Source organism: Phragmites australis, chromosome 13 (assembly GCF_958298935.1).
Source record: "Phragmites australis chromosome 13, lpPhrAust1.1, whole genome shotgun sequence".
NCBI lineage: Eukaryota > Viridiplantae > Streptophyta > Magnoliopsida > Poales > Poaceae > Phragmites > Phragmites australis.
Window position 1 is genome coordinate 24,334,205 of NC_084933.1, and position 68,683 is coordinate 24,402,887.

The 68,683-nt window shown below is 45.0% G+C and overlaps 9 protein-coding genes and 1 pseudogene across 11 annotated transcripts in view; 3 read left to right on the forward strand and 7 right to left on the reverse strand.

Moving 5' to 3' along the window:
* Positions 1-1,291, reverse strand: part of LOC133888300 (E3 ubiquitin-protein ligase BRE1-like 1) — an 8,778-nt gene extending 7,487 nt beyond the window's left edge. For both annotated transcript variants that reach the window (XM_062328487.1, XM_062328486.1), the window contains exon 1: positions 765-1,291. In XM_062328487.1, coding sequence (XP_062184471.1) covers positions 765-884 — 120 coding nt within the window. In that variant the 5' untranslated portion in view covers positions 885-1,291. The remainder of the gene's footprint in view (positions 1-764) is intronic.
* A 9,649-nt stretch (positions 1,292-10,940) lies between these two features.
* Positions 10,941-13,746, forward strand: LOC133888301 (carotenoid cleavage dioxygenase 7, chloroplastic-like). Its single transcript, XM_062328488.1, has 8 exons — positions 10,941-11,398; positions 11,507-11,883; positions 12,033-12,161; positions 12,248-12,379; positions 12,518-12,790; positions 12,891-12,973; positions 13,066-13,383; positions 13,447-13,746. The coding sequence occupies exons 1-8, from the start codon at positions 10,980-10,982 to the stop codon at positions 13,591-13,593; spliced, it is 1,878 nt and encodes a 625-aa protein (XP_062184472.1). The 5' UTR covers positions 10,941-10,979; the 3' UTR covers positions 13,594-13,746.
* LOC133888302 (uncharacterized) lies at positions 13,688-16,280 on the reverse strand. The gene is made up of 4 exons (XM_062328489.1): positions 15,804-16,280; positions 14,911-15,163; positions 14,640-14,733; positions 13,688-14,248 (listed from the first exon to the last, which is right to left on the reverse strand). Exons 1-4 carry the CDS (start codon positions 16,229-16,231, stop codon positions 14,016-14,018), a joined length of 1,008 nt encoding a protein of 335 aa, XP_062184473.1. The 5' UTR covers positions 16,232-16,280; the 3' UTR covers positions 13,688-14,015.
* Positions 16,281-19,948: 3,668 nt separating this feature from the next.
* Positions 19,949-20,955, reverse strand: LOC133888303 (probable aquaporin TIP5-1). Its single transcript, XM_062328490.1, has 3 exons — positions 20,829-20,955; positions 20,497-20,747; positions 19,949-20,412 (listed from the first exon to the last, which is right to left on the reverse strand). The coding sequence occupies exons 1-3, from the start codon at positions 20,953-20,955 to the stop codon at positions 20,002-20,004; spliced, it is 789 nt and encodes a 262-aa protein (XP_062184474.1). The 3' UTR covers positions 19,949-20,001.
* A 239-nt stretch (positions 20,956-21,194) lies between these two features.
* LOC133888304 (aquaporin TIP2-3) lies at positions 21,195-22,414 on the reverse strand. Its single transcript, XM_062328491.1, has 3 exons — positions 22,219-22,414; positions 21,886-22,136; positions 21,195-21,761 (listed from the first exon to the last, which is right to left on the reverse strand). The coding sequence occupies exons 1-3, from the start codon at positions 22,343-22,345 to the stop codon at positions 21,393-21,395; spliced, it is 747 nt and encodes a 248-aa protein (XP_062184475.1). The 5' UTR covers positions 22,346-22,414; the 3' UTR covers positions 21,195-21,392.
* Positions 22,415-28,142: 5,728 nt separating this feature from the next.
* On the forward strand, positions 28,143-30,009 carry LOC133888518 (malate dehydrogenase, cytoplasmic-like; annotated as a pseudogene).
* LOC133888517 (O-fucosyltransferase 29-like) lies at positions 29,992-34,076 on the reverse strand. The gene is made up of 9 exons (XM_062328792.1): positions 33,725-34,076; positions 33,245-33,332; positions 33,092-33,168; positions 32,927-33,015; positions 32,649-32,838; positions 31,840-32,021; positions 31,627-31,729; positions 31,053-31,381; positions 29,992-30,815 (listed from the first exon to the last, which is right to left on the reverse strand). Exons 1-9 carry the CDS (start codon positions 33,926-33,928, stop codon positions 30,584-30,586), a joined length of 1,494 nt encoding a protein of 497 aa, XP_062184776.1. The 5' UTR covers positions 33,929-34,076; the 3' UTR covers positions 29,992-30,583.
* Positions 34,077-38,353: 4,277 nt separating this feature from the next.
* On the forward strand, positions 38,354-41,938 carry LOC133888741 (squamosa promoter-binding-like protein 7). The gene is given in 3 exon segments (XM_062329086.1): positions 38,354-39,004; positions 39,120-39,247; positions 40,552-41,938. Coding segments are annotated over 3 exon segments (1,011 nt in total). The 5' UTR covers positions 38,354-38,570; the 3' UTR covers positions 41,001-41,938.
* Positions 41,939-56,002: 14,064 nt separating this feature from the next.
* On the reverse strand, positions 56,003-57,260 carry LOC133889059 (uncharacterized). Its single transcript, XM_062329501.1, has 2 exons — positions 56,715-57,260; positions 56,003-56,557 (listed from the first exon to the last, which is right to left on the reverse strand). The coding sequence occupies exons 1-2, from the start codon at positions 56,816-56,818 to the stop codon at positions 56,284-56,286; spliced, it is 378 nt and encodes a 125-aa protein (XP_062185485.1). The 5' UTR covers positions 56,819-57,260; the 3' UTR covers positions 56,003-56,283.
* A 6,752-nt stretch (positions 57,261-64,012) lies between these two features.
* LOC133889067 (probable plastid-lipid-associated protein 11, chloroplastic) lies at positions 64,013-68,241 on the reverse strand. 2 transcript variants are annotated; one of them, XM_062329515.1, is made up of 5 exons: positions 67,661-68,241; positions 67,494-67,559; positions 64,674-65,704; positions 64,456-64,581; positions 64,013-64,281 (listed from the first exon to the last, which is right to left on the reverse strand). In XM_062329515.1, the coding sequence occupies exons 1-3, from the start codon at positions 68,159-68,161 to the stop codon at positions 65,699-65,701; spliced, it is 573 nt and encodes a 190-aa protein (XP_062185499.1). In that variant the 5' UTR covers positions 68,162-68,241; the 3' UTR covers positions 64,013-64,281; positions 64,456-64,581; positions 64,674-65,698. The 2 variants fall into 2 exon arrangements, with proteins under 2 accessions (XP_062185499.1, XP_062185498.1); XM_062329514.1 differs by having other exon boundaries at positions 67,665-68,240.
* Positions 68,242-68,683: the final 442 nt, after the last annotated feature.

The following is a 68,683-nucleotide window of genomic DNA, read 5'->3' on the forward strand; positions in this document are numbered from 1 at the left end:
GCAATCTACGTGATTTTCTAGATAAATTGAGTTATTTTTTTCAAATTTTGTCCGAAAATTTTTGTCTATCGCCGATAGAATTCCGATAAATCCGATAATCCTATTTATCGCTAACCTCCGATAATTTTTTTTTTATCGATAAATTTTTCCTTAATCACCATTAAGCAAACATATGGATGTATCATCAACAGCAAGAAACATAGCTCCTTAAACTGCCTAGAAAATTATATAACATATGACATCCACAGAAAATACTAAACAATACCTTTTTTTGCTATCACTAGCAGGTATAAAAAACTAAGCATAGCACGTATGGAGACTATATACCGGTTAATTTGTTTCTTATCCATCATTGCACGATTATATAAAATATTACTTGCCCTAGCCAGAAACTAGTCACACAACCCTGGCATCACGCAAAACGGTTAACACATAGCGAATTCCTAAGAATATAAATAGACCTTCTCCCATTAACAAACACAAGACAATGAGCTAATTATTGGTCTTAGCATCAATATATAAACATTAAAGCGGATCTTGAGAAGCTCTTTTCTTATCTATACAACCAATCAGTTCTTCAGACAACTTTCAGCTGGATACCCAGCAAACAGCAAGAAAGGATGTTCGATGCCTAGCACATGAAAAGAATAGCTAAAACCTCCTGCACTATCTAGCTACCATTCAACAACGTAGAGCAAAGTTACCAGCATAAACATGAAACCCAGCAATACAAAGCTACCAGGCGACTCCAAATGGGCATATACCTTCTTATCTTCGGAGGGTGGAGCTGGTGGCGGCCGCTTGGCGGGAGCAACAGGGGCGCCACCGGGCGCGACGGAGCTGGAGAAACGCCGCTTCCGGTCCGGCTCCCCCGTGCTCCCCATAACCCTAACCCTAACCTCTTCCACGGCCTCCAATCCTCCGCATGCGGCGGCTGAAACCGACCTCACAGGCGCAAAATCTAACCCTTCCGACCACCCAGCAGCCCCATCCACCGGCCAAACCCGACCCGGCAGCTCCCAAACCCTAGAACACCGATCACCGAAACAAACACGAAGAAAAAAATCGCAAAAATAGGCGTGGCAGGAAGGAATTGGAGATAAGGGTGAGCGGATCGCGATGGAGCGCGCGACTCCCCGATGCTGTGGGGGGATGGGATCGAACCAGACAGGCGTAGGTGGGTGGGATTTTGTGGTGGTTTTGGTGTGCGTTTAGAGAGACCAGCGAGGAGAGGAGATGAGGACGAGAGCGAGAGGAGGCGCAACAAGACAAGGGAATAACAGTGGTATTATGAGAGGAGAGGGTGTGGACTTTTCATTGGCACGAAACGCGCTGCGTGGAATTGAGGTTGGGCCTCCTCCGCCGGCCCAGTAATATGGTGACCGGTGACAAGAAGAGAGCAGCGAACTTTTTATATTTATGTCGAAAAATTACAATTCTAGATTATGTCGCCCGTGGGAAAGGAAATATGATTTGTTCAATGAGAAACAAAAGAGATAAATCCGGATCTTTATTCAGAAAATTTTGAAGAGCTATATGATAAGCGGCCGGCGAGATTGCTGCTGCGGTGGGCGCCGAGAAGCTGCTGCTTCTCACGAATGTGTCTGGGATGCTGGCGGACCGTAATGACCCTGGGAGCCTAGTGAAGGAGATTGACATCGCTGGGGTGCGCCAAATGGTGGCCGACGGGAAGGTAGCAGGTGGGATGATACTGAAGATGGAGTGCTGTGTGCGCGCCCACACCGCAAGCATTGTCGATGGGCGTGTCCCACACTCATTGCTGCTTGAGATTCTCACAGACGAGGGTACTGGCACCATGATCACTGGCTGAGGCGGTTTATGCCTTCATGGTACTTTTATTTGCCTCTCTGCTCATGTTGTCATGTAAGTTATGGCAATGCAGGCTCGACTCATGATTGCAAGAAGAATAACTTCCTCGCATTTGTGAGAAAGTAAGTTATAAGTTTGGTTGAGGTTGTTCTGCATCCATTCATTTGCAACTTTGTTGACAAGTGGTTGAGAAAGTGGTGGCATTGTGTACTTTGTTTCGTAAGTTTTATCAATTCAGATGAAAATTTATTCAAATGAAATAGTATTTGTTGGACTCTGTTTTGCAATCGCCTTTTTTAAGAAAAAGGAAAGTTCACATGAAATTAGCGGATTGGCCTGTAGAGGTTGTAAAACTACAAATTACATATTGGCCTGCATACATCCTGTGAATTGATGTCGTGCACGGACTACCTAGTAGCTAATGTTTTCCTTGGATGAGGGGATAAGATGCATCCTTATTCGTAAACAAGGGTGTCTCCGACAAATTCATTAAATTTAATTAGCAGAGTAATGCTGCAAAATAAGGCCTTTGCTTTGAAGGCATTGAATATATTTGTATTATTATTTAGAAGGGATTGTGTTTTTTGAGACAGTAATATTGGATAGCCTTTTATAATTGCTTTGTTGTGAATTTTTATATATGTACTACTAAATTTCTAAGAAAAGTTGGATTTGGGGCCATGAATAAGGCCTCTTACAGTCTTACTCAAGTCACTCAAGTTATTCTATTTCAATGCCATGGCATTCATGATTTTGACTTGTAGTTTAACTGGCACTTCTGTGGAAATGGTACCAAGTACCGTTTCACATACTTTTTAGTGATATCTCTATTTCATTTGGGTTATAAGACCTAAACTTTCAGTAATTTAACTGGCTGCACTCTGGGTTTGGCAACTGTATCCATAATTTCAAGTAATGTAGTTTTATTTTAGTTTAATATTAACTTTGTCTAAAGTTGGTAATTCCAGATTGAGTTTCACCCTGTACAGTAGCTAAAAGGACATGTATGCTACTCTTAACTTTCACTTATTTAGTAAACGCCTAAGACAATCTCCAGCAGAGGAGGCATTTTTAAGATCCGGGTGCTACAGTGATTTGCGGGGGGTACTGTAGCAACTCTAGCGGGAATCGGGAGTCGTGCTACAGTACTGCGGAGAGAGAAAGGGAAGCTACAAATCAACGGAGCTACAGTGTTGCTACAGTACTGCGGGGAGAGAAAGCGGAGCTGCACATCAACGGAACTACTGTAGCACCCATAACACTGTAGCACACTGCTCACAGAGACTGATAGTGGGCCGGAAGAAGAAAACAATGTTGGTTACTGTAGCAGTACTGTTCACAGATGTTGGCAGCGGGTCCGGAGAGAGAAAAAGATGGGTAGAAGGTAGAAAATAGGGTAGCTGCTGGAGATGAAAAAATAAGGAATACTGTAATAGTGATAGGGGATGCTGTAATAGTGTTTTAGAGGATGAAAATTTAAGGTAGCTACTGGAGATGATCTAAACGATGTTTGATTGAAGCCACCTAATTTAAGGTAGCTGTGTGCAATTTTTTGTATGAAAAAGAAAAAATATGTTTTAAGTTGGTCATAAAACATGGATTCATCGCAACACATGCATTTTCTTCTTCTTCTTCTTCTTTGCATGAAAAAAAGATATATTAACCAGGGCAAGAAGCAATACAATCATCATGAATTAGACGCGCTACAACACTTTTCTCTTGCCCTATCTACATACCATTAATATCATGGATACGGGCATAATTCACTAATTCATGGCTAACTATATTCTGGCTTCAGTTTGAGTCCTCTTGCCCTATCCACATACCTCCGGATTTTCTCCGAAATAGGGTTCTTGGATGAAAGTTCTTTTTGGGCCCTAGAAGGTTTGGATTGAGTCTGAAACCTCTGGTTTCTGGACATGATATTTGGAAGATCCGGATTGTTTCTAGTTGGGGTTCTCGGGTTGAACTAAGTCTTGGACCCAGAAGTTCCGAGTGAATTCGGAATCTCTGGATTCTGTTAAATGGTCGAGGTTCTGAGTGAAGCTAACTCAAGGAAATTCATAACTTTTGGATGAATTCAGATATTCCGAATTGAGCCAGAATTCACTATAACGGCTAGTTTTGGAGGTTGAGTATACATACCCCTCACCCCTTTCTATTAAAGTATGCCGACCTAACCCCTGGCAAACCCATTGAAGGCACCTCTAGAGCTCTCCCCATTCCCCTTGGCTTCAATTATTGCTAGGTTTTGAGAGTTGGGTGAGAGACTTAAGATTAAGTGATAGTGAGCATCATTTCCATCTTTGAGCACTTGAAGTCATCGTCAAGCCACATCGATATCACGTTTGTTACTCTTGAAGGTTCATCATCTTAGACAGCTAATGTCACCTATCGAGCACCCAAGCTTGTAGAGTATCGCAAAAAGTTTATGAAGGCTCCTCCTCGCCTCTGCAAGAAAAAAGGACAATTAAGTAAGCTCGAGCTCGATCTTCGTGATCGCTCGATCAATTAAAGGGTTAAAAGATATTTGATTCTTAGTGAGCTCCTCAACGGAGATATAGGATACTTGGATCCAAACTTCGGGAAACAAATCACTTGTCTTCTTGCTTACTTTCTTGTATTCTTGTGTTCATTTTTGTTGTAGTTGATTTTTGGGCAATTCTCTCTTATCTATATGGTCGTGTGATTGTGATTGTAAGTGACTTGTGGAAATGACTTATTACATCTCTTATGACCTATGATGACATCTAAAATCAATTAGGAGTTCCTAGGCATTATTCGATTTCGATTTCATACTCTGTATCCGGAAAGTCCGGGTTAAGCTCAGAACTTCCGGTACTCAGAAGTTCCGGATTGAACCTGGAGGTTCCGTATTCTGTTTAATCCACTGCAAAGTTTTAATTTTTCAAAAAGACCTATTCACCTCCTCCTCTAGGCGAAATCACGATCCTTCAGCCAACCTTGAAGCTTACGTGTAGTCGCTTTGTGTTGCCGGATCTCAGGTGCTGCTCCAGAGTGGTGCTATTGTGATTTTCTCCTCCTTGTTGGCTTTTGTAGTTGTTTTTTTAATGTTGTTTTGTTGTTGCGGTACTCTAGGCTCAGCTCTTTAGCTTGGTTTTTAGCCTATTTTGTTATGTGATTTTTGCTCGATATTTCTTTAATTAATTAAGCTTTTCAGTCCGTCGGACTTTCTTCTTATTAATATAACATGCGACTTTCCTATCGGTTAATTTAAAAAAAAAAAGAGGGCAATATTAACTTATGGATACTGGTCAGAAGTATAACCTAGGATTCTGAGTTCATTTTCTTTACCAGTTCTGGGGGCATCGATTATTTATTGCTGGTCATCTTGATGTTACTACGGCTGGTTTTAATAGTCATAACTCACAAATGACGGTGACTTGATTATACTTGATAGGATATACTTGGGAAATGTCATTTTTGGTAATTGAAGACCTAAGCGCGTGTTTAGTTGCTGCACGTATCCTCCGTCAGGTCTAATGGATGCAGGGTATGCGTGTTTGGTAACTCGCACACGCTCTCAAACTAAGCCCCGCTCGTGCAGTCGTGTCGCTAGAACCAGGCCGAGGAAAACACAAAAAAGTTCCTTCGCTCCACAGCAAACTCCACTTACATCCCAATGGAGGAGTGCCTTCTTTTTGGATTTTTACAACTGCAATTGTGGGAACTTTTTCACTGCTCATCGTACATTTCTAAAATCTACTACGTTTGAGCGGGAGATGTTCCGAGAAAAGAGGGAAACTTTACCGCCTCATTTTTTTTTAGACAAAGGATAAATCCTGTTTTTATTGAAAATAATAAGTAAATCTTACAATACTGAGATTACCAGTTTACTAAAAACACAAAAGAATTTTACCGCCTCCATTGATCATTGCAGAATCTATTCCTCATCATGTCGTCCATTGTACTGTATGCATAATTTAGATTTGCGTCTGTTGAGGACTTCAGCCCGTGTTTTGTTTCTCTTTTCTTTGTACTCAAATAGCTGCAGCTACAAATAACATGGTATAGATTCTGATTCACGTGGATTCTGATATGATTTCTTCACAGATATAAAAATCACTGCATGTGTTCTGTTCGTTCATTTTAGTAATTGTCTGACAAAACCGTGTAGTTCAATGTACCATTTCCCATTTCGTTGTAATCAGAATGGCAAGGGAGTAGTTGAAAGCCGTAATCCGTTGGTTAGTGGTGCAATATGTTAAGATTTTGTGCGAACAACACGTTTTCCATCTTTTTTTTAGGGTGTGGAACACTCTGTCACCCTCCTGTCTAGTAGGACCTGCTTTCGGATTTCGTTTGCGCGCGGTGACACAAATGGCTGGAAACAAAACGGTGGGATCCTAAACAATACCGCGGAGTGATGGGTCGACGGCTGCATTCAGATGACCAGATCTGGCAGGCTGCAGCGCCTTTCGAGATTAATTACTGCAACTCGGTTAGTCTTGTGTCTTGTGATATTTTAAGTAGCTTCTGCTTCTACGAAAATTAACTATCTGCATCGGGTGGAAATCTCCAGGATGTTATAGCTCTAGTCATAATCGATCCTTAGCTTCAATTCTGATTAGGTTTTAAGAGTTGAGTGAGAAATTTGAGATTAAGTGCTAATGAGTATTATTCCCATCTTTAAATATTTGAAGTCATCGTCAAGCCACATCGACATCGTATTCTTTACTCTAAGAGGTTCATCTTCCTAAACGGCTAAACGTCAACTATCGAGCACCCAAACTTGTGAAGTGTCATAGTAAATTTATAAAGATACCTCACCTCCGTAAGGGAAGAAAATAATCGAGTAAGCTCGAGTTCGATCTTTGTGATCGCTTGGTGAGTTAAAGGGTTGGAAGAGATTCGACTCTTTATAAGCTTCTTAACGAAGACGTATCATTGGATCATAACTTTTGGAAACGAATCATTTGCCTCCTTGCTTACTTTCTCGTATTCTTTATGTTTGTTCTTAATCTAATTTACTTTTGGACAATTCGCTCCGATCTACGTGTTATGTGATTGTGACTACATATGACTCGTAAAGATGACTTACTACATCTCTTATGACCTATAATAATATCCAGAATCAACTAGAAATCTCTAAGTATCGTTCGATTTCAATTTCATACTTTGTATTTAAAATTTTTGAGTTGAGCTCGGAACCACCGGCGATGATCACCCTCTGTGGTTAGTTCACCATCACCACAGCAGTAAAGCTTGCTCAGGCGACCAAGTGTTCCTCTCATTTTCGTTCGGTAAGTTCAGAGTAGGACCTGAGTAAATCGTCGAGGCAGCACCTTTTTTTTTCTTTCCAAATCAATGGAGCTTTCCTCTCAGCATCACCGTCTTGTCTAGTACTCGTTCTTTTGTAGAATTTCGTCTCTTCTAACGTTGGAGCACAACAACATGATGTTGAAGCACTAGGCGTCCATCTTCCACGGGGTCCAGCCTTTTTGCCGCTGGAGGGCGAGTTTGATTGTTTCATTTCCAATTTCCTTCCCTACGCGATAGCCGACGACTTCGTTTGCAACCGTCGTAGCATGAGTAGCATGAGTGGGACTTGTTTGAATCGTTCCTTTCACAATTCACTTCATTTTTGTTCCCGTACGAAGTAACTTGTATCGCAGAATTGTGAATTTTTAAGACTACATTGGCTTTATGCGTATCAGGGAATTGCGAATTCTTTTTGGCTACTGTTTGCTTTTGAGTACCATGGAGCTATAATTTTTTATGTCATAACACTTAATGCGTGTATCGGTAATAAGAGCGTTAGTGGCGTATATACTTGATCCTCATATTAGTTGTCTTGTGGATTGTATTTGTTCGACTCCTTTTTATCTAAAATATTCAATTTTATTTTACTCTATTAGAATGATAATTCCTCACAAAATATGATAAATATGTCATAATGAGCCTACTTTATTACTCTACCCGATAACAGTGAAAAAAATCAAATGTCTGTACTAGTTCCTGGCTCAGCCACTTGACAAAACGGTGTTCTCTTGAACAGTGCTGCGGAAGTGATCATCGACAGTGAGTGATGCTGCTTCAGGGACACTAGCCCCTCCGTCACTGGACAAAACGGTAGGCTCTTGAGCAGTGCTGCGGAAGTGATCACCGACAGTGAGTGATGCTGCTTCAGGGACGCTAGCCAAGGTACTTTTTTAGACCAAGGTACGTTTTTTTAAAATATACGACAAAAGCTTTTTTAATTAATAAATACTCATGACTCACTTTATTCGACACATATTTTTTATAAAAAAATCTAAACATGAGCATTTTATTTTATTATTGGACTTCGTTACCTCTAGATTTACAACATTTATACGTGACTCACTTTAATGTATGATAAAAACAGATGAATCATTTAATAAATAATATATTTATTCGTCTACCTCTTAAATATAGTTATGTAAGTAACTTTATGAAAAATCGTAAGTAAACTAGAGTAGATCCATATAGGAATGAGATAGGCGACTAGAGGAAGGTGAACAGATGTCTCAACTAATTTCTTGCGAAATTGATTGTATTCTCCTATTTTGATCATCTAACACACCAAAACTCAAGTGGAAGCAAAATTAGAGAGAAGTTTTAACAAAAAAATCGATGCAACATGACTCCACGGATGATATATAAACTACAGGTTCTATTTAAGATCAATCCGTGTGTCTTAGCACTCAAAATATCACAACTTGCAAGGAAACAAGAAAAAACGAACACCGAGCAATGAAACTCTCCAAGTTGATTGTCTAAAGGCAAGAGAATTCAAGATCTCATCACATAAGCATGTGTACGTGAATTTTATGCCTCTAGCAATAAGAAGAATGACCTCACAAGTTGCTGAAATTTTAGCCTAAAAACCAAAACAAAAATCAAATTCGGAAACCAAAAAACTTGCAAGGGAACCGATAGAGGGAAACTAGAAGGAGGTAAGAACAATAACATGAATAAAAATAAACTTCATTGCAGCAGAGATCAATCCTACTTTAAATAGATTAAAAAAAATTCCTCACAAAACTCTCACCTAATACATAGGCTAAGCACTCATATTTCTCTCGTCTAAAACCCTAACACAAGGCTCTTATATGGATGGCACAAGGGATTCAAAATGGCTGATTTATCTTCTCTCGTAGCCCTACATATCTATTTATAGATATAGGAAATTTAACCACTAAGTTTCCTAATTTTTTCCCAAAATACCACTCTCTTGTAATATACTCCTACCTACCACCGAGGGTATTTTGGTTCATTTTCTCTCCATTCATCGGACGGCCGCAACGCCTTCACGACTTAGCTTCGCCTCGACACGAGCTTTGCGACGGTGCCACGTACTCCTCCAGTCCTCCCATGGTTTTGAGGCCAAACACGGAACCCTAGCACGCTTCTCAAAGCACGACTCCTCACTTGCTTAGGCCATCTCCAGCAGCTACCTCAAATTTTCATCCTCTAAAACACTATTACAGCATCCTCTATCACTATTACAACATCTCTTATTTTTTCATCTCCAGCAGCTACCCTATTTTCTAACTTCTACTCCTCTTTTTCTCAATCCGGACCCGCTGTCAGCCTCTGTGAACAGTACTGCTACAGCACTGCTACAGTACAAACATTATTTTCTCCCTTTGGGCCCACCGGCAGTCTCTTTTAGCACTGTTGCTACCAGTATTACTACAGTGTTACAGGTGCTACGGTAGTTCCGTAAAGTTGCTGGGTTGCTTTTTCTTGATTTTGTCAACACGCCGTTTTCATCCTCCGTTTTATATTTTGTTTGACCTCTACGTGTACAACTAGGGTCACCTTTGACTCTGTTCAGCCTCTTTAATCGTCCGGCACTAAGCACTCCGCTTGGTCCTGATCATCCCACCGTCGACATTCAAGTTACATCCATCACATGCACAATATGAGATAAGCAAACACATATCTCCAACTTTAATTCCAGTTAGCCCATAATCAATATGCTCAAATAAAATCTTAAATCAATTCAAACCACATCAAAGCTCATGCAAAACTGAAGATCATTAAACCAAATAAATATCAATATCAATCACTCATCACAAGTAAACAAAATCTTATTTTAACTTGGTTTCTCAATCCATAAGCAGTTTAAAAAACAATTTAAGGTAATTCGGATCAGATGTTCAACAATTTTTGAACAAATTAGAATCATTCAAATGCAACATCAGGACTAGTTGCTACATATTTTCAATAAAAAAGAGAACAATTTTGCTGCAAGCAAATTTCATAAAAATAAATTGGTTCAAATTTGCAAGCAATTTTGTATACTTCAAAAGCAAAATAGGTGTGCATACCATAAGACTAAAGTATGTATGTGTAATTTTTAGATTTTACTTATAATGTTTCTAATATGGTGAAGTTTTTTTTACAGGAAATTAATCATCTGCAACCCCTAGCATGCCATAGATTTTTATGCCAGACGGTGTTATCTTTGACGCCGTCCTCATTTTCCCCTCATCGCAATCATCGTTACATGATTCACATGACCTTTGGCAATCATCAACTCCCTAATGTCACTACTGCCAGGCTCCTTGTTCCTTCCCGCTTTGTCCTTGTTGCGGTGCATCGCTAAGTGCTTATGTGGTAGGTGGCCCGTGGCCATGGCTAGTGAGAGAGAGGGAGGAGGGTTGTTTGGTTGCAGATTGTAGATTGAGAGAAAGACACATTTGTTTTTGAAAGGGACGAGGAGAACCGAGTTAAGAAAAGATTTAGTGTGTAAGTGACTACCGAAGAACTTCGTGTCCCACGACTCAAGCCGTGTGGGTTGGGCTTGGGCTTGTTGACAGGATTGATGGCGTGGGTGGTCTGTGTCTCGGGACAAGGTATTCACCTCCGTGATAGTAGCATCTGCGGGCTCTTCCTCCGGCATTCCCACTCGAGGCCGCCGTCCTCCTCTCAAGAGTAAATATTTTTTTATGGATCAAATAGATAACAGTGGTGAGAAAGATATATAAATTAAAAATAATGATATTAAAAAAAGTTTATTTCGTGAGAAGGCACAACCAAAATTACCTTACTATTCCATGGCACAAATGAAACTTTCTCTTCATATAACGGCCTCACCAGCCACCGTAGCAAGCAACTAGCCAAAGCCAACGACCGAAGGTGACCGGCACAACACAAACATGTCACCACACACGATTGGAACCATGCACGCCGTCGTGCACCACCACCCTCGCCACCACCTTCTGCCGCCTCGCCGCTGCTCTCACCGCCGCCGCGGCGTCTGCGACGTCCGCGCGGCGGCCGCCACCCCCACCGCCACCTCCGCCGCCGCGGCGACGGTGACGCCGGACTCGCCGTCCGCGGCCTTCTGGGACTACAACCTCCTCTTCCGGTCGCAGCGCGCCGAGTGCCCCGATCCCGTGCTGCTCCGCGTCACCGAGGGCGCGATCCCGCCGGACTTCCCCGCGGGAACCTACTACCTCGCGGGGCCTGGGATGTTCTCCGATGACCATGGCTCCACCGTCCACCCCCTCGACGGACACGGCTACCTCCGCTCCTTCCGTTTCGGCCCCAACCACACCGTGCACTACACCGCACGGTAAGCAGCAGCCACCTAGCTTGCTACTTCTATTATTCCATACATGGTGCGCGCGCATCGGCGCATGTGAGTGACACTGAGTGTGACTGTGTGCGTGTCGGCATGAAGGTACGTGGAGACGGCGGCGAAGCGGGAGGAGCATGTGGACGACGCGTCGTGGAGGTTCACGCACCGGGGCCCCTTCTCAGTGCTGCAGGGCGGGAGCAGGGTGGGCAACATGAAGGTGATGAAGAACGTGGCCAACACCAGCGTGCTGCAGTGGGGCGGCCGCGTGCTCTGCCTCTGGGAGGGCGGCGAGCCGTACGAGCTCGACCCGCGAACGCTGGAGCCAGTCGGCCCGTTCGACCTGCTCGGCCTCTGCGGCGGCGCCGGCGATGCGGCACGGGACAACAGCGAGGCAGCTGCGCATCATCGGCGCCGGCGGCCGTGGCTGCAGGAGGCCGGGATCGACGTGGCCGAGCGCCTGCTGCGTCCGGTCCTTAGTGGTCCGTACTCTGTAGTCTGTACTGCCAACACCACTACCTCTGCGTGCGGTTGGCGCACCAGAGCTTGCGGTTGCAGAGCTCCACTTCGGTGCGCACCGACCGACCCAACTGACTTGACGTTTGTGCGCGCGTGTGGCTCCCGCTTGCAGGTGTGTTCAGTATGCCGGCCAAGAGGCTGCTGGCGCACTACAAGATCGACCCGCGGAGGAACCGGCTGCTGATGATTGCCTGCAACGCCGAGGACATGCTCCTCCCGCGCTCCAACTTCACTTTCTGCGGTCTGCCCACTCACAAACACCCATCATCCAAACGTTTACTGATGTACATGCTCGCAAATGTTGACAACGACAACGCCGCACCGCAGAGTTCGACGCCGATTTCGCGCTGGTGCAGAAGCGGGAGTTCGTCCTGCCGGACCACCTGATGATCCACGACTGGACGTTCACGGACAGCCACTACGTCATCCTCGGCAACCGAATCAAGCTCGACATTCCCGGTGCGGAAGCGGATTACTCCACTAGTTTTTTTTTCAATTAGCCTAATCATCAAAAAAAATTTGCGGAAAACCATCAAGGTTATTAGCGACGTGTTTACTAACGATGCACGTGAATGGCGTGCCGTGTTTGTCTGGCAGGGTCGCTGCTGGCGCTGACGGGCACTCACCCGATGATAGCGGCCCTCGCCGTGGACCCGAGCCAGCAGTCGACGCCGGTCTACCTGCTGCCGCGCTCCCCGGTGGCCGAGGCGAGCGGCCGCGACTGGAGCGTGCCGGTCGAGGCGCCGTCGCAGATATGGTCCATGCACGTCGCTAACGCCTTCGAGGAGAGGAACGCTCAGGGCGGCGTCAACATACAGCTGCAAATGTCAGGCTGCTCCTACCAGTGGTTCAACTTCCACAGAATGTTTGGTAATTCTGATATTTCTGTGGCACGCAGCCATTTCTGTCTTTGCGCCTTCCTCTTCACGACATTGTTCGATAGCTCAATTTGCTCTGTTACTGCAAACAGGTTACGATTGGCTGAACAAAAAGCTGGACCCGTCGTTCATGAATATAGCTAAGGGCAGGGAATTGCTGCCTCGCCTTGTTCAGGTGAGCAAACGCTTGAAATTGTTGCCTATCGATGAACCAGATGTCAGAGTTTTATAGTGGCAGAATTTTATCTGGCGTCCAATCCAATGCAGGTCTCAATGGACCTTGACAAGAAAGGGGCGTGCCGGGGATGCTCCGTCAGGAGACTGTCCGATCAGTGCAACAAGCCGGCAGACTTCCCGACGATCAACCCAAACTTCGCCAACCGGAGGAACCGGTTCGTCTACAGCGGCGCTGCCTCCGGTTCGCGGAGATTCCTCCCACATTTCCCCTTCGACAGCGTGGTGAAGGTTGATGTCTCCGATGGATCAGCACGGTGGTGGTCCACGGTGGGGCGCACGTTCATCGGGGAGCCGGTTTTCATCCCAACCGGCGGTAGAGAAGATGATGGCTATGTTCTACTTGTAGAGGTAAGGGGATCATTCATGCAAGCAGCAACATCGAGTCATCTGATGTCGCATCCTTCTTTGCAGTATGCAGTATCTGATCACAGATGCCATCTGGTGGTGCTGGGTGCAAGGAAGATCGGGGAAAGGAATGCACTTGTGGCAAAACTTGAGGTGCCCACGCACCTCACCTTCCCAATGGGATTCCATGGGTTCTGGGCAGCAGATCAATGACAGTACAAGCATCCAATCTAACCCGACTGAGACCAAAGGCAGTTCAAACAAATATAGGGTATCATGTAAAAGTCTGTCCAAGTGTTAGTAAGAATGAAAAATGTAAAGCTCGGTCCTTTTCTTATACAACAAGGATTCATAGCACTTGTTGAATTTTGTGTCACTGCACTCATGTTCAAGAAGCACACTGCAGATGATATTAAACGGTGATGTTTACAACATAATCCGACACGGTGAACATATAGAGTTTCCACTAAGAATAATGACACCTTGGCAATTTAAGCATTCAAGTTCTGGACCTGACAACTAAGACTGACACTGGCATTGATCATGGCTAACCATACGAAAAGGATTAATCCTAGAACTGATCCTGTGCACAGCTAAGAAACCAGCATAATGTTGAAGTCGACGAATTGTTGTGCTCAGCGTATACGAGCTATAGTTACCACAATGAAGACGAACACTGAGAGCATGAAGGACATTCTCACTGCATCATCATACAAGTCGTAGTTATTTTCCTCAGATTGGAAGAGCGTGTTCACCAGCCTAAGTATCTTCTCAAGGAATTCAATGATTTTTGCCTGGGTGTTTTCCAGGACCCACTTCATCACTCCAGGAGGAGGAGCAGAACTTCCCTTGAGATCAGTTTCCTTAGCTGAAAGATAGGATAAGTTGCATCAGGTACAGATTTACCCAACATAATAAGCAAAAGTTTAAAAAATTGAGTCATTTAGGTCATAAGTTCACACATGACAAAGTCAAAGGTTTATCAAAGGGTTGCTGCCTAACTTAAAAGGGATTATCTATTTCTAAGGTGACTTATTCTCTCTCAAGTCATATATTTCATCTATTAGATCAATATCCAATAAAACAATCCACAAATACCCATACAAATCCAATGAGCCTAAAAGGTGACTTGGTCTTAAGAAAAAATCAGGCAATTCATAAATAGAAAAGGTGAACTTGAAAATTCAGATAAACATTGCTCATCCATGGCAAATTAACCCAAAGCTGTACTTGAAAAGCTCAATCAAAAAATCGCATACCATCCTGGAAGGATCTCTTGAATTCTTGTACCACCTCATTGTTCATCACAGCATCCCATACAGCCTTATCAGTTGACAAGGCCATAACCATTTTCTGCATGAAGGAAAAAGACAGTCACGGAAAGCAGGAAAAGTAGGTAAATTTTGCAGACAGTAGATTTGAATGGATGCTAGTGATGTGTCAATATTTGGTGGCACCAAGTTCAGATAGCTTTATGTAAATACCATTGAAATCTGCCTAAAAGAATCATTAAAATCAAGCCACATTCACCTGAACAGAAGAATCTACTTGCAGAAGATGGAATGCATCCAGCACATTTCGATGCTCCTTTGTCAAAAGAGCAGCTGAGTTAAGAACAAGAGTAGCTGGTTCAATCCATTCCTCTAATCCGTTCTCCGATGGATCAGAATCCAGAGCAAAATGATTCACGAATATCCCAGACAAAGGTTGCCCTGAGATGGGCAAAGCAAGCGCTTGCAACTCAAACCCATCAGAATCCACAGCAGAAGGATTCTCAAACACACTGCAGGAAATAGTCGATTTGTTTAGATGGAACATTCATGTCACCCCAGATTGAATCGGTTAAACAACTATAAAGCTCACATACTCGAAACTGGTAGAGCAGGGCGATATAATTCCTAAACAAGATAGGAAGCTCTAACTAAGCAATGAAGGAACAAGTGTATTGAAATCGTAGAAAACGCAAGAAAAAAAGTCTCCTTTTAACACAAAAAGTAGATAAATTGGAGATCCAACTGCGTGCTGTGGTATTCCACATCTAGATAGCTTTGCGTACACCCTTGAACAACTTGAAGAGTACAAGAAACGCAGCATGATTGGGGCCCGACTCCTAACTTGCGCGTGCCAAATTCGTAATTAAGAAAACCATTGCAAATCACAGGAAACTTTACCATCTAATTCTGCCATAGCCACCAGGTTAAAGTAAGCAGCAAGTAATTACACTGGACAATTCCAATCTTAAATCATTATTATGCCAATCAGGCAATCCAATTATACCACGATGATCATTAATCACAAACCTAAAACATCAGTTTCCTCCAAAAAAAGGAAAAATCTAAAGCATCGGAAATCATGACATGGTCAATCTAAGTCGGTACGATATTCCTTCATCTAAAAATATAACTCGGTAAGTAGAATCTTACTGCTGGATGCTGGCGACGGCGGCGCGGACCTCGTCATCGGTGGGCAGGTCCCCGAACACCACTCCGTACTCGCCCGTCGCCTCCTCCCGGGCGTCCGGCGCCGCATCATCCGCCTCCGCGGCGACGACCTCTTCCCATTCCCCATCGCCGTCGCGGCGCAGCGTGCGGGGCTCCCAGCACGCGGCGGGGGCGACGGGGGAGGGGGGAGGCGGCGAGGTGGCGCGCAGCGGGCGGCCCCCGACGCGCGACAGGGAGCGGCCGCCGGAGAAGTTCGGGGCGGCCGGGCCGGCGGCTGTCGCGACGGCGCGGTTGGCCAGGCGGAGGAGGCGCTTGCCGCTCATGGCGCCTCCTCGAAGGCCTGCAGATGTCTCGCCGCCTCTCCAACCCCCCTGCCTCTCCCTCCGCGCGTGTACGACGTAGACCACCATCGGACCTTTTCCGCGGATGCTTCCCCTCCTATTCCTGTCCTCTTCCTCGCATGCTTTCGTCGAGTTCGTTTTACAAGGCGTGGGTCGGTAACAAAATCTGCTAATCCCTTTTATAAAACTACTTAGTTACAAAGTAAAGGGTATTTAAATGTCTAGGGTTTATAAATTTAGACTTTTCTATGTAAACAAAATACTTCATCTATTAATGTTTGCTCCTTCTCCGTCCATTATATAAAGTGTATTTTGGAATAAAAAAAACTTCAAAAATACGTTTTGACCTTCATTTTCTCTTTTGATACACTATCAATTGTTACAGAATTAACATTATATTTAAAAAACTTTAAAACGTGACTCTATTGATATTACTTGTGTAAACTAAATATATATAATTTGTCTAATTATTAATCAAAATTTATTAAATTTAACTTTTTCAAATAAAAAAGTGTCTTACATAGATGGACGAAGAAAGTATGTTTTTCTGCATTCATGCATGTCAAAATATCCATACAATCAACTGCATCTAATGGCCTTGTTGATTTTGCACGACAGCTCACCTAATGAGCACACGCTAATTAGCCTCCTAATCACCATCGAGTGACCTAATTAAAATGCATAAGGATGGTTGGATAGAAATGGTAACATATTTCATTTACCACATAAGTCTCCTTTTTTGGTCAGCAGAACAACGGTCTCGCCCTTGACCCATACGCGTTTCTTACCAGAGAAATTACGCTTTACCGTTCTCAAGCAAAAAAAAAAAAAAAAAAAAAATGTACCACATCTTTTAATCTTGGCGATTATTTCAGTGTTAATATTATATTCTCTTCCTTAGATTAGAAACTTGTCTCTACTGAAGACTTACGTGCTTTTGTCGTTCAATCATTTAACTCAATGCAATGGTTATTTATAATTTCACACAATTCCACTATGTGAAAAAAGATTATTAGTGACGGATGATAACTGTTATGGCTGATAAATAGCTATCGATGACAGGATTCATTATAACCCGTTACTTATGAATGTCATAAATAACGGGTCATAATATTTAACCAACACTAATTATTGATAAATGTTTTTCATATTTTTTCTATTAAAATAGTCAAAAAAAATCACCAAAGACATCCCAACACAGGAGCCATTAATCACTTGTCACGAGTCACTTTCTATTTTTCACACTATTTTTATATTATGTGTTCCGTGGGAATCAAACCTCCACTCACTCGTGCAACCCCTTACCATCACACCCTCACATGCGTTTTGATGAAAACGGATAATTTATCCTTTTAACCACCACACCATCGTAATTTTCACACCGTCACGATTATGATCCGTCACTAATGAATGCATAATAGTGATGGGTAATAATCTTGACCCGTCATCGATGAATGTTTTTGTCAATAGGTGATACGGAGTGTTTTCGGTAAAACAGACATAACTTTTTACATATGAACTCCGATTTGATATTTTTTTACTCTACAGATATCTACAGAAGAGTTACATCGAACTTGAACAGAAATGTACAATGGAAGATTGAGTTCAAATTTCGTCGGGTTTGGCAAATTTTTCAAGGCCAAATTTGGCTTGCAAGATTGAGTTCTCGCGTCTTGAAGTTTTTGCACCGTTTTTAAAACGCGTGTTTGTGTTCATAGCCATCATCATTTACATCAAACTTCAGTAGATATATATAATGGTTAATATTCTAATATTGTTGAGGTGAGAAAAAAATAAAAAAAATATATATTTGTGCCTATCACGCCGCCGTACCCTACACCATTTTTGTTCAACGTATGAATAAAAATTTATGAAATAGACTAAACATAAGTTGTAACTTATTGATGTATTTTTCTATAAATGTTTGTATTTTTCTATAAAAAATTATGAAATAGACTAAACATAAGTTGTAACTTGTTTGAATCTTAGCTATAGCATGATTATGAATTTAGTATTTACATTTGTGCTTTTATGCGTAAATGTTCAGCTATAGTATGGTTGTAAACTTTCTGCATGATATGTTTAGTTTTTAGTTGAACAAATTAAATAAGAAAAGATAACAACTAGCCAGCTCTAATAACAGAGCTGAGTCATCAATGACATGACCCATCACTTATAATTTGTCATCAGTAACGGTTATAATATCATATGTCACTGATGGTTATTCATAAGTAACGGATCGTAATGTGATCCGTCACTGATGACTAGTCTAGAAAGATTTATCACTAATGAGTTAGTCATTAGTAATAGATCACAACTTCAGTTGTCACTAATATCATCATTGATCACATGTCATATTTCGATCTCAACCTAAGGCTACATAAGTGACGGGTTGTAATAGTGACCTATCACTTATGACTCTTAAGTGACGGCGCCACTTATGTAGTGTCTCGTTTGTAACTTAATGTAATAATATAATGTAAAATATAATTGTTTATATTTTCACACATGAATATCCCCTTGCCAACATTATTTGTAAGTATTTTTTGTGAAAAATATTTGTAAGTATTTTGACGTGTAACTAACTCTTAGTTTAACACCTAAAGCTAGCTGTATATCTAATTTTGTGTTGTGCGATCTGCTATTACCTATGTGTACACGATAGGTAGTTATGTACCAAAGGAAGTCTCATGTTGGCAAAATCCTATAATTATGCACGTCCTTTTTTTGTACAAAATAATGTTCAACTGTAGTCACCCAAGCTTAATTTGTTTGTAGCTCCGTACGTCTCAAATGTGGGATTTTCCTGATTCTTAAGGAAATTAATCTGTTGCCCATGAGACTCCTGCAACATATCACCTTTGGCCACTTTTTCATGAGGACTTTGGTGCGCTGATGACTCTATTTAATTTTCTTTTGGACGAAGCACTATCTCTAATTTGGATAGAGACTCCGTGCCATAGCCGATACCGCACGGGGCGTGGCCGATCGATCGATCGACGACCGTGCGGTGCCGCTGCTCGCTCTTGCCGCGCGGCCGAATCAGCGAGCGTGTTGGACTGTGCCAGCGGCCCAGCGCCTAGCGGTGCAGGTTTGGCGACGGGGCCAATCTCACCTGACGGGTGGTCATGGTGATCGAGTTTGGCTCAGGAGCAGGGCGCCCTGCACATAGCTACGTGCAGGGCCAATCACCCCCTTATCACATGTCCTATTAACACATGCAGCTAACTCATGATTAATTATTAGGAATTGTGATGATTCGTTAAATGATACAGAAGGCAGTCATTCTTCCCAAAAGCTCGCGCTCTTCCTCTCAATTCTCTTTTCCTATCCCGCTCGTTTTTCCCCACATGAAGATTGGGAGTTTGCTGGTGCAAAATAATTAATCCAATATTTACAATTCAATTTTTGAGATGTTAATCACTGAGTTCATTGTGCTGATTGTTCATTCGGTCGCTTTTCCATCAAATCAGTTTCCCTCTGCATGTTTGACCAATCACTAATGCAATCACAAGGTTCAAAAGTCACAATACCTTCCATCGCAACTATCCAGCAGCACCTGAACCAAACTCAGCTCTGAAGATGTTTTTGAATAACAGTCAAACTAGCAAACAGGTTAACGTGGCATGAAGGGCACAAGACAACGGCTAAAAGACTACTGCCCGAGTTCCAATTTGTGCTGTTTTACTTAAGTAAATGGAACTGACATTCCCCCCCTACTATTTAGGAAATGAAGCTACAATCGTTAAAATGTTCATACACGTATTTAGCACATACACGGATACAAACACACATGATCTCCCCACAGCTACGACAAAAGGATGCGCCGATCTGACAGGTCACAGCACCACCGTTTCCACGTTCCCGTGCCGCGACTCGTGCGACAGCGGCTCGGGCACGGCCGGGAACACCAGGTTCTGGTGTACCAGCGCCGCGACCGCCGCGCCGATCATCGGGCCGACCCAGTACACGGCCTGGTTCTTGAAGTCCCCGCTGACAACCGCCGGCCCGAACGACCGCGCCGGGTTCATGGACGCGCCCGTGAGGGAGCCCGCCGCCAGCACGCACGCGCCCGCCACGAGCCCCACCAGTAGGGAGCCCAGCGCCGTCGTCGCGAACCCCTTCTTCCCGCCCGCGCGAGGGTCGCCAGCCACGTGCACGGTGTACACGAGCAGGAACGTGAGCACCCCTTCCAAGACCGCCGCGCCGAACCCGGTCATCTCCACGGAGATCCTCGTCGTTGGCACGGCCTGCGGAAACGTGCATTGCAGGAGTTAGTTCGGAAGGAAGCGAAGGGGATTCGACTTGGGGATGTGGAAATGGTGGTTACGTGCCTGGCCGGCGGAGAAGAAGTGGAGGACGAGGCAGGCAAGGGTGGAGCCGAGCAATTGAGACGCCCAGTAGAAGATAGCGCTCGGAACACCAATGTGGCCGCCGATGGCGAAGGCGAACGTGACGGCGGGGTTGACATGGCCGCCGGAGACGTCGGCGGCGATGAGCACCGCGGCGAAGAGCCCGAACGCCTGGGCGACGGCGGTGGCCACCAGGGACGAGGCGTCGGACGTGACATCGGGCGTGATCATCCCTGGCAACACATTACGTGCAAAACCATCAATTCGCATGAGATGGCCGTAGCCAATATAGAGGGCAGTGAAATCTGACGTACGGGCAGAAATGGCAGAGCCGACGGCGGTGAACACGAAGAGGAAGGCCGAGATGAACTCGGCCAAGTACGACCGGAGTGCCGGCAGCGAGAAGCAGTGCTGCAAGTGAAGCCGGAGGTTGGACGCCATTGCAGAAGTTCACTTTTTCGGCGGACGGACACACAAGTTTTGCACGGTTTTGAAGTGTGTGTTCCAGGGTTTATAACGAAGCAGAGGGGCGCGACCGTACGGTGAAACGGCGCCTGGGTAGTTTGCAGCGGTTGCTGCGCCCGTTCCAGTTTGTGCCAAGTTCACACCCGTTGAAGCCAGGGTGCTGCGGCGTACGCACGTGCGGAACAAAACTACGCGACACGTCACACACATTCATGTTGTCACAGAGAACGTATACTTGGAAACGCTGAACCGTACATATATAGATCGAACGGTCCTCTTACAACTTTTTGACATCGTTGATGAAATCAAAAGGGAAATGCAAACACCAAACATAATCACAAGACGAAGCGAGGTGGCGATGGTGACGAAATTCACAAGTCACGACGAAGCATCACGTCCGGAATCCATGCTCTTCACGGGTATTCCTGCTGGCCGACCGGCTGGTAGGAGGCGATGAACACGTCGCCGTAGACGAGGCCGGCCAGGCCGCCTCCGATCAGCGGCCCGACCCAGTAGACCCAGTTGCCGGCGAAGTTGCCAGCCGCCACGGCGGGGCCGAAGGAGCGGGCCGGGTTCATGGAGCCGCCGCTGAACGGCCCGGCGGCCAGGATGTTGGCGCCGACGATGAAGCCGATCGCGATGGGGGCGATGGTGCCGAGGGACCCCTTCTTCGGGTCGGCCGCGGTGGCGTACACCGTGTACACGAGCGCGAAGGTGATCACGATCTCCATCACGACGCCTTCGATCTCGTTGATCCCGGTGACGCCGTGCGTCGGGATCGTCTGCACCCAAGCCATCCAACTTTTACTTTTGCTTTTCGGAAAGTGTACAGTGAAAAAAGTACAACTATTTTCAACGTGCCAACACTTGGATGCACATAGGTTGTAGTGATGTTAATGTACCAACCTGTCCGTGGGTGACGAACTGCAGGAGCAGGCATGCCACGGACGCGCCGAGCAGCTGGGCGACCCAGTAGAAGATGCCGGTGAGGATGGTGATGTGGCCGCCGACAGCGAGGCCGAAGGTGACGGCGGGGTTCAGGTGGCCACCCGAGATGTTGGCGGCCATTGACACACCGACGAAGAGCGCGAACGCATGGGCGATCGCGATGGCCACTAGTCCGGCAGGGTCAAGCGCACCACCCTTGGTCAGTTGCCCTGCACAAGACGAACTTTCAGTTAACACTGAAGTAAGCCAGGATGTGAGAGGAGGTGCTTGAAATAGTAGGAGCTAACTCACCATAGGCGACGGCGGACCCGACTCCGGCGAACACAAAGAGGAGGGTGGCAATGAACTCAGCGACATAGGCCTTGAGGGAAGCGGCGCTGAAAGAGTCACCGAAGCTTCCAAATGCAAGCTTCACCATATTTTCCCTGTTTTTCTTTTCTCTGACAGCAGTAGAGCCCTTAGGCTGAAATTCAGAGATGGATTACCACACTGATGCCGGGAGCTCTTCCGCTTAGTCACCTTATATACACATCAGATGGCGCTGATGACTTGGTGCCTTGCCTCAAACGTTCATTACAATATTGTGGGCGGTGTGAAATGATCACCACAAGATTGATTATCTAAACTTTGATCGTGTTTTGTGGCCGATATTGGCCGACCAACCGCCCTATTTCGTTAAACTTATACTAATTCTGATTGTTTAGACACGAACCACGTTAGGATACACCACAAGACAGTGAGGAGAAGGAAGACCTTGGAGCATGTGTTATCTCATCTCCTGCTTAAATAAATAATAGGCCCTGCATTGTGATGACTGAAATGCTATTTATGCTATCCTTTACTTCTACCTTGCATCTGATGGAAGAACGTAAAATCATTCACATTCTGAATATTACTTGAGAAAATGGTTTCCCTACTCTCCTCCATACTGTGGAACTTCTCTCTTTCTTTTTGGAACAAGATGTTGCAGTTCTTATTAAAAAAAATAGTGCTTTTAAATTGGAAGTAGCATAGCTGGTGGGGCATTACTGAGTTCTTGCATCATGTATTGGAGTTGGTTCTCCTGCAACAAAAGGGCACTTTCCTCAGCCACTCTGACCGGGTAAGAGATTAGCATTGTAACAACTCTCGCATTCAGGAATCCAAACCTCAGTATACTGAATTCTGTAGTGATCTATCACTCATGTTAAAGATGTGATATAAAGCGCAGTTTAGAGAAAGGTCGGATCAGAGACTGTGACAGGAATCTAATTTGGAGTAGGTGAGAGGCAAACAGTGAAGCTTGTGGCTGGTACGGCCATTGGAAAGTGCAAGTTGCAACTATCTGGCAGGGTTCTTATGAGTGGCAATGACCTCATTACACAAACGGAGATGATGAGGCCAAAACAGCCCAACTTCTTTAGGCTATCCTATGTGGTTGTTCAGTTCACCCCCAATTCAAGATCTTCTACAACTCAAATATCAGTTCCTGGATTAAGTAGCTAATACATATAGTAACAATCGTGGCATCAAACTTCGTACACAAAATACAAAAGATTTACAAACTATATGGTAAATTATAAACTTGGCCTACCGGCCAACAAAAACACAGCGTAAATAACTACTTAAGACATATGCAGCTAGAGTGCGAACGTGACTTCTAACCCTACTCTTCATCTATGCCTCAATCCTTGACGTAGTCGACAGTGACTTCCTTGTCTGAATGATAGCAAGAGTGAGTATGGAATGTATTCAGCAAGCCTTATACTATTTTAAATGGTTGATAGATGCATAACGAGTATTTGAATGATAAGACTTAACGGTTTAGTTTTAAGCGTAAAGCAGTTTTATGCAGTCATTTTGTTATATTCTCTACCGATAGCTTTAAAACAGTTTGAAGTAGTTCAAAATTAGGTAACAAGTCATATATGGGGTTTTTCGCTCCTTAAAGAGGTCACACCTCACTCGTAGTCCCTACCACAACATCTGATGTACCTCTAATACCACACAGATCCTAGCAGATTGAGCCAAAAATCTCATCACACGGATATCTAGTTCGCACACTCACTCATCAAGACACATACACCCAGAGTCTAATCAAGATGGTTATTGCTTTCGCATGTTCATGACCATGGACATGGCTATTTGAATAGTTTTACACTCTATAGAGGTTGTATACTGTACCCACACGATATGCTCAACCTCCATCTGTTGCGAGCGGAGGAGCGAATCATACCGAGACACTTCAATCACCATTCATGCTGACCTTCTCTGATGTTTTCCTCTAAACCTTGATTGAAATCAGGATCCTCCTCACTCCTGAAGCTTCCCACGCAGCACTCATAAAACTCAGCTGGTTCTGCAACGCGACTACAATCAATATCGAGCTATACTAGAGAAGAAACAATTAACACTAAATGAAAAGCCAAATGAACTCTAATAGATATCACACTGTAATAGATAGGCAGATCTTGATTTCAGATGTATTTCGACGAAAGAATCACCAAAATCGAAGCTAGAACGGAGAAGCTATGACTCCCGAAAGATTTAACCTAAAATTAAATCAGAAAATATGAAATTATACTATTTATAGGTGAAATCCATCGGTGAGGCCACTGAAGAGTAGCTGGGCCCACTGTACAGGAACCAGTGGGACCCATGTGTATAGCACTAGGTTGGGCCGAAATGGGCTCAAATTGGGCTGGGCACTGGTCGGCCCACTCGGGTCAGGCTAACTGGTTTGCGAGCTGTGGAAGCTAGGTCGGCTCACTGAGGCACCGCCTTTTAGGGGCTGGGCTGGCAGGCCAGCTGCTATCGGCCCGAGCCACGACCTACTCGCCCAGGGCACTCGACAGAGTGGAGCGGTGAAGGGGATCGACGACGAGCGATTAAGGTGGTGCGATGCCAGAGAGCTCGCTGGAGCGGGGTTTCCATCGGAGATTGATGACCACGAATACATGTCGGGCATCTACACGCAATGAGGATTCAATTTGGGGGCTCATTGACAGCAGCCCGTGGCCGGAGCGGTGTCAATCGACGACTGAGCTTTGACCAGAGCGGTGAAGCAAGACTAGGTGGTGGATATTCACTACCTGCGTGCGATTGATACCCACAACCTATGTCTACAACTGCTATGCAGCATAACGACGCAAAGGCCAGCTCGAAAGGGTGGCTAAGAGGTCACCGACGGTGAGCTTAGCGTGGCGGTGGGGAAAAACTTGTGGTTGCACGCTGCTAGGTGACGAAAGGGCTCTAGGGCGGTGACACACTAGCTAGGAGGGTGCATGAGGGGACAGGGATGCTCACCGAGCTTGAAGACGACGAGAAGCTAGACGACAGCTGGTGATGCAATGGAGCAGTGGCGGCGGAGCGGCTCGGCTTTCGATGTGGGTAGGCTCTAGTTGGGCTCCTGGCTGATGGACAGCGACGACTTCCTGGTACTCCTCGGCAGCTCGTGTGGGAGAAATAGCGATGGTGGAGTTACGGCGGCAGTGCAATGGCGCGGCGGCGATGCTGTGGTGGCGGCGTGGTGGGGAAATAGAGAAATGGAGGTTGGGCTGAAGGAGAGGGAGCATAGTAAGGAGGAAAGGAGCGATACGTGGCACAGAGAGCCAACAACGGGGAGAAGGTGCGGTGTGGCTTCTCTGCAGCGGTGGCAGGACTACGCCGACCTCGCACGCGTGACATTGCGGAAGTCAAGCGGCGTCAGGCTCTTGGGAGGCATGCTGTGAGGGTAGAGATAGGGGAGAGAGAGCGAGAGCATGGAGGGATGGGCAAGAAAGTCGTCGGCACATTGAATACGCCGGCGGTTGCAGTGGCAGGGCGGACATCGTGACAACGTTACGCTGGCAAGGAAGAAGGCGTGGTGACAGGGCATCGGATGGACAACACGTGGACGACGTGGTGACAGGGCATCGGATGGACAACACGTGGACGACGGGGGCAAATGGGCTAGGGAGGCGTGCTGGTGGGCCGAGCGTGAGAAGAGGAGAAGAAGGCCGAGCTGGCTGGGCCACGCAAGGAGAAAGAGAAAGGGATTAGGCCCAAAAGAAAAAGGAAAAAGGATTTGGGTTTAATTTCAAATGGAGTTTTTAATTTGGATTTGACTTTAGACTTGGCATAAATTCAAACATGTATATTTGAATTATGCAAATGTAGCAAAGCTCTGAGATTTGGAACATGATTTGAATCCAAAAGATTTGATTTTAACTTAGATTTGAGATGAAAGGAAACTAAGAATAGATTTGAAATTGAGAGACATTCAATTCAAATCTCCACTTAAAAAAACATAAAATAATAAACCAAACGTGTATGAATCAATTAATGTAGGAGAAGTTTAGATTTTAATTTAGTGTATTTTGAAATACTTAGCCAATTTTATGTGGTTTAATTAATTACAAATTTTTTTTAAATAGGAGTGATTTTTGCTATAATCTATATGCTAAACTCAGGATGTTACAATGTTTGTGGTTCCTAGATAAGGCTGGCAACATGCTGAGTCGGATCGGGGGCCCGCGGGCTTTGTACCCGATGAGGGCAAGTTCAGGTGCAGAGTTTGCCCCGCGGGGCCATTGGGTTGGGCCCCAACTCGAATCAAGTTCGGGGCCGGGGCTTCATTTTCCCCGCAGGTGCTTCATAGAGCTCGAATTAAGAAAAGCTCAGCTCAGTAGTAGCCCACGGACCACGGTTAGGACCTCCACGGGCACCGGGTTGACACACGAGCCGACGAGCGTGATCCCACCTGGTGGCTGGCGCGAGCGCAACTCAGCTGCCCCACCTCCCGAGTGCCATGTCGGCTGGCACGACCTCGCTAGGCACGATCCCGCCGTCTCGCCAGTGAGGGAGTCGAGGCCCACAACCCGACGCCCGTGGTGAAGGAGGAGGCGGAAGCAAAACCCCACGCCGCATTGCCCCAGGACCCCCTGATTCGCCCCCGACCGAAGCTCAAATCTACCCAATCCCGCTGGCAGTAGGCTCGATCTGGGCCGGGGCCACCGCACACCTGTACGGGTGGCGAGGAAGGGGGAGCATGGCCGACGAGGTTGAGGGGATCCACGCAGGTGAGGTGACTGATCTGGGTGCTCAACAGTGAAGGAGAAGGAGCGCCCACGGTCAGGTCTCGGGTCCCCGGGGGTGGGTGGATTTGCACCCAATCTGATTTTCGGGTCCAGGTCGGTTTAGTGTTTCAGATTTTAAGTCGGATGTGTTCTTGCTGCACTCAATACTAATCCGACCCATTGCCAACCCTATTCTTAGAACTCACTTTTATGCTCCCTGCATATCAGACAAAATGCTATGGACCAGTGAGTGGGAATGTTCCCATACTTTCTCTGAAAGGAGCATGGAGTTTATAAAAAACACTACTGTTTGATGACCTGGTGCACAGCTCAGCCATTCGCAATATCTAAATACTATCTCCATTAAACAGTATTGTTCATTGAAATGGAATGTGATTTTGCGGTAAGTGAGGAAGCCACACTAGTTTCTGCGCCACGTCAACTGCACAATATGAAGGGACTCGACCAAATCCTTTCCGATTGGCAAGGAAATTAGTAATAGCCATATCGAAATCAGTAATTCAGCCATCAGAAAAGTGCAATAATATTCTGTTTGACACAAATCAACCATATTAGCGAAAGCTGCTTGCTCATTTTTTTTTATTTAAAAATGGGTGCTAATCGAAGTCCTATATTTCTAAGTGATGTCCTAACTCCCAAGTGTAGCCAATAATGTCTAAGGCTAGGTGTCTTGTCCTGCTCTCTTCACAAAATGTTTCATTATGTTGTAGCCAAGGCCTACCAATGCTCTAATGGTTCTTTATCTTATCTCATTAGGCATAACTGAGTAAAAATAGCGCATTAGAGACAAGGGAATGCCCTTTTTTGTATTTCCAAACACACTTGTGCATAAACTGCCAAATTAACCTCTGCATTTTCTAATGTTACTTCCAACTAAACGCAGCCTTCGCCTATCGACAATCCGCAATTTATGTGGTTGCAATATGCTCAGTACAAACATTTGTTTCCACTGGGTAAACCATGTTCTTTCTGAATCTGTCCACACATTTCTTTGTCTATAATAACAAATTCATGAAAGCACCTTAGTCGATATTGCGTGTTGTTATTGGATAGTTTGGTTGGGCAACGTACAGTTGGCAAGTCATGAGGCATGTATTTTTACAACGGTAGTATATTGTTCTAATCCTATCGGCAGTGCAATAGATATACTTCCCATCATGCCAAACTTTGAATCAAGAATCTCCATTTCTTGCAGAAAACAGCATGGAATTGGAATCTGAGCCTTAGGCCTCAAAATGAACCAAAGCAAGGCATCATGGGAGGCCTACTCTGTGCTATTTGTATGAGCTAAACCAGGCTAGATCGATCAAATTCTTACGACGCCACACAGTAGGATCGAGCTACGTGCCAAAAGTTCATCATGTTATCTAACTCTCTTCTCCAGAGGCTGGTAAGTTGGTGCCCCTGGCTGTTGAGAGATGAGCCTAAGCAACCTGTCAAAGTTCTCGTCTCCGGCGCCGCGGGTACGCTGTAACTCAGAATTGTGCCAAGCAGTAAGCTACACTGATCAGAACATGAGAGAACATAGCTTCACTGAACGATCTGGAATGTTCTCTGCAGGACAGATAGGGTACGCCATAGTCGCGATGATCGCGAGGGGTCTGATGCTTGGACCGGACCAGCCGGTGGTCCTGCACATGCTGGACCTCCCGCGCATGGCGGACGCCCTGAACGGCGTAAGGATGGAGCTGATCGATGCCGCGTTGCCTCTTCTCAGAGGTTTGCAACAGCGTAGCTCCTAGTTTCCTTTCTGTGTTCATCACGTCGTCTCGAATGACACGGTACTTGCTGCAGGTGTCGTGGCGACGAACGACGAGGCCGAAGCGTTCCAAGGCGTCAACTTCGCCGTCCTGATCGGTGGATCGCCGAGGAGAGAAGGGATGGAAAGGAAAGATCTGATCGGGAAGAACGTCACCATCTACAGATCCCAGGCCTCTGCTCTGCAGCAGCATGCTGCCCCAAACTGCAAGGTGATGTGTGATACATAAACGCATCTTAAAGGGTAAAATTTGTCAAGTTAACAAGCTTCGACCCTGAACTCTGAAGGTTTTGGTCGTGGCTAACCCGGCAAACACGAACGCGCTCGTGCTAAAAGATTTTGCACCTGCGATTCCCGCCAAGAACATCACCTGCCTCACGCGGCTCGACCACAACCGCGCCCTCGGCCAGATCTCCGAGAAGCTGGGCGTGCATGTCGGAGACGTCAAGAACGTCATCGTGTGGGGGGAACCACTCCTCCACGCAGTTCCCCGACGCCAGCCACGCCACCGCAAGGACCGCGCAGGGGGGAAAGCCCGTCAGGGAGCTCATCGCCGACGAGAAATGGTAATTAGTCGCGCGTCCTGAGAGGCCGAGATTAGCTGTTAGGCGACAGGATCACGCACACGTGCATTGGTCATTGTGATCGCAGGTTGAGGGAGGAGTTCGTCAGCATCGTGCAGCAGCGAGGCGCGGCGGTGATCAAGGCGCGCAAGCAGTCGAGCTCGCTGTCCGCCGCCAGCGCAGCCTGCGACCACATGAGAGACTGGATCCTTGGCACCCCAAAGGTTCAAGACCTATGCATTCTTCTCATCCTACCTAGTTCGAACACTCTGAATTTGTCAGTGAAAGAATCGTTTTGCTCTGCAGGAAACGTGGGTGTCCATGGGCGTGTACTCTGATGGCAGTTATGGCGTCCCCGAGGGCATCTTCTACTCGTTCCCTGTGACGTGTGAGAAGGGAGAGTGGTCTATCGTGCAGGGTGAGTTCTTATCATTCAGCCAAGTTGATAGCACTGGCATCACCATGGTTCTTGGCATAATATATATGTTGATCCAGGTCTTCAGGTTGATGACTTCGCACGCTCCAAGATGGAGCTCTCGGCGAACGAACTCGAGGAAGAGAAGTCCATGGCTTACGAATTTGTCAGCTCTGGAAAAGATTAGTAGACCAGTTGTGCTTACAGAGTGTAAATGAAAACGGTCTAGAGCTTCAGATATTTGTTGCATAACCACCAATAAAGTAAACAGCAAGGAAATATAGCATATCCATACCTATTGCATTAATAAACCAGGATGACTTTTCCAAGTTGATATATTACATGATCATGAGATAGGAAAGAGGAAAAAAAGTGTGACGTAGCGTTGCGTGGCAATGGTTATCTTACAATCCAATAAAAAGAACACACTTCAGTCATCTTCCAAAAGGAACAAAGTACAGTAATCACAAAATGTTGAGTAGCCATTGTTCTAGTACCTGTCCTTCGTCAGATAAGTGAACTGCCCAGAGGCTTTGCTCGGGTAGAAGATCAAATGACATTAGTATATCCAAATAATGAATCATGTATAAACTACAAATTAAAGGCATCGCACATCTGTTGTAACTCCTTCCCGTGGTAGTTTCCCTGGTTTAACTGTCATCTCTACACGGCCACCAGTTCGATGGAGACCGAGCCATGGCATCTATTTCTGCATATACGCATTATCCATTCCTGCCCTGTTTGTTCCAAGCCGTAAATTTCACCATGTTTGTTTCTTAGCAAAATACATCTCCCCGGTGTGCAGCTCATGCAAACTACCTTCTCCACTTGTCTACCTCACTTCCTGTGTCAAGCTTTAAGTTCATGCTGTGACCGATATGTTCCCAGGTTTTCTTAGGCAGATGCAAGAAGAAGGAAATTCATGGAAATCATCCTGTCTTGGTCTTATATCATCCGGTTCCCCCATAAGACCTCTCTGGACTTTCTTTACCTTCCGTGAAAACATATCCCAACCCATCTTATTCCGTCTCTGAAACAGTGCATTGAGTTTCTTTGCATTTGGGCGAATAGTTCTCTTGTGGCCCATGTATCGCCTACAGATTCAATGGCGAGTGGAAGAAAAAATTAGCACATCAAATAAAAAATGAGCATGAAAAAACTATTAGAAATATACAAATCGACAAATATAAGGCATAATTGCATAAAGCATTAGAGACCCAAAAAACATAGAGGTCCATCAGTGGTGTGCATTGAGCATCAAGACACCTTGCACTCCAATGTATTCTACAAAAGTAATATTTCCGAATATCCACAAAGAAGAGGGTATATACCTTCGCCCAGCTAAAACCTTGGCCATGTTTCCATTATTATTTGTAACAAAGACATCACTCTCATCACATACGATGAAGTCAATTGCGGCCAACCGCGAAGAAAAAAGAAGGAATGGTTTCAAATCATCCCCAGCAAGCATCTCCTTAGTGTAGAAATTTGGAAAGAGCTCCCTGAGAGGATGGAGAGTTTCCTCTCCACCATATATTTCTCCAGAAGCAACATACAGGTATGTGTCGTTGCCAAAACCAAGAGCTCGGAGCATTAAACCAACTTCATGAGGAGTCAACGGGCATTTACCCCTAGTGCGCTCATCTTTGGCACTCAACTCCTGTTAGGAACCAATCTAAACTTAATTCATCATTACATTAATTGATAACAATCAACAAAACAATGACCATATAAAAGAGCAGAAAGCATGGTTAATATCTTGTTGGACGTATTTTTGTAAGTACACACAAAAGGCACGGATCACAACAAATAGCCAGCAAAAAGAAGTAAAGATCTATACAGATGATGGAGTGGTAGTGGAGAAATATACAATAGGGAAATCTCATCAAGTTTCAAAAGTCTTACAGGTAATGTATCCCATCGCTTCCTAATTTCACCCAGTTCCTTCCTTTCTTTTTCACCACCACCATAGTAGCAACCAGAAAATGCAAGCATGTCAGGTTCAAACCTGATGAGTACAGTACAAGTGATATTAGGTAAATGTGCACTTTCAGGGTGAATTATCATAAGTTCCATTGTCAAAGACACGTTGAGTTAACATAAATAAGTGCAGTGCACCTCAAGTGAACAGCAACATATTGCGAGCTCACGAGTCTCATTTTTTGCACAAGCTTCTGACCCAGAGTGTGTATGGAATTCGCAAATCTTAACGCGTGATAATTTACTCGGCAACGCAACTTCTGCAGATCTTCATCAAGCTCACTAGTGAGCCTATAATCAAATTTCGTTAATTGCAAAGCCTGCAAGAACTAAAACTGTTGAGTACAAGGGAAACTATACCAATATTTTCATTTACAAACAACTCATGTATCTCTACAGTCACTTCACAGTTGGCATATAAGTTTTGATGAATATCCCTTTAGCACGTCATCGTGAAAAAAAAAAACAGAAAGTATTCTCATATCTGACCCACGATACAACCATGCAACAGATAAACTATTGTATATAATGCAATGCTCAGCTTATCAGCCACCAAAAAAGATTATAGTCAACCGTCCACACGCTCCCAGAAGGCTTCATCCCTGTCCACACTCCCCGAAGGTCTCATCCCCATCCACACTCACCGGAATTCAGTATTTATGTTACATATGGACACCTGTATCTATATTAGGTATGGACTCTTTTGTTCTATTGCCTTCTAAAATCAATCTGTATCAAGATGAGTCTCAACCATTATAATTGGCACCCACTAAGATCTACTGCCTAGATTTTCTTTTTCTTTTTTACTAGGCCCTGAGAACGAAGGAGGTGGCTTCTTTTAACTTTGCATTATTAAGAAAAAATAAAAAGTAGTATGCACTTGATCAATATCAAAACAATATGGAACATAGGTTCCAACCATTATTCTGGTTTGGTAGGTTACTTACTCGCCTTCGCATGAGTATTGGCAAAACTTCACCAATGTAAAACTCAGGCATGGATTTCCTAGGCGCCCGCATGGTCCATGGGAGTTTATCCATTGACATCATCACTTCATAAGGGATCCTTTTAACAACCGTTACATCCTTTGAAAGGTAGGAAATGAACCAGTCCACATCAAAAATGTCAGAGAAGTCACTGCATACAACACATACAGTTTCAAGTCAATTCAATTTGTCAAGAGCAATTAACTTGAGAGATGTCCTGTGATCTCAAGTTCCCACACCTGTCATCCTTCCAGAATGAGTGGTGGTCTAACTCAGGTACAACAAGTGTGGCATTCAAAATCCAGGCAACAACAACAGCATCTATTATCTGGAAACTGAAGATCATAATGGTAACGCAAGGGATAATGAAACCAAAGTAATAGAAACTTGGAAGATAATATTACCCCTATGCGCTGCTGATTTAGCCCTCCGCTAGTAGCAATCAACAAGTAACCAGTAGAACTGTTTTCCGGTATAGCAGCTGAAAGATGGACATCAAGAACCGTAATGTTATATTATTTGTCAAAAAGAGGAAATAACTGGTTAAGTAAACTAACATCTGAAATTGACGCTCCTCCCACTGCATCCGAAGTACAAGCTGGAATACTTCGATTTCCAAATATCGACCGGTTCATTGTTTCTTAGCTGCACATTGTCAGGATTGTAAATAAATAGCAATCCCTAACATAAATATAGCTAACACGACGATAAAATCTAACATGCAGACAGTCTCACGGAACAGTCAAGGAATTTAAAATTGCGAAAGAGGCTAGGCGTCAAAACTTCAGGCACCCAAAATTTAAAATTTCTATCAGGTTTATTAGTAAATTTGCACACGCCCAGAAAATAAAAAAAAAATGCTTCTACTCAGTTCCCTCTAAATTTGTGCCTAGCGATGTGACAGGAGTAGCCGTCCGGCGGGTAAATAGTAAAGACAAGCTTTGTTCTTTCACCCAATCACACACGATAAACCACGCAAAGACGAAACCTTTGCGCCGTGTTATCGGTTAAAACGCTTCAGGTCCCCCAAAAATTACCTGCTTGGATCGCCACCGGCTCCGGATCCGCGACCAGTCGGCGTCAGTGACCACGTGCCCGGTGAAGAGGGACACGAACCCTAGAACGAACAGCGCGGTTCCCAGGAACACCGGAGAAGGCGGCGCCCTCCTCGCCGCCATCGGGGAGGCAGCGCCGCCGCCGGAGTAGTGCGGCTTCGCTGCCGCGTCAGGCTTCCTTCCCATGCCTCACCCGACCAGCTCGTGCCCCCGAAACCACGTACTATCCGCATCCACCCTTTTGCCGCGGCGCTAGATCGTGGAGCTCGCGGAGGGTGCGCCCACGGCGACAACAGGAGGAAGAGGCAGGCGTGTGTGAACAGGGATGGGGAGTGGGGTGTGTGACTGTGTCACAAACCGTAGTAGGGTGCGCATCGTGCATGGCCCGTAATAGTTCTACATGGGCCTCCCGCTCGATACCCATCCCAGCCCCTGGAATTCGGCCCATGCTGACACCGGGACCAATTGACCCGATAATGGGACCAACTGAAAACCATGAACACAGCACAGATGCGCCAGCACACGAGTTCAGGCAGGCGGGCTTCAGCCCCCACCCCACGCCGCTTTACAGGAAATAAAGCCCTGCCGAGCCCTCTGACATTTTTTTTGGCTATAGATAAAGGAGACGAAAAAAAAAGAAAAAAAGAGTGAGAGAGAGGCGGATTAATCCTATTGCGAGTAGGATTGCAATAGAAAGAAAATGAAACTCTTGTATTGATTCAATGAACTGTTTTCTGGTTTACCCCGCTGGTTTTAAATATGTAAATCTGTAAGAAAATTCTCAATTGCAAAATTAACACGGTCGTTAATTCAGCTGCATGTTATACGGAATGCTTAATAGCAAATACAATGAACATTACAGAATATTTGAGAAAACAGAGTCTCCAATGCATATTCATATGATGTAAATATATACAGTGCAATACATTTAAAATCAGAGGGTTTAAATGTAATATTACATGACACATTGTATTTATGACACAATTAAGAAGGCTTTCAAGGGGGTTTCTGGAAGATTGCCAGAGCCCAATGATAGCTGGCTAAATGGGCTAAAAACAACTTGGGCTGAGGTACGATTGAACTTTTTGCCCATTCAGCCCATATTGGTGTCATATTAAAGGGGCTTAGGGTGCAGTTAGGGTTTTCACCCCCACCCACTCACCCACAGTCGCTGGTCCAAGCGACGCTGCCCATGAAGCCTCTATCTGTCAATGCCCGAGCCGTAGGGTTCTCTGGCCGCCGACCAGTAAACCAAGTTGGCTAGGAGGGCCCACGCCCACCAGATATGAGTGTTGCGGGTCGCTGCTCGTGCACGTCCAAAGGAGCCTTCATTGGCAGCTTATGGCCGAGTTGGTTACGTCGTGTCACCATTGGAAGAGGTGCCCTTGGGCTAGCTGCCAGCTGCCACCGGTTTCTAGGCCTTGCGCCGCTGTCAGATGCCACCTCCTGCAACCGAGGAGGGGTGATGGGTCGGCGCAATGGGCGACGAAAGCACGCGCTGAGGCGCATGTCAATTGTTGAGGTCGCGTGCGGAAGCGCGTGGTGGCCATCAAAGGAGCGTGTGGTGGCTGTCAAAGGAGCGTGTGGCGGCACTCATGGTGGGCGCAGAAGTGCACTTGGAGGTTCGTGTGGTAGCCATAGGAGGTGCCGCCTTTTGCTGGTGGGGTCGTCGGTCATAGGGGTGCTCCACCCCCAACCTCTCTCGCGTGTGCAATCCTACGCGCAATACGTTATCAATCACATTAGATTTCTTCACTAGGCAAGACCATGCGTAGGTGGAAAGATCACCAATGCTCTGCACGACAGGCAAGCTACAAGGTGGCAGCCATCATCGACACCAACGAACACGTGATGTTCTACCACTGATCGAAGAAGGATTATCGTGGCAGTAGTGGAGAAAATGAAACTCCTGTATTGATTCAATGAACCGTTTACATATATATACATGATAAAGGGGTGTTACTGGACAAACATGTCTCTCTCCAATAGACACAATGATAGGGTGTGAAGTCTTTTCACTAAAGAACATATCCCTTTAATAAAAACACATATTTACTAATTGATCACTAGCCGTAACCAAATTTTAACAAATCCTACTAATTGACACCTAAGGCACGGTTGTACACTTGCACCCGATGGTGGCCTGCTAAATGACTAGTTTACAGTGTGATTGGACGTATGTTCAAGCTTCTGCCAACAGTACTCGTCTCATCCTCCTTGCGAAAGCAAGTTCCACCTTTTTGTCTACAATGCCTTGTAAGTTGCAACGTGGTACGGTACATGGGGCATGTCACCAAGTATGATGTCACTGTTCCGACCATCGGTGGCATCAATGTGACACTTCATCCATGCTGGCGGCCATAACCACTAAGTGCATGTTTGGTAGATGTTCTGTTTATTTTTTTTCTTAGCTAGTCATCTTTAGTTCTAAATTTTTTGGAATTGGAGCTGTAGGTAAATTGAGGATCCTTAGTTTAACATATTGCTCTTATTTTAGACTGAAAATAGATATTTAAAATATTTTATTTTATTCTATAAACTCTAAATCTTATATGAATTTTAGAGCCAAAGCTCTGCCAAACATAATCTAATAGGACAAAGGGGTTAAGGCACTGCATGACAGCCAGCTGCGCCAACATGATAGCCAAACAAACAGGCAGACACAGAGACTCACACCAACCCAAACGAGCAACTCGATCATCCCAAAAGACGGTGACAATAATGCAAAATGCCATCTCATACGTGTCAGCAAAAATTGAAGCCGGGTTACGAATACTTCATGTATATCGATAGCAGTACAGTCTCTATGAGCATAATAGTGATGGGTGCAACATTTAATAAATTGGTGTATATAACTAAAAAATATGTGTTGTCATATTCGTATCGTCGTGGCAGCATTGTGGCACACTGGCACATCCCCTCCATGTTGTGCTTGTGCTTGAGCCGCCGTTGTAACGCCCTTCCATGTTCGAGCCGTTCCTTGTCGATGCGCTCGCTCCACCGCTAGGCTCACTGCAATAGCTACGCCAACGTGAGGGCCAAACAAACAGGCAGACGCAGAGCCTCACACCAACCCAAATGAACAGCTCAATCATCCCAAAAGACGGTGACAATCATCCAAAACGCCATCTCATGCGTGTCAACATAACTTGAAGCCAGAGTACGAATACTGCATGCATACCGGTAGCAGTACAATCTCTACGAGCACGACAGTGGCGACTGAATGGTGTACATAGCTAAAAAATATATGTTCCATACTCACATCGCTGTGGCACGCTAGCACATCCCTCCATGTTACGTTTGTGCTTGCGCGGCCGCTGTAACACCCTGCCATGCTCGAGTCGTCCATTGCCGCTGCGCTTGTGCCACTACTAAGCTCGGTGCCCTCGACATCTATCTGGTGTGTGCTTTTGGGTATTAGGTCACCGAGATATCATTGCACATTTAGGTAATTAGGGTTTAATCGATTAGACGTTGACCATCCACTGTTGAGCGTTAAAGACTTGCCACGTTGAGCTTGAGCCGTTGCGTGTTGTCGAGTTGGCTTGGCCGCTTAGGCCACAAAAACTACGCCAATTATAATGAGAAAAAGTCAGAGACACATAAAACTAATTTTTTTTAACCTAACTAACTCAGAACCACGTGGTGCTGCCGAAATCTTTCAACGCGTTCTCAGCTACTTCATACCATACCAAGTCATCCGGTGCATCCTCACTTGTGCCCGCCCCTAGAGCACGAATAACCAAGCACGTACTACAGGTTCAGTACACGTACATGGTACAGCAGCGTCGCAGGGAATTGCGCAGGAAGAGGCCAAAATAGGGATACCCGTACGTATCTCCCCCAACGCCCAACACGGAGATATTATTTCCCCCAAAACGCGAACATACCCCCCGTTTCCCAGCCAACCGGACGCGGCCCGCTCTGTAGCTGACACTGACAACTGGACCACGCCGTGTGGGGCCCACTGGCTGGAGGCCAGGCCAGGCTACTGCGTGCATGTAGCATCGTGTACAGTATGTACGCCCGTTCGGCCTGCTCCGCACAGGCTTTTTCACCTCTCGCTCGCTGCGCCTCGGATGCGTGAGGCACAATATGACAGGTGGGTCACAGAAGACATCGAACCCACGAAGCAGTGGAAGAGTGCGTTGAAGTTTCGGTACGTGGCGTACAAAATCTTTGGTGGGGTCCAGTTCCAGACATGGGATCTTGGTGCACATGGCAGAGGCGCTTCACTGGTCACCGTTCCCATGTTTTTTAACCTTCCACCGTTCCGATGTTAGACACGTTTCCATGACACGCGGGCCAATCCATGGTGGTCCCATACGTCAATGAGATACGATTATTGCTGTGGCCTCCTTCCAGGTGAGGGAAGGATCCGGGCGAATAGTCACCCAGCGGGCAGCCGTTAATGCCGACTCGTGGCAGTGATGCCACGCGCAGCAGCTGCGGGGCCCGCCTCGGATTGAACTCCACAATGACACCCCTCCATGTGGCGGTGGTCCCACGTACTCGAGCCCGGCTCGTGACCCCACACCGCCTGCACGGCTGCCGCTGTCGCTGCCGCTAGCTCTCCTCCGTCTGACAGGAGATCCCACATGTCAGTACGGGAGCTTGCTTCCCTATGTCACCAGTGGCCTGCTCCTCCCCGGGACGCTCGCCTCGCTGCTTCCTTCGCTTTATATAAGGCGCCACGCCAGTGCCGGGTAACCTACTACTGTACTTGCAGCAGCAGCCGCCGCCGCCGTTTTTCCACTTGCCACACCGTTAGAGCCGCCGGCAGAGCGAGGCGCACGCGCTAGTCGTAAAGACGCGGCAGTACGCTGCCATGGGAGGAAACGGTGGCGACGGCGACGGAAGCGCGACGCCACCTTGGGACCTCGGGATGCACTGGGCGCCCACCGCCTTGGAGTACCGGCAGCCCTTCCTACCACGCCCGGGCGCGACCAGCCAGCACCAGTAGGAGCCGACCTAGCTCAAACTAGAGAAGCGGCCCTGCTGCTGGGCCGGGGCCGCGGGTGATCAAGTGGCGCAGGCGGGTACGGGCCCGCAGGTACACGGGACTGCTGCAGAGGGTAAGAGGAAGGAGAAGGCAGCGGCGGCGGCCGCCGCCGTGCCGAGGTGCCAGGTGGAGGGGTGTCACGTGGCTCTTGCAGGCGCGAAAGAGTACCACCGGCGGCACAAGGTGTGCGAGGCGCACTCCAAGGCGCCCCGGGTCGTAGTGCTCGGCGCCGCGCAGCGCTTCTGCCAGCAATGCAGCCGGTCCGTAAGTCTGCATGCCGACGTGAAAGCTACCCTCCACTACCGTTTGGCATCTGTGCAAAGTCTATACGAGGCCATAAATTTCGCGTTCTATTTTGGTGTCGTGTACGTGCAGGTTCCACGCGATCTCGGAGTTCGACGACGCGAAGCGGAGCTGCCGGCGGCGGCTGGCCGGGCACGACGAGCGGCAGCGGAAGAGCAACTCCATCGAGGCCATGGCCAGGGGCGCCTCGAACCCACTCGGTACGTACGTGCGTGCGTGCTAGCTCCTCTGCAGCCGTACCCCAATTGCAGTTATGCTTTCTTCCTGGACGTGAAATTTAAGTTAAGCAGAGCCCAATAGATGCGCAATCCACACTACAGGACTGTAGTTAAAACTGGCAGGGGTAGGTGGTTGGATGCCGGGAAACATGGAGCGAGCTGCAGGCGCGCGTAAAGACATGAAAAGTTCTTGGGGTGTGCAACGTGCAGCCCCGCTGTTAGAGCGCTGGTTTCAATGCATGCCTCTATGTGCACCTGCCTGTTCACAGTGGTGTGTCTGATCGAGTGGATAGTCCGACCGTGCATATGCGTCAGTGGTCGTTGTCCATAGCCGGCTCACGAGCGTGCATGTGAACTCCTAGTTTACTCCGGCAACACTACGCACGAAAAATAGCACTCTGCAACCATAGCTGCATATACGCGTAGGTGTACCGCATGTTTTATACGGAGTACTGCTACGGCTACGGATAGTAATGCTACGCGTCTTAGGTACAGGCACATAGACCAATCTTGGCACAGCCTATCTACACTGTAATGCACTACTCTACTCCAGTAGTAGCTTGCTGTAGTTCAGATTTAAAGAGCGTGTTTGATTCTTTGCCACACTATGCAATACCTCTTGTCAAACCTAGCCTAAGGTGTGGTGAACAAATTAGCAAGATTTGGCTAAAGAATGAATCTATACAAGTGGGATCTAAGTTGAAAAATTGTGGTACGTCGAAACTACGTCAAGAACCAAACAATAACCACAGAAAGTTTGACAAATTGTAATAGCCAACCAAACATAACCTCTAGTTTCAATGAGGATCAGGGTATGGGTAGTCAGACTAAAGTGTCAAGTTGGCTGATGCGTGTGGTTTATCTGACTTCATTTTGTTCTCATGAAGTTCAGATATACACAGCTCTGATAGTTTTCCTGCTGCATCCTTCAAATGCCTTGTCTACGTTCCCGCTTGTAGCTTTCTTCTATTCTTGGTATCTTGGTTTGAATCTGAAATATGAAACTTATTTCCTGTCGTACTAACATGCATTCTGTACATAAAAAAACAACGTGCTGTTCTGTCTTGAGTTTTGTGACGATGCGTATGACTCTGAAGTTTGAAGCACTTGGTGTGTGGTATGGAGTGCTTGCTGTAGGGAAGATGCCTGATAGTAGCAATGAACATGAGATAAACATGATAATTCGTACTCTGCTGCCTTATCGAAATTCAATATGAACTATTGATATGACTATATGAGCACATGAGCAGACATTGTTTACACTAAAGCGGTGCAACGCGTTGCAGGACTCACGGCCTTTGGCCACGGTGGTTTCCCGCCGCCGTGCTGCCTCCCGGCGACGTCCCCGGCTGGTGCTCTCTCTCTTCTGTCATCGGCCAGAGGCGCCTCCCCCTGGCTGATCCCTGCGCCTGACGTCTCCGCCCGCTCCAGCGCTGCGCTCGACGAGCTCATCGCCGAGAACCGCGCCGCCCTGCTCGCGTGGCAGTTCTTCTCCGACCGCCGGCTGGCCCAGTCCACGGGCCGCGCCCCAGCCGAGATGGCCGCCGTTCCGCACGCGCACATCCTCCAGGCGTCCGCGGGGCACGTCACGCTCGACCTCATGCAGGCACCCGCTTCTGGCGCGCCGCTCCGGCCCGTGCCCGGCAGGGCCGCGAGCCCCCCCAACCCCAAGGACGGCGACGCGGGGTGCAGCTCGGAAGCGTGGACGCCCGTGGAGGGAGCCCGCGTGGTGTGAGGCGCGTTGCACGCACGCACGCACGTCTCTTCGGCGCGCGCTCCATCGCGCGACAATGCTTGGTCGGTCGTGGGAGCTCGGCAACCGCAAGGCGCGTTCGTGCGTGCCCGGCACCCTGGCTTGCGGCTGGAGCATTGGTCGTTGTGTCCGTGCAATCAACATGAGATGGACCATAACGTATTGTCCGGTAGTGGCCGGGTGTGCGCCATGTTCCCCAATGTACTAGCTATTGGTAATTGTTTCACTGTGCTTTTCTGAATTAAAATGTTAGAATACTAATTTTCCTTTTGGGTGATCACGTGAGACGAAATGCTGTCGTTCCTTGTTCTCCTTGAGGGGCACAGGGCAGGTGAAACTGAGCCGAAGTTGGCAGTGCCCAAGGTCTCAACAGTAGACGTGACAGGTATATATATACTCCAGTCTCGGATACACCGGGTAAGGACAGACAGCACGTCATCACAAGTTAATACTGCACGATTATATCGCCATGGCATGCATGGCGGAGAACAGAGAGTACCATATTGTAATCGGCACGACACAGCAGAGTTTGGATCGAGCCACTTGATGATTATTCCGTGACAGTTACCGGGCATCTTCCATCTTCCGCTGCCGTTGAAGCTTCTCCGTCATGACAGTTCGTCGGGACTCAATCGGAACCTGCCGATCTGACCTCATCACTACACCCCGTTGGCTTTTAGAAGACAGATGCGGTCAGTGCGCATCAGATACTCCGGATCCTCTCGGCGGTGGCAATGTCAGGCGAGATGTTTGTTGGTGTCATGTCAGGCGAGACCTCTTAATCCAGGTTAGCTAGGTACAAGGAAGGCCATATTATATTTTTGCTAATATAGGGGAGAGAATGAATGAAGAGAGAAACTAGATATTGATGAGTAGACATACGACTCATTAAATATAATGATATTAGAGTCTATTATTGTATGTGGGTGTATATTAATTTTCTAAATAATATTATAATTATATTATTATGAAATTGACTATTGTATTATCGATAGGTAATTGCTATCATACATAGTTGGAGATTCTCTCGTACATAGTTGCCGCTGGTTAAATTGACCAAAGTGGTACGGTTGCTTACTGTTTGTTGTCATTAACAAATACTCAGATGGGATACTAAAGAAAAAGAGTACTCACAATAAGTAATCATTTCGATCTCTAAAAACAAGCAAATTGACACATGCAAATAATGCAGCTAGACTCAAACCTTGCCACCTATACACACAGCTGTGATTGTGAGTTGCGTGGCCCAATCCCAGCTCCCGTGTTATAAATGTTTTTTTTGTCACTGTCGCAAGCCGCCACTCAGCCATCTCTGGATCTATGGGTTGTGCCTTGCGCGGCACCTCCTTGATATCACGACGTCGAGCTGCAGAGCCCACCCGTAGGTCATTGTTGTAGGCCGTTGTTTTCCTGACAAATTCACTCAAACATGATCACGTCGGCTTGTTCTTCACCTCCCATGTGCTACATTTGGCTCCCCCTCTCCGTCTCTTCACCTGGCTTCATCTTCTTTGCTTGTGCCGCCAATCCTAATCAAAACAGGGCAGTGAAGCTGCGCAAGGCTTTGGGCCACACGAGTGCATGATGCGGTCCTTATGGCGGTTTGCGGCTGCGCGATGTTGCTCGGCATCGGGCGGCAGTGCCTCTGAACTCCGAAGGGGTAGGTGCCTTGCCTACCACCTCGTGGCTCGATCGAGAGAAAGACGATATGGACATTGTAATAACCAGCGCCGGCCCTGGAGAGGGGGTTGCCCCGCCCCGGCCTCCGAAATTCAGATATGCATATGTATTAGTCTGTCCTACTACCTACCAATCTAGCTTAAATCTGTAGCAAGTAGCAATCAAGGCTAAGTGAGTCTTCAAGTCTCTAAATAGCTTAAGGTCCAACATTATGTTACCTAGTAACCTAACATAGCCAAACCATGCATGGATGATGTATCGTTTCCAAATTAACGAAGCATCATACGCAAAACTGATTGTGTGGTACTCCGGTCATACCATTGTCGACCCAATCAAATTGATCCTAATTCCCAACAACAGCGATCACGATCTTCACCCGTTCCCCTCCCCTCCTCCCGACCTCTCCGTGTCTCCGTCCAAAACGGCGTGTCTGCATCAGCTCACCTGATTCTCCTCCTCCCGAAGCTCAAGATCGATCGTCCAAAGTTGACGAAAGCCTAATCCCCAACCTCAATCATGGTAAGCCATCGTTCGCCCGTTCCCCTCCCCTCTTCTCCTCCTGCTCGCCAGTAGGCATCCTCATGCTCAATCGAATCAAGGTTAATCCATAACTGGATGATTTCGTTTATTTGATTAAATTCTTTTACAGCTTTGCACTAGTTGTCAACTGTTGATGATTTTTTTTATTTTAATTTCCAGAGTATTTGTACCTAATAATCATTGTGGGATAACATGTCATATAGAAAGCATATATCTAGCAGCGAAAAAAGAAAAAAAAGATATTAGTTGATGAGTTGATAGAGTCACTGAAGAGTTCTTCAAAAATATTTTAATGTATAAAATATTATACATGTAATTGATATATGGATATTTCAATATTTGTACTCAATGAGCTTCTGTTTTAGTATCGCCTTGAGCTACCGAAATCTCACGGCCGGCCTCCGTAACAACATGGACGTATGAGCCGCATGCACCGCCGTTTGAGACGTGGTCCATGGGCACGTCGACGTGATATCACCGGGGCACTCATAGGCCTACAGGATCTTCGTTTTCTTCTCGATGGACCTCTCCATGCTGATGCACTCTCGCTCCAGCTCCCGCACCCAGCTTGCCATGGTGTCTATGTCCAGCTTCATCCGCTGGCTCTCCTGTGCTACCATCGTCGCCCCTCTTCGTTTGTTGGATTAGCCCCTCTATTTTTAGTTGTAAATATGTTTTCTCTCTCGTAGACCTAGTCCTTCATGTTTGACCCAAACTATGGACTTGTACATCGATTGGTGCCACGACCAGTTGGATTGGGGCAACACACGTGCAGGTGCAGATTGCGAAAGAGGGTGTGATGCTAGGTTTAATGTGTTTTTGTGACTAATGTCAAAGTCAATGAAACTAACTTAGTTTGTGAGTATGTAAGGTTTAATCTTATGGATGTTATGTGATATGCTTAGAGTATCAAACACCTCAAAATGAGCTATAATTCAAGGTTGAAGAAGAGCTATAAGAAGATATAAGAATATATTGTTTAGACAAGTGATTATGGTATTGAAAGTATCATTTGTATAAATAGGTTTATTTTCTTGGATCATACTACAAAGAGAGATTTGAGTTTAGTAGTTTGATCTAGTGTATTTATGTTAGTTACATACTGGTGGTACACACTAGATTTAGCTAGTCCTAATAAATCGGATGATGACCCGCAAGCCATCAAGGAAGAAAAGGCATCTAGTCAGGGTAAAGTTGGATTTAATTAGACAAAGTCACTATCTCATTACACTCACCAGATAATCCTATGTGAACACCAGAAGTTTCATCAAATTTTTTGATGTGCACCAGAAGGTTACACCGGAACAAATTTTCAAAGAGAGATGAAGTGAAGAAGTCTGGATTTCAACACTCATCGGATGTTCTAGTGATGAAGATTGAAGGCCTTCGTCGAGACCAGACACCAACACTTTATTCGCTACTCCCACCTGCTCCATCGCCGAGACAGCACCACGTTTGCTCGCCCACTCCCTACCACGCTTGCTTGACCATTGCCTTGCTGGTCGAAGCCCACATGCGAATGCAATCACGCTGCCAACACGCATGTTGCCTCGCCTACACCTCGACGGATGACATTGCATGTCGCCTCACCCACGTTGCACACCCACTCCGGTCAGGTCAGCTATTTTCATGTCCAGCTCGCTAGCCTAATGAACTAACTCATGAGCCTAACGAGGTCAGCTGAGCTAGCTCGTTAGGCTAACAAGCTGACCGAGCTAGCTCGATATCTAGCCCTAGATGTGACATCAACCTACACTACAATAGAATATGTCATCCGAGCCACTCCATCAGTGTTGGTTAGGCACAAAGTGGCACTGATGAAGTATCAATATCAATTCATAACATTACAAGCTCGATCAATAATAGAATCGGGTTAAACCGGCACTGATACTCATTATCAGTGTCGGTTCTAATTACTAACTGACACTGATACTTCAGTGTCGGTTCATAAGTATAGACCGACACTAATAACTTTTTATCAGTGTCGGTTGGTTACTTGGACTAACACTCTTTGAGTCGGACCTGAAAGTTTACTGGGGTAAAATGAACAAGTCTCAAGTCCGCGTATCATATCAAGTCCCAAGCTTGCAGCACTGGGATCATTTGCCCCTCCCTCTTCCCCCATCAGATCTGGGCATATCTGCTCCTCCCTCATCGCGTACAAGTCTTCCCCTAGCCTTATATGCTCCTCCCTCTTCCTATCAGATCTGGGCGACTGCTCCTCCTAGTGCCACTGTCGGCTCCTCCTCCTAGTGCTGCCAACTTCATTGCCACCGCCGACGGCTCCTCTTAGTGCCATCACAGGCTAATCCTCCTAGTGCCGCCAACTTCTTTGTCGTCATCGACTGCTCCTCCTAGTGCCACCGTAGGCTGCTCCTCCTAGTGCTAAAACTCAAGTTCCATTGCTACACCTACTGGTCTGCGTCAAGAACGGCACCTGAGGTTGAGCTCCACGATGTGGCATGAGGAAGGTAGGCTCGGAGAGGTGGACAACGACGATGAACCGACACTGCTCACGTGGGTCACTGCGCGCGCAGACCATCGACATCAGGGTCCATGGGTTGTTTTGATAGTGAGAGCAAGGTGACCACTGCTATTTGTTGATCCCGACTGTGCATGCCTTCTGTTTGATGGTATGCTCATGCATGGAAATCTTGGTAGTAATCCCATTTAGATGGTATACTCAAGTTTATGTTTGGATTTGTTTTTTCCCCATTTAATTGTGTTGTGAAATTCATCTCCTTTCTCTCTCTTCGTTTAGGATTACTGATAGGAATAGATGAGCGGAGTAGGGCTGTGGATTCGCTCGCATCGGTGCTCGTCGTGTACGCCATCTTCTGCAAATATTTTGTTGAGACAGTAAAGCCAGTAAATCATGAAGAAAAGGGTTGAATATTTGTATTGTGTGAGAATGCTTAATTTGTCGAATGTTTAATTTGTGCAAATATTTGTGCTATGTGAGATGATTGTAATTTCATTGTTTTGAGATGATTGGAATGAGGGTGATTCCGGCTCCATGGATCCAGCTAGCTAGTTTTCTATAGATTTTTCTTTTTTTTTTTCTGAAAAATGACAATAGTGTCGACTCATAATAAAAAAACGGCACTGATAGTATGACTATTAGTGTGAGTTTTTTTTATACACTAGTATTTATACTCATTATCAGTATCGATTTATAAATGGGTATTGATAGTCTATGACTATCAGTACAAGTAATCAGTGTTGATTTAAAAACTGTTAATGATAATGTTTTTGAGCCAAATTGATCACATTTTTTAGTAGTAGTGCTACCTTGCTAGATAATGTAATTTGGTTTAGTATGACCCTAGCTTTTACAGAAAGCACTTTAAATATTCACAATACCAAGAGGCCCCGGACAATCTTTCTTATCCGTAGAAGTTTTAGGAGTAGCACATTGCTTAATACGAAAGTAAATGTTGTATACTCTCATCCATCGGAAAAGGAATAAGTTGTCTTAGGATCTGTGTCGGACCAATTCTCTGATTTTTGCCCATCGATATATAATGTAGCATAGACTGACAAGATAAGATTAATGTTATTGGAATCATCACTAAGATACTTTCATGAAATATAATTATTTTAATTAAATAAGTACTATATTTTAAAAGAAATTGTTGGTCAGAGTATCACCTTGTTCCGTGTAATGTCATAAATGACATATATTTGGTACCAACGACTAAAATACTTCAACTAGAACAGACTCTTTTAGGTGGTGATGAGGCAAACTCGTTGGCTAGATGAAGATTAACAACAAAACGATCTTTTCTTTCTCAAGTTTAGTGCACCGACTATTGTAAGAACTGAATTACTTCTTGTGAGCATAACTCAGATGGTTAGATTGAATCTGACCATTGGATACTCATATTTATAAAAATGACTATATATATAAATGTTGAAAGTTTTCCTTCTTTTATTTAAAAAATAACTTAATGATAAGGAGTACGCGCCTATAATATCTATTCTCGACCTAGCTCCTACAAGTGATGTGTGCACAATTTGACCCTTTGGACAAACTATTTCAAAAAAAAAAAAATCCTCACCGAAACTATTTCCAGTTCTAACTAATCAGGTCCACTCAAATGGCGTGGGGTGATGAATGTGCCCACACGGACATATTCACCCTCTACATTAAGACCATCTCCGAGTGATTCCCGTCAAAGATCAAAATATTTTTATGATAAAATTTTCGTTCTCTTCAACACTCCAATAATTTTCTTTTACGGTTCTCATCATAAAGGAATTCTCAAAATCATTCCTTTTAGACGGGATTCTCTCTACTTTTCTTTCACGAATCTTTTTAAAGAGAAACTGTTGAAGATAAGAGAAAATAAAGGAATAAGAATGGAGAATGAAATCGAGAAAAGAATGAAATGAAGAGAATATGATTAGAGATAGTCTAAGGTAACTGAGGCTGACCCGATAGGAGCAAAACTAATTCTAGTTTTGGCAAGGGACCATATTTCGAAATAGTTTCATCAAAGGGCCAAATCGTAAAAACTACTCCTACAACAGCTGTGAGGGTAGTACTCACAATCAATACTCACCCGTCACCACTGAATTAGCTATGAGCAAATAATGCACATAGCTAGGTAGCTGCTACATATGGTGCTACATGCATGGCAGTGGCAGAGGCCAGGGGAAGAATAAAGCATGAACCGGAGCACTGCATGGAAATCTCCGGTGGCCGGCCACATTGAATGAGCATGCATGCTTGCATGTGAGCGCGACACTTACGTTATCAAGGACACATCACCTCACTCCATGCATTCACACCACAAGGAGATACTACTAGATTTGTGCTAGTAGCAATATAGAAATGGTCCATTCAATTCTCTTCAATGCAATACCGGTCTTGCATTGGGCCCGGCTGGTCAGGTTTCAGCTCCCTATACGTGATCCTTATCCCCGATTTTTTAAAATAATATTATGTTATTAGAAAATTATAAAAATAATACCATAAATCCAATATTAATAGAAATAGTTATATGTCGGTACGCGGTATGCCGACTAGAAATAGGTACATGTCGGCACATGAGTGTAGACTAAGGACTTGTCAGCGCTACACATCTCAACATGTTACTAGGCAGTGGATCTTATGTCCTATCGGCACTCTACGTGTCGATAGGTTCGGTGTCCTGTAAATGATATTAAAGAAAAATTCATAACATTTTTATATGATCTCGGATGAAGATGAGATTTATATGAAAATTATACTTATCAATGATATTTACGACTTTGTAATTGAATATTTTTTATTTGAATCCGTTTAGATGATAAAAAATAGTTATAAATTTTAGATATGAAAAACTAGACCTAAAATTTCTAACCACTTTTGGGTATCTAAGCATAATTAAATGAAAAATATTCAATTACAAAGTTGTAGATATCGTTGATAGGTACAATTTTCATAAAAGATCATCTCCATCTGAGATCATATGAAAAAATAATGAATTTTTCTTTGAATATCATCTACGAGATACAAGACTTGTCAGCAGGCGGAGTGCTGACAAGACTTTAGGGCCCACTACCACATAGCATGTCGCCATGTTGTGTGTTGATAGATCCCTAATCGGTACTCTACGTGTTGAAAGGTGCCTTTTTGCAAATAAAATAATATTATTTAAAAAATTATCCTTATCCCTATCAAATTAAGGTACTCCCTTTGTGTCAAAATAGATGACATTTTATAATTGAGCATAATTATTAAGGTAACATATAAAATGACCATTTTACACTCTTTTAATACCATTTATTGCGTGAGAAATTAGATTTATATTGGGAATGAAGGTACTTAATAGAGGGGTAAGATTGAAAGTTTTGGGCTAAAATTACCTCAAAATTGTAGCGTCATATATTTTGAATATTGTAGGAGATGTTAAAACATTATCTATTTTGAGACGGAGTGACTAGCAATTAAGAGGTTTATCAAGAAACTTCAGAAGTGCTCCAATTTTTTTAATTATTTTTTGTACTCTAGCACTTCCAAGTGTGTTACTAGTACATGTAGCTATCTATAGCTCTCAAGAGTCAATAAAGCTTTTGAGTTGGGAAATTAGACCATCCCAACCGTTTTTTTTCCTTCACAACCTAAAATCTCTTCTCGAAGAGATTTTCTTTCCATATTCGCTCCTTTCAGGTTTCTACACTCCAACAACATTCTCTTCCTCAACAGATTTCTAATATTCTATCATTTTCTCATAACTGCCACGACGCATACATTACGGCTGCAATACATGGTATGTATACACTATATATGTATTTTGTAGGGGGACAAGAAGGATCGTTGTGCCTTAAACCCAAACTTTTTCCGTCATTAATCTCTCTACCACTATCTTCTCTGTTTTTTTTTTCCAATATCATGGTGGCAACCAATAATAAACCAACAATATGTACATATGTATTGAAACAAATCCTACAGTTAAAAGTCAAGAAAACTCCCATTGCAACCACTATGTCCAAGCATCCCACAATGGCATGACACCAAAGTAATTGAAGTTTCACAGGATAGCAGAAAACATACACAAAATGAGTTAAAGATCAAGAATATTGATCCTAAGATAAATGTTTAAGTACTTGTATTAACTCACTCAAAAGAGAAAGGGTCCATGTTTTACTATTTGGTAAAGAACATCCTTCTGTTTCAAACTCACAGAGGCAACACAACTACACGCAAGGTACCAAATCATGTTGGAGACCATAGGGAACTGAAATCCTGGAGGGTACTGAGAGCAGAAAATACTGGTGGGAGTATGCCCTATCTTTTGATTTTGAACTCTATTTGCTATTAGATGTTGTTGGAAAGTGAAAATTGTTGAAGTTTCGAAAGAACAATGAGGGGAAAACTAAACATGATTGGAATTGGACTGGTAACCAGCTGCTCCTGATTCCTTGCCAATGTCAGATAAATTGTTGAAAAGCTGTTTTTAAAAACCCAGAGTAGAGGTGGACAAAAATTTGCTATATCTGCAAAGGGCCCCACAAGAACCAGACAAAACTGCTTACACTTGGAGATCACATAGACTATACTTACTTGATGTAACATCAATTAGAAAGGCAAAAATGCTAATATTGGTTCAGACTACTGAACATATCCATGGATCTTGTTGCATCAAGGTAAGACTTCCATACCACACATAAAGATCGTAAAAGAAAAAAATCTAGATGCTTGGACACTAGCAAATACAACTCAGATAGTAGTCCAGCTATTTTCAAGAGAACTTCATGACTACAATGTATACAACACAAGATATGCATAAGGCTACCTTAGTTTATCAGAAGGCATACCAAAGAGAAGCAATATCATACAAGTATTTGTGAGTTTCATGTGTTAGTTACCTTGAGACAAGCAAAGCTTAATTGAAACTTATATACCTTGTCACACTCACTGGTCCCGCTAGGATTGAGCCGCTCCACCTTCCTCACGTGTACCGCAAACTTGCTAATTGCATCCGTAATGAGCTTTATGTGGTTGATCAAAGCCTTATCTGACCCAGGCATCATGGTCGGCATCCTATATGTATTGAAGTACTTGGCGATCCTGCCTCAGTACATATCCTTGGACTGATCAGTTCCAACCACAGGATCTTGGCTCATGTTTAACCATGCGAACACGAGCACCTCATCCTCCTTGTTTATCCACTTTGTTCGGTGGATCCGCCTTTTTCTTCCTCTTGGAGGTGGTCACCTTCTTACTTCCATTCTCCTCGCTACCCATGTTGAATTGACCTAGCTCCTCATCGGGTACAGGAGTGTCCGCAACCACTAATTAGGCCATTTTTGAGGTAGGTGCAACAATGGAGGGTCCCCCTACATCTACACCCCCGACCATGTCATCCGTTCCAATCCATCCTGAAGGAAACTCTCCTTTCCTAAGAACATGAACATGCAACTGAATGGATAATTCGTTTGAACTCTATAAAGATATGCAATTGAATAGATAATACTCTTGCAACATGACACCTCCTGACCAAATATGATTGACTACTGCATAACTACTAATCTAAAGGTATGTACACAACAAAGAAGTTTTTACTTCCAAGAAACCCTATTGAACTCTGAATTTGCGACAACTGCATCTGTGTAGCACAAGTGAAGCACTAGTGTAGCACAAGTGATCCCTTAGCTGTTACTTTCAGTAGTTTAGGTACTTCTAACTTCCAACTTGTACCATATTAATAAGAGTACCATGAACAAATAGGAAAAAATCGTACCAAATAGGTTAGGAGGTTAAAACCATATTTTTACAAAAAAAAAAATCATCTGCAACATGATTTAAGCAGACCATTTATGACCTAAAATGTTACAACTAGTTCAAGGTACCTACCACACATTATCTGAATTCACTGATATTTCAGTGCCACTATTGCACTGATACTTCAGTGCATTTCAGTGCCACTTTCAAACCGATTACTTGATGTTATACACTTTCAAACTAAATACTTGATCTTATTCACCTATATACACTGCCCTGCAATTTCATACCATGCTTTGAACTTGGACCACTTTACAATAACATGCCTACATACATTGCCCTTTAAAGGGAATTCCAGAAGTTTATCAAATATTTTAGCAACCATGCAATATGTTCTTAACACTTGAGTGCCACTTTCAAACGAGGAAGATACCAATGAAAGGCAACACTAGTACAGTTCAGGAACCATGCATTTTGTCAAGTTCAACTATCAAACACCAAGCAATTTGGAAGAATCCAAATGAAATTTAACAACTGTTCATACAACTAAAGATGAACAATCAGACAATGGGTCAGCTACAACACATTACAAAATCAGAATACATGCAGCTTCATAGTTCATACATTGCATGCCCAAATCCTTGTGATCTCGTACTAACCAACTCTTGCCTATTGGGGAACGGGCAGACTACGCTAGGCTAAAACAAAAAATTTCTACCGCATTCACCCAGAAAATTATGCAAGTAGGAGATCATAGAACATTACCGCTCGACACGCAGTGTAGCGGAAGAAGAGTTGGAGTAGAACAATCCAACGTCGTGCACGTCAAACTCCTTGAGTAGCTTCTCGATCAGATCTGCGACCAGCCCCACGCAGGTGATCATGCTCCTCGACCAATGCCGAGCAGGTGGTCGTGCTCCTCCACCAACTCCGAGCAGGTGGTCATGCTCCTCGACTAACTCCGAGCAGATGGTCGTGCTCCTCGACCAACTCACGTTTGACTCGCTGAGAAGATTAGCGCCGCAATAGCAACAACGCCTCTACGGTATCCACACGTATTGTGTAGAAATATCGAGTGATGATGTGCTAGCACCGCACGCATAGCTAGGGTTTTGGGAGATCGTGTGTAAGGTTATGGCTAGGGTTTCGAAGTGGCTCAACCTTGGCACGCCCTATCCATGCCTCTCCTTATATAGAGCTCGCTAATAGGCTCCCACGTTGGATGCCCTTTACGACTCTAATTTCTCATGGATCAAAATCCAATCAAAACCCATATATGAATCCAATTCGCATATTTTGTTCCAACCCATTAAGTGTCTGACCCGTTATGTTCATGTACAAACAGCTACAACTTAGAAACCCTTTCCAAATCGAAATCAATAGCGGTCTCTAGCAGGACATGTTGACTCTCGAGTGTATATAAAAGATCATATTGGTTGAACCTTGATATGCACATGCACCGATCCCTTCACCTCACGATACCGGTCAAGCTCAAAGCGAGATACTTGCCACCCTTGTGATAGCTCAACCATTCACTCGATCAAATAGTGGATTCATCATGATTAACTCTTTAATCATATTGGCATGACCATACACTTTCTCAATCCAACTACTTCGAGGGGCCCAGAGATATCTCTCTTGTTATCAAGGAGGGAAAAATTCCATCTTGATCGCTCATACCCCATGACATGTTTCATGATAAATCGAAAACTACCTTTATGACTACCCAGTTACGGAATAGCGTTTGACAGCTTCAATGTATGCCACTACACATTCTGAGAATCAATGACGATCTCAGGTCTAAGAATCCTGCAAGTACACCATTTGAAATAACAATTGATAGCACATCATAAATAACAATTCCAGCAATATCTTAAGGTGAGTATATCTAACATTATGTTCTCTAACATAAATATCCATATTATTGACATGGTATCTCTATACCTATGATCCATGAAATGTGATCATCAATCAATACATGTGCTGGTCTTATATATCATCACAATGATATGAGATCACGGATTGACTAAGAATAACATCATGAAATAAACAAAGAGTTTCATAAACTAGTCACATACTTGCCAATCAATGTAAACGATATTCATTCTTGGAATAACACATTATTCGGTAGTACATGGACATAGACGTGTGATACAATCATCTCTATTATTGCCTCTAGTGTATATCACCTTCATTGCCTGCATAAACTAAAATAGCACACAACCACAGCAACACCTGCATTCATAAATTCATGGACTCTAGGCCTTACAGGGTTCAAAGTACAACTGAACTCCCAAAATATCAAAAGGCATGTTGTACACAAATTGACACCATTTCACACTTATAGTAACAAACACTCGACCCGATTACAGCCTCCACGAACGTCGGATTCAATGGATACGCCATCATCCGTATCAGCCCACGGAACATCATCTGAGCTCCAATCAGCGGGAAGGACGTCATTGTCATCAATGTCCTTGGACCCTGATGCTTCATCTTCAACAGGCACGTTACTACTATCGGGCGAACCAACATGGTTGGGCATAACAGTAACGCGCAATACATCCTCGACTTAGAAAACTAGCTACTCCAAGTCCGCTGCAATGGAGTCGACCTCCAGCAGTGCTCTGTTGAGCTCCACAGCAGCAAGGGTGTTGTTCGGACTCATGTTGCCGTTGGCAACCTTCTTCAACGCGGTAGTTGCCTCCTGCACATGGTCCTGCATCTTCGATACAAGAGCAACAAGCGCAACGGTGTCCATCTATAGCACGAAGCAGGGGATTTCATGAGCATGCAAGTTGCTGGAAGCACCTGCCAAGGCCACCGTCGCACAGTGGCAACGCGCGCCTAGTCGGCCCAAGCCGATCAACCCGATCTACTCGAGACGGATGACCAAACCGAGATGACGGCGATGCCAGCGAACCCCTAGCCTCCCTCACCCCCACTGTGGCGCAGCCCAATGCCACGCCCGAACACCACTACAATCCGAAATGCCACTCCTCCCCTACCCCGCATGTCAAGCTGCCGCCCCTTCTTCACCAAATTCATGATTTAACTGGTAGAAGCTCAAATCCGCAAGAGTTTGGAGAGAAATTTGTACCTCCCGTCGCCTCTCGTCATTGCCGACGCGCCGCCTCCGATCAAGTCCCCGCTTCCCTCCACACCAATGCGTGGATCTATCCTCCGGGAGCCCGTCGCCCTCACCGCCAACCTTCCACCACCCTCCTTGAGTCCGCCACCGTCGCCGCCCCTCGTTTCCGCGTCTTCCGCCCGAGCATGCTAGCCTAACATCCGGACCCTTCCCCGCTCGGTGTCTCCGCGGAGGGATAGGATAGAGGTTCTCACGGCGTGAGAATCTCTCTCCTATCCCGTCCCGTGTCGGCCCATGACGGAAAGGTGTTGGAACTGGAGTTTGATTTCCATCACGAATGGAATGGCGCTTGAGACGGAAAACCCTTAAGGATGTTGTAGGATTGAAGTAGGAAGAGAAACCCTGGTTAGAGAGACGAGCTGGAGAAAGAAACCTAGCTAGCCACAAAGGTCACGCTGTCTGGTCTTTTTTGCTACATGACACCTAAAAAGGGCCAGGCCTATAGGTGCACGGTAGGGTCAGTACTGGTGCTACTGTGGGCGAGCACAGCTTTCTTTGGTCCTAGCCATCTGGTGCGTCTATTAATCTCCGGCCCTAACTAAATTAACACTCCTTTCCCATTTCCCAATGGGAGCAGATCAGAATCTTCTATTGGAATCGACAGACGACAGGCAACCGAGGCAGGCAACAACGTTGATCAAAGATATCATACTACATGGACTGTTCCTTACCAAAGATATCATCACATTACCGTACTAATTCTTTTCGGTTATTGAGAATAGAAACTTAGTTTTAGGACTCAGGATTATGATACCATTTTTTGGGTGGCCATTGCATTGTTTGGTTCGTTGTACCCAGAAAGATTTGTTATCCGATCAAGGCATGCAGGCAGGGGGCAGAGGCTAAACCTCATCCACGAGTGGAGGAGCTCCAGGCTCTCAGCTTGAGGTTTGTGGAGCATGTATTTGTCGGCCACTACGGTCCTTGTGTACGGCTCGTTGACCCCTACATCAGCATGGCTCGGCTTGGCAGCATGCAACGTGATGGCCTCCACTCTCCTTGAGTTCCTCAAATCACATGCATGTACGAGACTAAGAACCGCAGGTAGTGGTATCTCTAATACTACATGCATGCATGAACAATACTTCCTAGAGGTACGTATCTTGTTCTTAATTATAGTTCATGAGAAAATCCGCACTAGTCTGACAGCGGAGAACGAGGACCCGAACGAATAGCATGCAGTCAAAGGATTAACAAAACCCCAACGAATGCAAGTCCGGCCCAATCCTAATTCATGGCCGGCCATTTCAAAGCAAGAGTTAGTGGTGCATAAGATGGTCATGATGCATCTTATAATTGTACACCTATTCTACATCGATCTCAACTGGTTTTAGAGGTCAGCTTGTATATGTATGATATCATACAATATGAACTGACAAAAGGCAGGTTAACTCTCAAAGCTGAAAGGAACAAGATAATATGCTAGTCAAATACTCCAAGCATAAGATAAGAGAAACCAAGCCAAAGTTCCATGCATATATAAGAAACAGGCTAACAGCCCCTCCTCACACCAGCAAACATACATATAGAAAAGCGCGCGCACACACATATATATATACACACACATCACACCAACTAACTTGGTTACTAAGTCATATAACTAGCTAGTCTTACTTAATACTACTAGGTCCGTCTAGCCATTAGGATCTCAAGATTGTGAGGCCCATGACATAGCTAGTCAACTAACACAAGACGTCCTTGAGCAGCTTGTACCTGCGGCTGGCAGCCCTGCTCGCTCGCCGCCCGGTCTCCTGGTCCCCGCCGCTGTTCTGCTTGCCCCTGCCGCCGCTGCCGGAGCACGTCGTGGACCCCGACTCCTGGCTGCCGGCGGCATGCTGCTTCCCGGCCGTAGACGACGACCACCTCGCCTTCCCGGCGACGTCGCTGATGCACCAGTCGCACATGTCGGAGCCAGCCGAGGTGGGCGCGCCGTCGCCGTAGTAGTTGGTGCAGTACCTGCACGTCGTCATGGCATAAGTGGCGTATGAGGACAAGAAGAGTAGTGCTAGATGCATGCATGCATGATGCATCTAGTATTAATACGAAGATCTAGAAGCCGTAGAAGAGATGAAGCGGGAGAGAGAGGAGGTGGCGCGCATGAATATATACGTACGAGTGCTGGAAGCGGTGGCGGCAGCGCGCGCACTGGAAGAGCTTGTCTGGGAAGCCAACGTCGCCGCACATGGAGCAGACGGTGGCGGTGGCGGTGCCGGCCATGGAGCGATCGAGACGCAGAGGTAGCTAGCGAGAGTGAGAGGATCCTAGGAGAGGAGAGGAGGACGGGAAGGAGAAGCGATATGGAAAGGCCCCTGCAAGGAGAGGGGTGAATTTTAAATGAGAGAGAGAGAGAGAGAGAGAGAGAGAGAGTGCATGCAAAGAAATGAAAAGGCACAAGACACGACAACAGTAGTTCAGTGACTGGCCAAAGGAGGGCGCATCGATCTCAAAGCAGGATAAAATCTTGAGTCGGCAGTACTGTGTTTTGCTACACTATCCAAGTCGGTGTTTGCAGACAACACTCGAGAAGAAACAATTGTGTTGTGTGCACACTCCATCCACCTGATGTCGAGGTCATTACGCAGTGGCGCAGGATGGAGCTAAAAGATTTCAATTAGCGAGCACAGGACGGCGGAGCCCATCAGTCGATCGGTATGTTAAACGTATAGTTAATGCCTTAGTGGACTACTAATTGCCCAAGTCTGGGCTAGCTGAATCGTGCACGGTGCACCCCGCACGTATGTACGTACGCACGTGTGCACTGACGCTTTCACAGGTCACTGGACCTCGAGACAAACAAAGATTACGCTTAGCAAATCATTTGATTGATTCGAGACAAGAGTATGTATGTATCAATTAATCTATTCCCCTCGACTTTTCTGTGGGTCTCTGACGGAGTATATATAACATATCTAGTACGGTAGAAGAGATCAATACCAGATATGCTCGACCAATATATCAGGTGGTGTTTCTCGTAGCCGTGTGCGCCGTCAGGTGCATACCAGAGCAAAGCGCGTCTCCAGCTCTCCGCTTTCCCCTTGTCGCATCGCAGGATCTATCATCGACAAGCATGGCCCGTGCCGCCGTGGTATTTCAGAACGAACCAGCTGCTGGCCAGAGGTGAAGGCCACGCACCCAGCTGTGTGCAACTTAGAAGGATTCGTCTGTAGCGCGTATTCCATGCCGCTTGCGCTCACACGTGACAACGACATAGCTAAAGGTGTGTTTGGTTGTTTATATAGATTTTTTAAGTTGTAATGTATATTTTGGATAAGTAAAAATATGTTGAGTAAATACAGTAACTTTTAAAATAAAAATATTTGGTTGTCTGCATGAACGGATACAGGGATCCTGCACCTATGGATGCAATAATTATATGAAGTTGTTTGTTTGCCTGTATGAGTGGCCAGAGCTGTAATGTATATTTTGTATGAGTAAAAATATGCTGAGTAGATGCAGTGACTCCGAAAAGATAGAGGAGTATTTGTTTGTCTGTATGAGTAGATACAATAACCCTACATCTACTGATGCAAAAATTATATAAAGGTGTTTGTTTGCCTGCATGAGTGGATGCAATAATCCTACACCTAACACCAAAGATGGCAACAGATAAAATGCCCGCAGGTAGAGGCTGCTGAAGGGATCGGTGACGTCCCAAGAGGAGGAGGTGAATTAGAACACTTAGAATCTATTCGGCTCCAAAAACTACACAAGATAAACCTATATTAATTTCTATCTACATGTGCTCTAGTTTTTTTCTAGTATGTCTACTCTACCGATCAAAATATTTGCAATCTATCTAAGAAGGTAAATTGAAAGAATGTAAATGCGGAAACATAAATGAGATAGAGAGAGCAAACTCGGTACAAGAGAATTTTATCCTGTGATATCGATGATATGAATATCACCCCTAGTCCATGTTGAAGCTCTACAAATGATATGCTTCTGGTCGGCACTCGATTATGGCTCTTGAGCCACAAAATCATAAAAACAAGACCTATACCCGGATAAGTCACCAAGCTACCAAGGCAAGGTCTCACCACTAGCTTCTCTTCCGGTTCTTTGCCGTCGTGATCACTTCGGAGCTTGAGCCATCAAGGCAAGGATCTCTGCATTCCCGTACACGTTTCTCATCGTCGCTCCACACCAAGTCGAAGGATCAACAAACTTATCAGCGAATCACCAAGACTCCAAGGTGCCGGCGTACCACTTGGTACAAGGTTGGATCACTCCTTTATTCACTTTCTAGGTAGCAATCACATAACTACACTCTCTAGACCTATAAGCACTAATAACTCACTAATCTTGTGCTTAATCACCTTGTATAATCACATAAAGCACTTTGGTGGCTTAGATATCTTCTCAAGTGTGTATGAGCTTCCTCTAGACTCTAGCAGCATGCCACGCTTCAAATGACTGAGTGGAGGGGTATTTATAGCCGCAAACCCGCGCATTAGCCGTTAACCTAACGGCTCAGAAAAGTTGTTAACATTGGATGATCCGGTGAGAATAATAGTACTAACACCATATCATCCAATGAGTACACTGTCACAAACTAGTCGTTGGAACCCCACTCAAGACTATGTGAACACCAGACATTCTGGTGTATACTTCATCTCCATCACTAGACTATCTGGTGAGTTATCCTAAGCTATCCGTGCCAATTACATCCTCTCTGTGTAAATGGCTCCGGTGAGAGCATTCGATGCACATCACTTTATCACTAGACTATCCGATGTCTTGAACTTTGTTCTACCTCTTTGCACTTTTCATTGTCTGGTGTATTATCCGGTGTAGCCTTACTTTATCATCGGATCTTCTGATGTGTTGATCTTCAATCTTCCATGGCTGCAACCTTCTCTGATAGAAATACTCTGGTATGTATCTTCCTCTGATCACCGTACTTTCCGATGGGTTGTTCCATTCAGCCTTCTAGATAGAAACACTCCGGTGTTGCTATACTTTGATCATCGAACTATCCGATGAGGCTTAGCCTTTATTCTTTAGCATGACAACCTTCTTTGGAAGAATTGCTCCGGTGAGCACACTTGCTGATCACCGGACACCGGACCTTTCGGTGAGGTCTTCAGGTCTCTCTCTTCCTTTGCCAAATATGCTTTGGTGAGTTCAGCACCTAGAGCATTGGACCACTGATAAGGCCAATCTTTCTGTGACTTCTTCAATTCAGTCCAACTTTGTTCCGGCTACAGTGGCTTCTTCATGCATTGCATCCATGAGACCTACTAACATATATTCTTGATAAACATATTAGTTTCATTGGCTATGTTATTATTAATCATCAAAATCATAATTATCGCCTAATTAAAAATAGGGTCATTTTCACTACAGCTGCCCAGACCCATACCCATGAGCTTATACCCAAACCCGCACCCGTACCCGTCGCCCGCCATGGGCAGGAAATTGCACCCGCCACCCGTGGGCATCACATGCCCGCGGGCGCGCCCATGTGCCTCGTGGGCGCTCAGCGACGACGACGTCCTCCTGCGTGCTCAACGACAGGCCACGCAGCGGCGACGCCCTCCTACGTGCTTGGTGGCGAAGGGTGAGGGAGGATAGCACGCTGGCAAGGTCGAGGGAGGGCGACACACCAGCGAGATCTGCACTAGCGAGGCCACGAGGGGCTTGTGGCGGCGACGGTGAAGGGAGAGGGAGGGCAGTGCACCGACAAGGGCCAAAGGAGGACGACAAAAGGAGATGGAGAGGGAGGACGACGAGATCTGTGGTAGAGGGAGACGAAGGACGACAAGATCTGTGCGAGTAGCTAAGGTTAGAGAGAGAGGAGAAGAGTTGGTTTATATACTACGTACTTTAGGTCTGAAACCTACGCCCGTGCCCATGGGCAAGCACTCAAGCTCGCACCCACACCCATTGGGTTTTTTACCCGCGAGCATACGGGTAATTCCTGCCCATTGACATCTTTAACTGGGACTAATGAATGAATCCGTTGCAACATTATAGCAGATGCAATGTATCCACTAAGCCAATCTCCGGAGACAAGCTAGATTCCGACATATCCATTAGGCTATACTCTAACCGTATTGCATCCTCGAATAAAAAAGAAATAGTGTATATAAATAAACAAACAATCTTCCCTATAAAAATATACGCATAGATAAAACTAAAATACCTCTGATACGGACAACAAACACATCCTAAGCACATGATCGATACATCGACTCTAATGTGCACATATACGCGGAGTAGATGCTAGCAGGGTGTACGCGTGGTCGGCCACAAGGCCCATAACCACGTAGTGCAAACAATGTACTGCAATGCCAGTGAGCCGATCAGGCGCTACTGGACAAACAAGTACGATAAGGTGCGGTACTGTTTGGCTATACGCATGTTCATACCCGCTATGGCATTATTGGGACCTTACTATCAAACCACAACCGTACGTCGGCACATGTACACACACTGCAGTAAGGTCTTATATATAGACCTAATCCACTTGGGTCCGTAGTCTATCATTCAGCACTTCAGATTAAAGCAATGAGAATTTGAAGTGCTAAACACTAAACAGTGTGCCATTGCTCCGGCTTCTCAAGAAGCCGATGCCCTTCTACACCGGCGGGTTTCTCATAGAAACTGCAAGGCTTAGTGGCGAATCTAGCCCATGTTAAAAGTGACGGGTCTCATGCTCCTAAACTTAGTTTAGATCCATACTATGTGAGAGTATCAAATAGATATATGATACATTTTTTTAGATTTTCTACTTCATGTCTCCTGGGCTTCCTAGACTAGGCCCGTGCTGCAGCCCCAGCACGGCACCTGGATCCGTCCTTGGCAAGGCTAGCTCCCCAACATGGTCGTCATGGATAGGCGATTAAGGTGCGACTAAGTATCGTGCGGCCATGATGGTGTCCATGGAAAAAAGGGAGGAGACGCGGTAGCCCAAAGTGGATGGACATGCGCAGTGGGGCGCGGCAGGGAAAGTGGCTGTACGTGCGCGAGTACCAGGACCACCGCTGCTGCTGCTGCTGCCGGGTTCCCACAGTAAACAACCAACGGAAGAAAGAGGAGGGCAGCGATCATATCGTCCGGACCTGACTCCATCGGCGATGGCCGCGCCTGGCCTCCCTCACCCCGGGCCGACCAGCCTGCACAGGCAGCACGGTGTCTGCTGCGTGGATCTCCCTTTCTTGCAGGGTACGACAGCCACGCCCATTGCTGGCTAGTCTCTGTGGACTACACCCCAGTCGCTACTCGCTAGTACAGGTCGATCTCGGTGCCGGGATCCGCTGCCACCGCGGCCGTCGCCGCGGCGGATGCCGTCCCGGCCCCTGCTCCGGCACTGCACTCCTCCCGGCCGGCCGCTTCCTCATTGGCTCGGGCCGTGCGCATGCAACCGTACGCTGGTCTGGTATCACCAGCTGGCTGGCTTTGCCATCTTTTGAAAGTAAACATTTCACTGGTTATTAAGATATATGATGGTTTATCAGTACCATTTATTTACTTTAAGATTCATATTAAAAGATAGATAAAAAATTATAAAATAGAAAAAATAATTAATAGATAAATTAGTATCGGATGAAAAAGATAAATGATCAAAATAACTTATGTGCTTACATAGAGTTGCCTTTCCTAGATGAGTAACTTATGGGTGGCAGTATCATGGTAGTGGATAAGGATTTCACTGGCTTACGACGCTACAGTATCCATGACTTTAACCCTTCCGCGAGTCATCGATAGAGAATGTGGGATAGAGAATGTGCGATCAAGATTTATTACTACAGATGCTACAGCATCCGTGCTCACAATGAATTGCTACAGTGTTTGTGCACAACTGTGCTACAGTGATTCGCTGCAAATTACTGTACCATCACTCATATTTTACTACGATGACTTTGCACTGTAAAGGTAGAAGATCTCAGTCCCTTGCCAACTAGGGTGCAGCTACGTCTTTAAACTCGTGTGTCCAGTAGACTGAAGAACTCGGCATTTAGATCCCTAAACTTTGCATAAATAATTCGATGATAGTGAAATGCTGCGAATTCATTTTAAGAGTTGGGAGTAAATGAGCCTTATGCAGTCATTCATGGAAGTCAAGGGGCCTAAACGCTGAGTTCCCAAGTTCATATATAGAAGTTGTGCAAGTTAAGGACATTGGGAGTGAACTTACATTTCGTAGAACATAACTCTTCTGTTTATTGGCCATCCTAGGTAGTTGGGGGAAGAAAACTAATTTAATAAACACGCTATTAGTAGAGGCATAGAGACACATAGTAGCTTTTCTTAATACCGTGCACAGCTAAAAAAAACAAATAAAAAAGAACAGATGTATTACTGCAAGTTTTAGACTCGTATTCATGTTTCCTCGAAAAAAATTAATGTCATGTTTGGCAACGCTCTAAGTCCCAGCTCCATCTCAGATCTCAAGGTTATGGGCTAAAATAAAATAATTTCAATATCTATTTTTATTCTAAAATAAAAACAAAGTAGCACATCAAAATATTCCTAATTTATTTCTAACTCTAGCTTCAAGAATTCGTGGAGCTAGGAATACCAAGCTCCAAGAATTTATAGAGCTGAAACTCTACAAAACAAGACTAATTATCCAGTTCCATAGGAGCTGGCAAAGAGCATCCGCATGCCTGAATATTTGGTTTGAGAGTGGTTTCAGCGGTCCTGAATGTATAAACCTCGTATTCAATAGAGCCGTTCTGCAGGTTTACAGTGATCAATCCATTTACATAAACACTACGATGGAAGGAAACATCAACCGACGTCTTACTTAATCAAGTAATTACTTATCTGTTAAGTCTAAGAAACTACTAACTCCAGTTGCAAAGATACGTCGTTCTGAACATTGACATGGTTTAAAAGGTAACGTTCTTGGCATGGTTTAAAAGGTACACCATTCTGACCACTAATTTTTAAGGTATGTATGTTGTTACAAGTCACAAAATTCTGTCCTATGGAAGTACTTTTCATCACAATCTAGTGATGCCAATTTCATATGGTTAATTTATATATATTCTGTATCTCAAGGTCAAAACAAAAAAGTTTGGTAAGGGTTCGAAAAATGGCTTAGATATGCACTCTTGGGGACTGGGGAGTACTTGATAAAAATCAATGATTCCATGATAAGTATCACTTGATGTTAATTTCTAGCCACGAGCATACCATAAATAGTTCATATTTCAACCACTGAATATGGTAAATATCTGCTATTATGTCCCCACCATTTGTAGCTAGGCGTACGAAGGTATGCTAACCTGGGGGATTTATCCGAAGACTCAAAGTATAACATGGAGTCAAGGTCCATAGAACACCAGGGGCGTTGATGATGCAGACATTGGCAGGGTCATTGAGAGGTCCTTTTTCACATGGGAAACCACTGTTTCCTAGAAGTGGCTGCAGACTGCAGTACTTCGCAGGGAAGCCATGCTCTTTCAAAAGAATTACTTCTTATTAGAAGAAGATCAATACCTGCCATTTACCAAAGATCCCAAAATGGTGGTCAAACATACCAAAAGAAATGCTGTGCTGGGCCTGGAGCTGCTGATTAGCCAGTGAGCCAGCATGTTACCCTTACACAAAATACCCATCACCACACAATCTTGCAGGAGCAAATGCTGCACCACTATATAGCCTGGCCCAGGGCCATGGTCCAACCTGTCCACCTAAAGCCTCAATGCTGTGCGACTGCGACTTGGAACCTGCAATAGTGGAAACAGCATCAAGAAAAGCCCTTTTACTAGAACAAGAGAGCGACTGCAGGACTAAGCACTTGAAACAAGCTGTTGAAAACAAAGGTTGCTTTCCAGTGCAACAGTAGGACATAAATAAAAGCATTTGTGAAAGTATTTTGCTTCAGTTGCTTCTGATCTGACCTCAAATACCATACTAGTAGTGATGTCCCATCAGCCCATCACATAAAAACGGACCTCTCTTAAATGGAAGAACCAACAACAGAGAGCAGTCAGGCTGGAAATAACTTTTGACGAGTAGCTGAGACCCTGATGTAGAGCAGAATTTTCCCAAATAAAGAAATGACCAGAAATATAAATCATGAAAACACAGAAAAAAATGGTAAATTGAACTCTCTCACCATTGCACTGCAAATTCCATTTGGACTCCACAGGGAATATACTAGAAGATAGAGTCCAATCCCGACCATGAACTCATCAGATCAAAGTGGTTAACTGGCAGGAAAAATCCTCAGACATCTGAGACGCTCTCCTAGAATCAGTTAGCAAGTGGTTATAGATCTGGTATCTTATTTTCCTCAATATTAAGCCTGCACCATTATATTTGCTACTTTCCCCAAAGCAAAGTTGGGTTTGAAGATCATAGACTCCACAGCTTCATCAATACAAAGGAAAAGCCATTTTAAGAGAAAGCAAGACCACAATAGTGTTCTTACATAGATGATCTTATTCATTGACCTGATTGCATGAGAAGAAATGCCACATGCACAAAACCACTACTTAAAGCTTGGTCTGCCCAGCTTTTTAAGCTGAAACCAATGGGCAAAGTAAAACTAACAAAAGAAAACTACAATTGCCCATAATTACATCATGACAAAAGAAAACTAGAATTGCTCATAATTACATCATGACAATGATATCATGGGCCATAACAATACAATACTGAGTTCAAAAAGTAGAAGGGTGGTTGATCCTTCTGTACCATTTCATATTGCATTCAAAAGCCTTCTAAAGCCTGATGGACGGCATCAGCACACGTCAAACCACCTCACATATTAGAGAAGGTTGGCGTTCTTTCACATAGGAAAACATATGTGGACAATATTAACTTCCTTAAACCAATTTCTTCAGAGACGATCTTACAGCAATTACAGTATGAATCAAACTTACCACATAATACCTGTCGAACATAACATTGTACAGGGAAATAAATGTCATAGTAAGAGGCATGGAGACTTTGCTGGGAAAGCATAAGGTCCTCCAAATCATCTCTTGTTCCTAGGCACATCACATGAAGTGTAAGTGGATAAGATCAGCTTTGAACTTCAGCATCTATCCATTCCAAGAATATGGAGCACGCTCAACAACCAAATAATCCCCTCTTATGTCCTTGGCTACTCGGATTTCATCATCCAAATAGATAGTGTCAAACCTGAAAGTGAAGATGCATGATTCAAAAAAAAAAAACTGAGACAGAACTGACAAACTGAAAAAATATCGCACACAGACATTCCACTTCTCTAGCTTTGAAGGAATCCTGCTTGACGAAACTACCAGTGCCAACCGACAAGCTAACATTTAGAAAGTATTTAGCCTTTTACTATTCATGAGATGTTTTTATTAAGAACGCCTAAGAGCTCGTCCATTTCCACCTTAAACTTGCATTTTTTTTTCCAACGACTGGCTGGAGAGGGCCAGGCTGGGTCTTATGGGTGCTTAGGCTTCTTCTCGCAAGCCCAACTGAATATGCAATAACAACAACAAATCCTTTGTCCCAAACAAGTTAGGGTAGGTTAGAGATGAAATCCACAAGATCCAACTAAAAAGATGATGAGAAAACAATAATGATAATAAAGGTACTAGTAATAGTAAAAAATAAAAGTAATAACAGTACAAGGAGACTGATGCATAAGTTATAGTTCTGTCACGTAGATTGTTAACTTTCACGCGCTTCTATCCGTGGATAGTTCTTTGAGGATATTTCATTCCTTTAAGTTTGTCTTTACAAACTCCTCCTATGTTAGGTTTGATCGACCTCTGCATCTCTTCACATTATCAACGTACCTCAGTATCCCACTATACACAGATGACTTTGGAGGTCTCTATTAAATATGTATAAACCATCTCAACCGATGTTGGACAAGTTTTCTTCAATTGACTTTACCCTTAATCTATCACGTATATCATTATTTCGGATCCGATCATTTCTTGTATAGCCACAACTTCATCACAACATACGCATCTCTACTTCACTTAACTGTTGGAAAAGTTGCCTTTTAGTTGGACAACATTTGACGCTATACAATATCACAGGGCAAATCGCCGTCTTATAGAACTTACTTTTCAGCTTTGTGGCACCCTCTTGTCACAGAGGATGCCAGAAGCTTGACGCCATTTCATTCATTTAGCTTTGATTCTATGACTAACATTTTCATTGATATTACCATCCCTTTGTAGCATCGATCACAAATATCGAAAGGTACCCTTCTTGAGAACCACCTCTCCACCGAGACAAACATCTTCTCCCTTAGGCCTAATAGCACCGAAATCACACTTTATATACTTGGTTCTGGTCCTACTAAGTCTAAAACCTTTCGATTCTAAAGTATATCTCCACAACTCCAATTTCCTATTAACCTCTATCCTACTCTCGTCAACTAGGACCACATCGTTAGCAAAGAGCATACACCAAGGGGTATCTCCTTGAATGTCCCTTGTGACCCCATCCATCACCAAAACAAATAAATAAGGGCTCAAAGCTGACCCTTGACGTAGTCCTATTTTAAGTGGGAAGTCATCTGAATATAAAAGTAGGAAAAATAAATTAAGAAACACATTTTATGGTGGATTGGGAAGAAGTTTCAGTTCATCTGAGCTGCCAAAGTAAACAAAATACCGAAGCATAGGAGCAAAAATAAGGACCTAACTAGAAGATAGGAGGTCTTTTTCTCATCTAGTATAAAAAAGGAATAGCAAGAGCAATATTGCTAGAATTAGCATTGACAATGGTTCAACTAGGAACCCTACAATCATTTTTTTCAATCAATGCATCCAACTCAATGAAATGCCCACAAATTCCTTTTGATGGTAACGATTTGGCATTGTTCAAATCTCCGTGCTTCCGTTATTGCTCTCGTTCCTATGTGCTAAAAGCCTAAAGCTACTTAATTGGAAATCCAGGTACTAAGCTATCATCGATCGAACGAACATGTTGCACTCACCATCCTTTCCCAAACGGTGGAAAAGGGACCTCCCAATTGCTCCCTCTCAGCACAGCGCGAGTGAACCTATAACAAGCATATATACAGTAAAATGGTCATCAGTAGATTCAATTACGACAAGCTGATCAAACAACAAATGCTATGTGTAAACAAACAAGCACAAAAACCTGCCTAAAATTGACTCGCTGGGGCGGCTGGACCTCGATGTCGCCGTTGACGACGAATGCGCCGGAGGGCGGGAAGGTGATTACGTTGTTGAGGCCCCCACCGGGGACGTCGATGACCTGGAGCACGTCGCCGGCGGCGGTGCGGAACGCGCGGGCGTTGCGCACTATGAAGAGCTGCTCCCGCTCGGTGGTCCAGAGGAGGCGCCAGGTGCCGGAGAGCATGGCGGCGTCGGAGACGGTATCGGCTCCTGGGGCAGAGGCGGCTAGCGCGTCGATGCACGAGACGATGTCGGCGAGGCGGGAGGGGTCGGACTGCGTGTCGAGGCCCCGGCGCTGGTCGGCGATGAGGCGGAGGAGATCGGCCTTCGCCGGCGGCGGGCGGGATGGGAAGAGGCCGCGGATGAACGCCGCGGCGGCGGGGGGTTTGGGCGCGAGGCGGTGGCGGCCGCGTGGAACTGGTGCTATGGTTTGGGGGGTCGCGTGGGAGAGGAGTGGCGCCATTGCCGAGGATTCGCTTTGGGTGGTGCTGGAGACGGCGTTACGGCGAAGGGCAGACGAGCCGAGACACGTGCTTGTTGGAGCTTTATTTTTATTTTTATTTATATTGCAAAAATAAAAAATTTGTAAAGATAATCGTTCGTTTAAAAAAATTACAGAACTTTACTACTATCCCGTTGGAAGGTCGTCTTATCGATAGGTAACATATTTAAATAAAAAAATACAAAGTTCCATTACTTTAAAAATTCAAAACACTATAAAAAACATGAAAAATTTAGAAAAAAGTAGTGGTATAGAGTAAACTATAATTTAGATCTTCAAAAATTTTCAAATAAAAATAATATTTTTACTTCTATAACATGTCATCGCCTATTAGAAGACGACACGCGGTTTTTCAAGCAAATGTCTATTTTTATAATTTTTTTATTTCGAAATATAAAACGAAAAAAATCTCCTTGTTGTGGAATTGGACTGGGCTGGACCGAACGTGTCTTAGTGGGCCAAGTAGCTAAGCGGATCGAGGTG

What these genes read in the sequence shown, in the direction of transcription:
- LOC133888303 (XM_062328490.1), bottom strand. Translation starts at nt 20,955, where the DNA reads ATGGCGTCCAACCTCCGGCTTCACTTGCAGCACTGCTTCTCGCTGCCG. An exon ending in CGGCTCTGCCATTTCTGCCC is followed by an intron (nt 20,748 to 20,828) that starts GTACGTCAGATT and finishes ATGTGTTGCCAG; the next exon opens with GGATGATCACGCCCGATGTC. An exon ending in ACTTCTTCTCCGCCGGCCAG is followed by an intron (nt 20,413 to 20,496) that starts GCACGTAACCAC and finishes ACGTTTCCGCAG; the next exon opens with GCCGTGCCAACGACGAGGAT.
- LOC133889067 (XM_062329514.1), bottom strand. Translation starts at nt 68,161, where the DNA reads ATGGCGCCACTCCTCTCCCACGCGACCCCCCAAACCATAGCACCAGTT. An exon ending in CCCCAGCGAGTCAATTTTAG is followed by an intron (nt 67,560 to 67,664) that starts GCAGGTTTTTGT and finishes TGCTTGTTATAG; the next exon opens with GTTCACTCGCGCTGTGCTGA. An exon ending in CCACCGTTTGGGAAAGGATG is followed by an intron (nt 65,705 to 67,493) that starts GTGAGTGCAACA and finishes CTTCACTTTCAG; the next exon opens with GTTTGACACTATCTATTTGG.
- LOC133888302 (XM_062328489.1), bottom strand. Translation starts at nt 16,231, where the DNA reads ATGGTGGTCTACGTCGTACACGCGCGGAGGGAGAGGCAGGGGGGTTGG. An exon ending in AAGTAGATTCTTCTGTTCAG is followed by an intron (nt 14,734 to 14,910) that starts GTGAATGTGGCT and finishes TCCTTCATGCAG; the next exon opens with AAAATGGTTATGGCCTTGTC. An exon ending in CAAGAGATCCTTCCAGGATG is followed by an intron (nt 14,249 to 14,639) that starts GTATGCGATTTT and finishes CCTATCTTTCAG; the next exon opens with CTAAGGAAACTGATCTCAAG.
- LOC133888517 (XM_062328792.1), bottom strand. Translation starts at nt 33,928, where the DNA reads ATGGGAAGGAAGCCTGACGCGGCAGCGAAGCCGCACTACTCCGGCGGC. An exon ending in GAGGAGCGTCAATTTCAGAT is followed by an intron (nt 33,169 to 33,244) that starts GTTAGTTTACTT and finishes TCCATCTTTCAG; the next exon opens with CTGCTATACCGGAAAACAGT. An exon ending in TCATTCTGGAAGGATGACAG is followed by an intron (nt 32,839 to 32,926) that starts GTGTGGGAACTT and finishes TGTTGTATGCAG; the next exon opens with TGACTTCTCTGACATTTTTG.
- LOC133888301 (XM_062328488.1), top strand. Translation starts at nt 10,980, where the DNA reads ATGTCACCACACACGATTGGAACCATGCACGCCGTCGTGCACCACCAC. An exon ending in TGCTGCCTCGCCTTGTTCAG is followed by an intron (nt 12,974 to 13,065) that starts GTGAGCAAACGC and finishes AATCCAATGCAG; the next exon opens with GTCTCAATGGACCTTGACAA. An exon ending in GCTATGTTCTACTTGTAGAG is followed by an intron (nt 13,384 to 13,446) that starts GTAAGGGGATCA and finishes CCTTCTTTGCAG; the next exon opens with TATGCAGTATCTGATCACAG.
- LOC133888304 (XM_062328491.1), bottom strand. Translation starts at nt 22,345, where the DNA reads ATGGTGAAGCTTGCATTTGGAAGCTTCGGTGACTCTTTCAGCGCCGCT. An exon ending in CGGGTCCGCCGTCGCCTATG is followed by an intron (nt 22,137 to 22,218) that starts GTGAGTTAGCTC and finishes CGTCTTGTGCAG; the next exon opens with GGCAACTGACCAAGGGTGGT. An exon ending in AGTTCGTCACCCACGGACAG is followed by an intron (nt 21,762 to 21,885) that starts GTTGGTACATTA and finishes GCTTGGGTGCAG; the next exon opens with ACGATCCCGACGCACGGCGT.
- LOC133889059 (XM_062329501.1), bottom strand. Translation starts at nt 56,818, where the DNA reads ATGGCCGGCACCGCCACCGCCACCGTCTGCTCCATGTGCGGCGACGTT. An exon ending in CGCCACCGCTTCCAGCACTC is followed by an intron (nt 56,558 to 56,714) that starts GTACGTATATAT and finishes GACGACGTGCAG; the next exon opens with GTACTGCACCAACTACTACG.